The sequence below is a fragment of the Oratosquilla oratoria genome, chromosome 21 (assembly GCF_046742065.1).
Source record: "Oratosquilla oratoria isolate Oo_2021 chromosome 21, ASM4674206v1, whole genome shotgun sequence".
Classification (NCBI taxonomy): domain Eukaryota; kingdom Metazoa; phylum Arthropoda; class Malacostraca; order Stomatopoda; family Squillidae; genus Oratosquilla; species Oratosquilla oratoria.
The window spans coordinates 15758542-15830630 of record NC_134797.1 but is presented as its reverse complement, the minus strand read 5'-3'; the positions used below and the strand labels follow the sequence as shown (position 1 = coordinate 15830630).

Below are 72089 nucleotides of genomic sequence, written 5' to 3'. Positions count from 1 at the left end.
GGAGCAAGGTTCGTTGGATCCGGTTTCCTATTCTCTAATTTTCTAACATATCTAGACTCAAATTCATGTATGATTCCAACTTACTCTATAACTTTGATTTCCAATGACCATATTTAGATTTGAACTCGTGTATTGTTTGGGTTTGGGCTATATCACTTTCTAAGCTATTCCACATATTTGTACATCTATACTATGGAAAACTGTATTTCTCAACATCCTTTCGACATGCGGTCTTAATTATTTCCGTGGCCTCTTAAAGCCCTCACATATTCAATCAGATCTCTTCTATCAGTGCAATTTATCCTCTTTAATGACCTGTACACTGTAATCATGTCGCCTCTTTCTCTTCGATCTTTCAAAGTTGATAGACCCAGAACCTTTAGTCTCTCTTCATATGGTTTATCTGTCAGGCTGGAGACCAATTTGGTTGCTGACATTTGTATTCTCAATCTTGCTTATACCCTTCACACTGTGTGGGGACCAGACTACTGGTGCATATACCAGTCTTGGACGTATCAGGGTTTCAACGAGTTTCTTTTTTTTATCATCTCTTCTTCTATATAGTGGAACACCACTTTAATCTTCTGCATTAGTGCACATGTTTCTCCCACAATCCTGCTGATTATGTCTGTCAGGTGACAGGTTGTCTTTTATCAGGTTGTGTGTGCATATGTGTGTGTGTACATGCGTGTGTGTGTGTGTGTGTGTACATGCGTGTATGTGTGTACATGCGTGTGTGTGTGTGTATACATGCGTGTGTGTGTGTGTGTGTACATGCGTGTGTGTTTGTGCATGTGTGTGTGTGTGTGTGTGTGCGCATACGTGTGTGTGTGTGTGTGTATGCATGCGTGTGTGTGTACATGCGTGTGTGTGTGTGCATATGTGTGTGTGCATATGTGTGTGTGTGTGTATGTGTGTGTGTGTGCATATGAGTGTGTGTGTGTGTGCATATGTGTGTGTGTGTGTGTACATGCGTGTGTGTGTGTACATGCGTGTGTGTGTGTGTACATGCGTGGGTGTGTATATGCGTGTGTGTGTGTGTGTGTGTGTGTGTGTGTGTACATGCGTGTGTGTGTGTGTGTGTGTGTGTGTGTGTGTGTGTGTGTGTGTGTGTGTGTGTGTGTGTGTGTGTGTGTGTGTGTGTGTGTGTGTGTGTGTGTGCGTGCGTGTGTGTGTGTGTGTGCGCGCGCGCATGCGTGTGTGTGTATAAGATATGCAAAGATCGTCAAATATGGATTTTACAGAGATCGTGAATCATTCAACGTTATTTAGGATAAAATATATGAGAAAGTGGCATAGGCATTGGCTCTGCCAATGAGATTCCTCATTCTGGATAGAGGGTGGGGCTTGCTGTAGCTCTTTGGACGTGATTGGTGGGAATTTCTCTACACTGTAAGGCTGGACTTCTAGGATGAACGAATACAAAAATTGGACTGCAAGGTTTTCGTCGACTAGTGTAATCGTACCTTAAGATAAGAACATACGAATGGAAGAAATTGCAAGAAATCATTAAGCCAATACTAGGCCGTTCCATGTCCCCTACCACCTGCCATCCCTATCCATTAAGTTATCTAATCTTCTCCTTTACACCATCACCCTACTATATCCTTGATATAGAATATCTGTGTGGAGGTTGTAACCAATAGCGCATCAATTTTTTTTTTTTTGGGGGGGGAGGGGGGAGGGGGGGGGAAGCGAGCGATAGCGACCCAAATCAGCTGGGGGGGATTTGAAGTGTGAACAATTTTAGAAGCATTATGAAGCTATTTGCAAAGGTATATTGAGGAAATGGTCAATAAGATTGCAATGGTTAAAAACTTTATACACACGTACATACATGGCTCTTCCTGTTGCGCTCCAACGCCATCATGACATGACGCTGTCTTATGAATACTTACAGGTCCAGTTCGGCCTTCGGACAGTGTCAATTAAATCCGAAATACGTTAGATTTATATTACAAGGAGGATCGGTTAAAAAAAAAAACAGCAAATAGTTCTCTCACAATGGGATGTTAAAGGAAAAAAATTGGGGGGGGGGCGGCTTCAAACTCCCCCCCCCCCTGGATCCGCCAGTGGTTGTAACAGAAATTGTAGCAAGGGGACAAGCAAAGAATTGCGTTCACTTAACAATATGTTTAATTGATGAACATTCCTTCACTTAATACAACCGTTTCAGCGCTCACTATATTATTACTTTCCTCCATTCGTAAACCCCTCCTTGCCTATTTCCTTCTTAAACCTAAATTTGTCCAATTTAAATACTTTACCTTAGAGAGTCACCTTTGCCCGGTGTGCTGTGAGGCGAAGCAACGGTCGTTCGGAGCGGCTGGCTCTGTTCACGTTCGTGAGTCGTGTGAGGCAAAGCTGAAACTAACGCGGGACGACACTGCTCGTAATTGGATAAGATCAAAGGAGCTACATTCAGTAAGAGTTGCCCTGTTTGGAGGGATAGTATAACAACAGATAAGATCTTTCATGTAAATACGACATCAACTTAAATTTGGTTACGACGGAGACCCTAGATCACGTTATTTGTCCTTCAACTGAAATTGCTTAGTATTATAAAAGAAAATGCAACTACCCATTTATTCAAACCTTTCCCTGAGTCTTAAGCCTTATCACTGTGGTAAGGGGATTTCATTCATCCGAGGGAAGTATCAACCACAGGAAAGATGTCAATCTATTTGTTTTAGCTTTATGGGGAAATTAACTTTAAGCCCCCAATAAACATTCGAGTATCTTAAATGAGACGTTAAGTTGTTTACAATACGACAACTCACGTCACAGAAAGGTTGGCACGCCTGCGATATCTACAGTCATTATTGAAGTCTCCTTTCTTTTCCTTGATCGACAGTAATGTTGTTGTCTATGCTTATTTGAAAATATCTATCAACAATAATGATATTGCCAATGCTATATATTGTCAATATTGTCTATTGGCAACCATGGTATTCCGTGTTTTCAGTATCGACCAGTAATCTTGTTTCTAGAATATTTTGTACAAACCTAAGACAATATTAATAGAATTGATTTAGTGTTGTTGACAAAAAAAAGTGTGTATTTGTGGTTCCTTGGTATTATTAACAGATATGTATCAGTTACAAAACAAGACATGTAGGAAATCGGTCTCTATTTTTCAAATCCCTTCGTTGCTTGTGTCAATGTCTCGTCTACAAACTTGTCTGTTATACATGTACAGTGTTTCAAAATCAAAACGAGATTTGGTTCTTGCTGCCATAATAGAGAGAGAGAAGGTGGGGGGAGAGTAAAGATATTTCTCTGTACAGACGTAGAATCTCCAAGTCGTTGAATTCATCGGCAGTTGTGCAGAGAAAGTCGAATCGTGCATAAATCGAGAAAGTGACTTTGCTGTTTGGTCCCTCATCGCTGGTACCTGAACAACACTTGATTGCACACACAGTAATACATCTTTACAGTACACCATTGAGTCTTCTCTATCTTAGAGAAATCGCATCATTAGTATTATTATGCCTGTCTCCCTATAATTGTATTTGATATTTGGTATGCGTGTGATGGATCCCTATTAACAGCCTTTCATCGACTCCGTTAATTCGCGTCATTCATTCACTTGCCAGATATATTTTGTATAGTGGTATTTTGTACATAGTTTTGTTTCATATTTTGTGTATTAGTATTTATGCACTACTTGTACATGAAGTATTTGTGTTTTTGTGTAATACAGTGATTCATCTGTTTGTATGTTGTCCTTCGAACCCGATTCGAACCGCCACGTCATCATAGGTCACCATCTTAGAGTCTGACGATTTATTTTTCATTCTTATAGATATGTTTTGCTTAGTGTGAGTATCATTCAACGATGATCGTTCATGGCTCAACGATGATCGTCAAACAATTGTCTAAGAGCACTAATTCTTTGTTTTTGAATGATGGGGTTGTTTTGCTTCGCGCTACGAAGTATGAGGCTGTTCATTTTAACCGAACTCACCAACGCGTTTATCCAAATAAGATGCCAGTTAGTAGGATGCGCGTCATCAGCCACTGGCTTTGGTAGGCTAATAACACTGTACAACAAATTTCAGGATTAAGAAGAAAACATAGTTCTCATGTGCGTTTTATTATGAAGTTCAGTGTGCTGAATTCAAATTTGATAACAAATATTTCATGCCACGTCACAATTTTTTGTAAATCGCTGTTTTAATAATTATGCAATTAATAGAGATTTCCAAGGTTCCATAAATGTATTTTGCTCCCAAAGTCAGATTAAATGTCTTCATTGTATTTATTTAATTAATATATAATGAATCGGCATGTTTGTTAGCTTTATATGATGTATTAACCTACAATCTATTATTTACTTCTTCTTTTATAAGACGTCTCAGGCGTGTCACGCTTCAGGTTCCAACAGAAGTCAGCTAGCATAGCAGGGCTCCATTTTCCCTTGTACCTGTTTTCCATTGACGCTATATCTTGATGGAACCTCTCTCCATGTTCATCACTCACATCTGCTGCATTCTCTGGGAAGAAGGACAGATGAGAATGAAGAAAGTGTATCTTCAGTGACATATTGCATCCGAGATCTTGGTAGCATTTGATTAGCCTCTCCACTTTACGCTCTCGCTGGAACTCTTGGTGCTTTCCCAGAAGCCCTTTGCATACATCTTTGAATGCATGCCAGGCCGCTAGCTCAGGTTCATCCATTGTCGCCTCAAAGTCCTCATCATTTATAAGCTTGCGAATCTGAGGGCCTACAAATATACCCTCTTTAATCTTGGCATCACTAATTTTAGGGAAGATCCCTTTGAGATACTGGAAACATGGCTTGTTATGTTGCAGTGCTTTGGTAAATTGCTTCATTAGGCCTAGTTTTATATGCAGTGGTGGCAAAATGATTTTCTCCTTCTTAACTAGTGGCTCATGAATTACATTATGGCATCCAAGCGTCATAGATTCCCGAGATGGCCATTCTGAGCGTATATAATGTTCTGATCTGGCCCTACTGTCCCACTTGCAAAGAAAGCACATAAATTTGGTGTATCCAGTTTGTAGCCCATTAAGTATGGCTACTACTTTCAAGTCTGCACAAATTAACCACTCATGCTCTTTGTAACTTATGCGGTCTAGAATAAAAGCAAGGTTCTCATATGTCTCTCTTAAAATGACTGAGTAAGCAACTGGAACTGAAGGCATGGTGTTCCCAATGTGCAACAGAACTGCTTTTATGCTGTAAAGGGATCCATCTATGAATAGCCTCCACTCATTGGGTTCATAGGACAGCTCAAGGGCACTGAATAGGCCTCTGATATCATTACAATAAGTCAAGTTGTTTTCCAAAGTGAAGAAATCCTGTAGATTTGCAGAACACTTCCTAAATACTGTAATTCGAGCTTCTTCATCCAACAGGTGCCATTGTTGCAAACGTGAGGCCAGGAGTTCACTCTGTTGCTTAGTAAGTGTTAGATCACGAACTAGATCATGGGGTTCTGGTTGGGTGATGAGGTGTGGTTTCTTATCAGATTCAAGTTGTGTCGTATACGTTGCATCTTGAGATTCTGAATCGTCTGAGTTGCTCGTGTTATCGCTTGGTAGTTCAAAGGGCGGCTGTGGTACAGGAATATCACTTGAATGTAGAACTGGGCGAATAGCAGACTGAAGATCTGGATACACGATAGATTTCTTGCCTTTTCTGTTGCGACCTGCAGGAAAATAAAATAAAATCAGACTAAAAATGGATACTATTGGTTGTGATCACGTGCAAAAATAGTGGAAGTGCAACTTATTATGTATTTCGATCTTTTTTATTGATACATCTCTTGAAAATATATATAAAAACAGTAAAAAATAAACACTGAACACCTACCTTTAATATCCGTTAAGCAGAAGTAGCAATCTGTTGAGTGGTCCTTTGGCTCCCTCCAGACCATTGGTACGCCAAACATGAGGCCAGTCCCTTTGCCTTTCACCCAGGCAGAAAGGGAACTTGTACACCTGACACAACATATGTGAGGTGCCCAGCTTTTGTCCTGGTCACCCACTTTACATCCAAAGTACAGCTCATAAACTTTCTTTACACGTTGAGTCAACTGTCTCTTGTATTGCCTTAATGTAACTGATCCACATATATAACAAAACTTGTCTGGCGAATTCTTGCATTCTCTAGGCATCTTAACTCTGTATCCTGTTAAGAAAAAAAAACACATAGCTATGTGAAAAATTATATAAATGGTAAAAGCAACAAAAAATACCGTTCAGATAGACATTGCGGGCACTGCTATTTACGAAGAACTGGAGGGTCACAGAAAGAAACGGATGTTATATTCGTGATCTACGCAAACAATAACTCTAGAAAAGGATAGTCTCATTTCCGTTTTTTTTTTCATTGTTATACAGTGTTATTGTTGAAAAATGACACAATAACCAAATACATCTCTCCAAATTACGTTCAAGTATCCGAAGTGGTATCATATCAAACGCTTTCATCAAGTCACCTTAGTCAGTACATCTGTCCTTTGTCCACGCTTTGTCAATCGGGTCCATATGTGTATTAAACATAGACTGAATATCAATATCAATAAAGGTAATGATGGAGACAGATTTCCATAGAAATATATGATCACATAATTTCCAAAGTCCTTCCTTTAGTACATTTCTCGTTCACCATCTCAGTGAATACACCTTTTCGGTAAGATATCCCCCCCCCCTAGGATAGAATCGATGGTTACCCCTCTTCCTCTTCCTCCTTCCTCTTTCCCCTTTCTTTTCCCCTTCCCTCTCCTCCTCCCTCCCCCATCCCTCTTCCTCATCCCCTTCTTCTCCCCATTCTTCTCTCCTTCCCTCTCCACCTCTCTCTCTCCTCCATCTTCCCCTCCCCCTCCCTCTCCCTCTTCCCTTTCCCCTCCCCTTTCCCTCTCCCTCCCCTTCCCTACATCTCTCCCCCTCCCCCTCTCTCCCCCTCCTCTCCCTCTCCCCTCCTTCTCCCTCTCTCTCTCCATCTACTTTTCAACCTCCCCTTCGCCTTTCCTCTTCCCTCTTCCCCTTCCTCTCCCCCTCATCTTCCCTCTCTACTTTCCCTCCACCTCCTCCATCTCCCTCTTTTCCTTCCCTCTTCCACTCTCCTTTCTATTCCCCCTCCCCTCCCCCTCCTCCTGTCCTCCATCTTCGCCAGTCCACGTAACCCTCCTCCCTTTCCTTGGTCACGTCTACAAAAGCCACTGTGTCCGCCCACCCTCCCCCTCCCCTCCCCTTCCCCTCCTCCTCCCCTTCCCCTCCTCCCTCCCCTTCTCCTCTCCCTCTAATTTCTCCTCCGCAGCTTTATCGTTATCTCATCATCCGTGTCCCCTCTTATCCTCCTTGTTCTCCCCGTCCTCCTCATCTCCCCTCTTTCTCCCCTATTCTCTCGTCACCTCGTTCTCTAATCCTCTTCTTCTCCCTCTCCTTTATCCTATTTTTTCCTTCTCCTCTCTTCTCCTTCATCTCCGCTTTACGTCCTTAGGATCTCTTATCTTGTCACTTCTCCCTCGTAACACATTTTCCTTCATTTAATACATTGACGCCGTGATATCGCCCAAAGGAATAGGAATAGAAACGCCTCTGATGGTTATAACGTTAGTGATAACGATAACGGTAATCATAGTTAACAATTACAATGACAATGATCATAATAAAAGAAGTAATAAATAGGGAATGATTAAAAAAGTTGTTTAATTGAATCAGTGATTGCAAACGATTTTGAACATCATTAGTGAAGGCGACTTCCCCCTAAGTTCAAATGTTTTAGTGGTTGGCTGCTGAAATTATTGTCTTCATGTGTTCCCAGTGTGTCCCTCTTGTACGCAGAGATTCCACCGAGATGATTAAAATCAATTAACCAGGCGAAAGGAGTTAAATATATTAAATTTGATATATTGGGTACGAATAATTTATTGTCAACGGGTGACCTATTCCACTTGAATCCAAGGGTTCGTCTACACTGAATGAAATCGTCTGCCACTAACAAGAACAAAGTATCAGAATGAAGAGTTTTTATTATTATTATTATTATTATTATTTTTTTTTTTTTTTTTTTTTTTTTTTTTTCTTTACGGGGCTGGTACCCCCACTGACACCAACCTTGCAAATGGTTCGGAGCTCTGGGTCTCAAAGTACTGAATAACTTCAGAAGACACTATGAATGAATGATGTATATTACGGCCTCGTCCACCTACCTGTCAGGAAGGAGCTACAAGTATCCCTGTTTAGTGTACTGGATTCGAACATTCCTTTCATTTTCCTTGGAACTGCCTAGTGTAGGCCTTATGGTCTCGCAGTTTTCTTCATTCTTATGTTCTTATGTACATGAACGCATGAGACGATATGCCACCTCTGCGGTTGGTGGGGGCCAATACTCCGGAGGAACTCTTTCGATATTTCCCCGAAGACAGTTCGGAGTCTTCATTTTTCCACGACCTTTGGGGACATTGTGATCCACTTCGAGGTCCACTTTTCGTGGACTAACCACACTTTGCTCCACATTTTTCACGAGTCTCTACTCCTAGAACAATGGTTCTTAAAGTATTTTAGTCCCGATACCGCAGACTTCAACTCCAAGGCAACGTGATACCTGTACCCCGTCTCCAACCTTATTATCCGACTCCTCCCGATTTCTAACTTTTAATTTACCATAAAAAGAGATAAAACAGGACAGCTATGAAAAACCTGACATCTAGGACTCTTTCTATTTTTACTCTCAGTAAATAAATGAATAAAGTGTAATTCTTACACAAAATATTTTCTAGGATGCCTTTTCGTATACCCCTTGGGGGTATTGAGGCTCTACTTCAAAAACACTTGTTCTAGAATGTACAAAGTGAAGCTAAGAACTTGAAAAGTTTGTCTGTCTGTCTGTGTCCGCGTGTGGAAGAGAGCTCAGAGCTCGTATGACCGATCTATGGGTAATGCTGTGACCTTAAACGCACACACCCAACTCCCCGCCCACGACAGTTGGAGTAACGACTCGAAGCGCAGTAATACTGAAATTATTTCAGCCCTTGGCAGGATTCCAACTCGAACCGCAGTAGTGACTGATAAGGAAAGATATATCCAGTTGAAATGTAAGTACAAATGTATATAGGCTCAAAGAAAAAATAAATGAATAATTCACATTTTTTCATAGATAAATACTTGTACGCATACACACACACACACACACACGTACACACACGGTGTGAAATGTTTTGAAGGATTTTGTTTATCCTTTTCAAAATTCTATTTTTCAATGTACTGATGTATTCGAAATGTTCAATTACTTAGCCTCTCGTTTCGAATGCAGTTCATACAGGATTGATGCCATTTTCGGAATCTTTCGCCCATTTTTCAAAACCAGTTGTCGAAATCTTCTCGACTTGAGGGATGTTCGCGACAAGTTTACTAAAAGTTGCACTGTCGTAAATGGACTGCAGATGGTTCAGCATGAAAATCTCGCTGGCTGCAGCTTTGCTGAAGAATCGATTCAGAACCCATCGGGTCTGCGAAGAAGGACTTCTGACAAAGATCCTACGTGCGAAGGGCGCTGCCATGAGAAGAAGCCTGGCGATGGTCACGAGTCCAGCAACGATGAGGAAGATGTTCCAGAAGTAGAGGCTCGTAAAGAAGATGTCGTAGTACTGCATGGCGTCATCGGTGCACGAGAAGTGGACCTCGTTGTCTCCGATGATCCTCATTTCAGGCAAGATGGAGGCCCTGAACCACCGTGGGAAGAGATCGAAAGACCTTGTGTCGTTCTCGAAACCGGAGATGAACCTGACGCGGTCAAACTGGAAATAGCTCAAGCGGAACTGGAAAACGACTTCCAGAAAGAGAGCCGCGGAAGCAACGTGCAGGAGTCTGATGGCTTCCCTGACAACGTTGCTGACGTAAAAAGCAGTAAACTGATCAATGATTACTTTACTGATCAGGTCGCCTGTTTGCGCGAGGCTTCTAGGATCCTCGTAAGATGGAAGGAAACAGCTGTAGATTCTTGCTGTCGAAGAAGACTTGTAGAAGATCCTCAGAAAGAGGAGAATCTTATAAATATTACTATAGTGAACGAGAAAGAAATGTTCTCCGTCTTTCTCTGTGTATGGGAGCCATTTGACATACTTTTCATAGGTCCCAAAGTCCACTTTAGCATCACGATCGTCTAGGTACCTCCATCGTGGCTCCTGTGACGCTGAAACGAGGAATACGACGTAGAGAAGGATGATGAGGTTGGTGAGAACGCAGAGCTTGTTGAAGAGGCTTCCGTTCTTGAAACCTTTAAATTCGCTCACCAGAGCCTCCCAGCGCTCGACGACTGCTCTGCGGATTGTGGCTGAAGCCGCCTGTACGCTGAGGCAGCTGGTTGTGTTGACCATGGAGCAGAAAAGGAATCACCCAACCTCCCTAACGCCAGGGGGCCAAGGGGTCCACCGGTCTCTCGCAATTCCGTCTTCTCCGATGAGTTCGTGGGAAAATAGGAAAGGGGCTCTACCCAACACCACACAGGCAAAATCCTCCACTTCAATTTATGTACATATATCGTATTTCACATAACTATAGTATATGTAATTCATTATAATACATGTGATAAATGTTAAAACATATATGATACACAATGATGTTTACATGATATATTTCATTTACAATATACAGTGTATGATACATATTCAATATGTAATGTATACATCATGTAATGTACACATGCAGTGCATAATATATATGCATATATACTCGTATGTATGTATGTATGAATACATAAGTGTTATAGTATGTACATATTTATACACATAGGTGTATATGTATGTATTTAAGTGTATATATATATATATATATATATATATATATATACATATGTATATGTGTGTATGTGTGTATAATTAATTGCATCGGGTAAAACGTATCTTAATTAACTATCACTTCACACTGTCAACACCTTATCAAATGACTATAGTGTTTGGGTCTCTATTGAATACCACTACTACTTATAATATATCCTACCCACATAAACAATGCATTTTTCCCACAAAGGCACTTTGGTACTCCACAGCCTACTGTTCAATCATCGTTATAGTCTGTGCGCTATTTGGAATATATATATTATTTATGTTCTATGTATAATAAATGAAGCTGTATAATACAATAATTATTGTATTATACAGCTTCATTTATTATACATAGAACATAAATAAAAAGCGATAATTATAATTATCGCTTTTTAGGATTATAACCTCCTACCTTTCGCACCTGTTGCACCTCGGCGTGGCAACATAAGGAAAAAAACGCTGCCATTTGTCATATAAATTATTCAAATCGTTGTTATATTCAAACAGCACATAGATGGAAAATAGGAGAGAGGCATGTAATAAGGTTGATTTAGTGTAGCTCGCCACACCCCGAATAACTTCATTAAAAAAAAAAAAAAAAAAAATGCAGAAACAAGTTTCATTTAACCTCGTCTATACATAAATACATATATACATACATATATATATATATATATATATATATATATATATATATATATATATATATATATCTTTTCAACCACAATTCACTTTTAATTCCATGCCATCGCAGTCGAGACTAGCGAGGAGCTCGAAGGAGACATACAGTATATTGGAAATTGAAACGTGGTCGAGCCGAGGACTCGAACTCAGCTCGGACGTGACAAAGCGACAGTGACTTAGCCCATTGCGCTATAAATGATGGGCCTAGTGGGGTCAAATAAACTTTCTTCAGTTTTCTAGGTTTAGTATAAATTTGATCTGGGATTACAGTGCGGTGAGTCTGGTGAGTCTAGGGAGACTGTCTCCCCTAGCTCCTGTCTCTGATGAACACAGTTGCTCATTATATTGTGGAAAAGGGCTCGGGTAAGAAGGCTTGGTGTAGGGTGTCACATTGGAAATGTGTCTGTGATAATAATATGTATTACATGTGTGTATTATAGTAAGGGGTTTAGTAATATTATTTGTGATTGTGGTTATTATGTATTGGAGTTAAAATAATGTAGCTTGGTAGATACGAAGAAAGGTTAATGAGCTGTCTGGTGACATTAGGTACTTCCTTGCTGGGTGATGGCATGATGTAGTTTGTTATGATGTTTTGCATTATCTGAGTCAGGTGTTCTAATTAGGAAATGTGACATCATCAAGATTGCTAAAGGCTAGCATCTTCATATACATGAGGGAATATGTGTCTTGGCATGTGATTGCTTGTAATGGTAGGATACATGCATCCCTGACCTTTTGAGGTATGTCCTTGTACCTTGGGTTAAGGTTGAGACTGTGCATAAAAATTGCAAAAGAAAAGATATGATAATGTGTTATGTTGCTTGTGGAAGATATTGACTTATAAAAATCATTATTTGAATTAGCAAAAGGGAGGTGGTTTATGTATATCATATATCTTGAATCCATTCAGTAAGCTATGGTAAAATTGCACTAAGAAATTCTTTCATTTTGCACATAATGTATGGTAATATCTGTCACTGTAGTTCGGGGTCTCTTTTCATTGAGATATTCAGTTTCCGTTTTCATTAGTTTAACAAGAATTGGGTAGCACTTTCACTAGAGGTATAGCTTTAATGAATGCAAGACATTCTAAAATTTTAGTATTTGTTAGTATTTGGAATGTGATGCAGTCTGCAATACAGCTGATCATCTTGACTTGTTTGACAATCAAGTTACTGCCCTAGTTTCTGTCACCTTGAGAGCTGGTGGGGTTGATCTAGACAAGTTAATAATTTCCAGATCAACAACATGTCATAACAAAATGCTGTCCTGTTACAATATCAGCCAGAGCTACATGGCAGAGTTCAGTGAGGACCCTCCCCAGCTTGCTGCTGTACAGGGATGGGAAGATGCTCAGAGATGTCTTAGGTAGTGAACCTAGGACCATCTTAGAGACTTTAAGAACATAAGAATGAAGGAGACAGCAAGAGACCATAAGGCCTACACTAGGCAGCTCCATATCCATCACCACCTGTCATCCCCATCCATAAAGTTATCTAATTGTTTTTTAAAACAACTGATAGTTTCAAGAAACAATTAGACAACTTTATGGATGGGGATGACAGGTGGTGATGGATACGGAGCTGCCTAGTGTTCATGTCTGGACCACCTGCCTATCCTAAAGGCACAGCTCAAGCTGAGGCATCAATGGACTTGGAGACATGGGAACTTACGAGGTCACATCCAGGCTGGCCAGCTTTTTGTTGCGAACAGGAACGTCCTTAATTCTATTCAATAGGTCCCCTGAGTGTTTCAAATGAGCACCGCTGTTCGCAACAAAAAGCTGGCCAGCCTGGATGTGACCTCGTTATTCACACGTGTCCCGACCCTTAAAGCGATTGACCTCCTTAGGGCTAAAATCACTAGTTCCCACACTGACCTCCCTATTCCCCCCAATGACTTTGTGGATTTAGTACAGCTTTGTGTCCAATTTAATTATTTCAAATTCCAGGACCAGTACTTTCACCAAAGGTTTGGCATGGCCATGGGCTCTCCTTTGAGCGCTGTCCTTGCCAACCTGTTCATGGAATTTTTAGAAGCAGGGCCTTTCTCAGATATCGTTCCTGGCAACGTAGTATGGCCTCGCTATGTGGATGACATACTATTAATTTCCCCCAGACGGTTTGACATCCCCAAACTCCAAGCGGCTCTGAACGAGGTTGAGCCATCCATCCAGTTCACCTTGGAGGAAGAAATCAACGATTCCCTTCCATTTTTGGATACCCTTATTATCAAACATGATAATCTTTTAAAATTTACAGTCTACAGGAAACCAACCAATAAGGACGATCTGACTCACTTCCTATCCCACCATGACCTCAGTATTAAAAAAGGTGTAGTCATAGGTTTCTACCTCAGAGCTCTCAGAATATGTAGCCCTGAATTCTTAGAGGACGAGTTTAGGCACATAAAGGAGGTTTTTCATAAATTAAAATATCCTGAGTGCATCATCCACCAGTGTAAGAAAAAGGCACTCAAAATAATGGAAGGGCGGGAACCAACAAAAGATCCAGCTAGGAGGCTTATCCTTCCAGCCAGCAGCGTCACCGCCACCCTCACCCGGACACTTGGGCGTTGCAACATTCAGGTAGTGGGCCAGTCCAGCAGAACTATCAAAGAGCTCTCAAGAAGGAGTGACAGCCAGGACGAGATGTGGGGAAAAAACGCTGGTGTCTACCGCATACCCTGTGCTGGATGTGATAAAGTATACATCGGCGAGACCTCCCGTGACCTGAAGACCCGAATCCGGGAGCATCGCTACGATTCCCGGAACAACATCACCACCAACGCCTGTGTTATCCACCGGAACACCAACGACCACCTGATGGATTGGGATAACGCAGAACTTCTGTTTAGTGAACCAGACAGGATGAGGAGAAAATGCCTCGAAGCGGCCGCCATTCAAAGCTTCAAAACCATTGAGCAGAACAGAGGCATGTTTAACATCGCCCCTCCTATCATCCATCTGTTACCCGCATTAAATAAATGTATGAAATGTCCCCTTTAGTCCACTCCAACAAACTGTCCGAAATGTCCTCCTTTGTCTCCACCAAGTCCCACCCGTCCCCCTCCTCCCCCTCCACCTACCACCCACCCCTCCCTGATAACCTCTCCCAGTTCCTTCCCTGTTGGCTTATATGTGCTCAGAGTGTGTGTCATGTCTGTACTTGAAAAAGCTGTAACAAGCGAAACGTAGTACCAATAAAGGTTTCGATCTCACAAGGTGTTTATTCTCACAGTCTTGTCGGCTTTTGCCATTGTGATTCAAATATATCTCTCCAAATTACGTTCAAGTATCCGAAGTGGTATCATATCAAACGCTTTCATCAAGTCACCTTAGTCAGTACATCTGTCCTTTGTCCACGCTTTGTCAATCGGGTCCATATGTGTATTAAACATAGACTGAATATCAATATCAATAAAGGTAATGATGGAGACAGATTTCCATAGAAATATATGATCACATAATTTCCAAAGTCCTTCCTTTAGTACATTTCTCGTTCACCATCTCAGTGAATACACCTTTTCGGTAAGATATCCCCGCCCCTAGGATAGAATCGATGGTTACCCCTCTTCCTCTTCCTCCTTCCTCTTTCCCCTTTCTTTTCCCCTTCCCTCTCCTCCTCCCTCCCCCATCCCTCTTCCTCATCCCCTTCTTCTCCCCATTTTTCTCTCCTTCCCTCTCCACCTCTCTCTCTCCTCCATCTTCCCCTCCCTCTTTCCCTCCCTCTTCCCTTCCCCCTCCCCCTCCCTACATCTCTCCCCCTCCCCCTCTCTCCCCCTCCCTACATCTCTCCCCCTCCCCCTCTCTCCCCCTCCTCTCCCTCTCCCCTCCTTCTCCCTCTCTCTCTCCATCTACTTTTCAACCTCCCCTTCGCCTTTCCTCTTCCCTCTTCCCCTTCCTCTCCCCCTCATCTTCCCTCTCTACTTTCCCTCCACCTCCTCCTTTTCCTTCCCTCTTCCCTCTTCCACTCTCCTTTCTATTCCCCCTCCCCTCCCCCTCCCCCTCCCCCCTCCTCCTGTCCTCCATCTTCGCCAGTCCACGTGACCCTCCTCCCTTTCCTTGGTCACGTCTACAAAAGCCACTGTGTCCGCCCACCCTCCCCCTCCCTTCCCCCCCTCCCCTCCCCTTCCCCTCCTCCCTCCCCTTCTCCTCTCCCTCTAATTTCTCCTCCGCAGCTTTATCGTTATCTCATCATCCGTGTCCCCTCTTATCCTCCTTGTTCTCCCCGTCCTCCTCATCTCCCCTCTTTCTCCCCTATTCTCTCGTCACCTCGTTCTCTAATCCTCTTCTTCTCCCTCTCCTTTATCCTATTTTTTCCTTCTCCTCTCTTCTCCTTCATCTCCGCTTTACGTCCTTAGGATCTCTTATCTTGTCACTTCTCCCTCGTAACACATTTTCCTTCATTTAATACATTGACGCCGTGATATCGCCCAAAGGAATAGGAATAGAAACGCCTCTGATGGTTATAACGTTAGTGATAACGATAACGGTAATCATAGTTAACAATTACAATGACAATGATCATAATAAAAGAAGTAATAAATAGGGAATGATTAAAAAAGTTGTTTAATTGAATCAGTGATTGCAAACGATTTTGAACATCATTAGTGAAGGCGACTTCCCCCTAAGTTCAAATGTTTTAGTGGTTGGCTGCTGAAATTATTGTCTTCATGTGTTCCCAGTGTGTCCCTCTTGTACGCAGAGATTCCACCGAGATGATTAAAATCAATTAACCAGGCGAAAGGAGTTAAATATATTAAATTTGATATATTGGGTACGAATAATTTATTGTCAACGGGTGACCTATTCCACTTGAATCCAAGGGTTCGTCTACACTGAATGAAATCGTCTGCCACTAACAAGAACAAAGTATCAGAATGAAGAGTTTTTATTATTATTATTATTATTATTATTATTTTTTATTTTATTTTATTTTTTTTGTTACGGGGCTGGTACCCCCTCTGACACCAACCTTGCAAATGGTTCCGAACTCTGGGTCTCAAAGTACTGAATAACTTCAGAAGACACTATGAATGAATGATGTATATTACGGCCTCGTCCACCTACCTGTCAGGAAGGAGCTACAAGTATCCCTGTTTAGTGTACTGGATTCGAACATTCCTTTCATTTTCCTTGGAACTGCCTAGTGTAGGCCTTATGGTCTCGCAGTTTTCTTCATTCTTATGTTCTTATGTACATGAACGCATGAGACGATATGCCACCTCTGCGGTTGGTGGGGGCCAATACTCCGGAGGAACTCTTTCGATATTTCCCCGAAGACAGTTCGGAGTCTTCATTTTTCCACGACCTTTGGGGACATTGTGATCCACTTCGAGGTCCACTTTTCGTGGACTAACCACACTTTGCTCCACATTTTTCACGAGTCTCTACTCCTAGAACAATGGTTCTTAAAGTATTTTAGTCCCGATACCGCAGACTTCAACTCCAAGGCAACGTGATACCTGTACCCCGTCTCCAACCTTATTATCCGACTCCTCCCGATTTCTAACTTTTAATTTACCATAAAAAGAGATAAAACAGGACAGCTATGAAAAACCTGACATCTAGGACTCTTTCTATTTTTACTCTCAGTAAATAAATGAATAAAGTGTAATTCTTACACAAAATATTTTCTAGGATGCCTTTTCGTATACCCCTTGGGGGTATTGAGGCTCTACTTCAAAAACACTTGTTCTAGAATGTACAAAGTGAAGCTAAGAACTTGAAAAGTTTGTCTGTCTGTCTGTGTCCGCGTGTGGAAGAGAGCTCAGAGCTCGTATGACCGATCTATGGGTAATGCTGTGACCTTAAACGCACACACCCAACTCCCCGCCCACGACAGTTGGAGTAACGACTCGAAGCGCAGTAATACTGAAATTATTTCAGCCCTTGGCAGGATTCCAACTCGAACCGCAGTAGTGACTGATAAGGAAAGATATATCCAGTTGAAATGTAAGTACAAATGTATATAGGCTCAAAGAAAAAATAAATGAATAATTCACATTTTTTCATAGATAAATACTTGTACGCATACACACACACACACACACACGTACACACACGGTGTGAAATGTTTTGAAGGATTTTGTTTATCCTTTTCAAAATTCTATTTTTCAATGTACTGATGTATTCGAAATGTTCAATTACTTAGCCTCTCGTTTCGAATGCAGTTCATACAGGATTGATGCCATTTTCGGAGTCTTTCATCCAATTTTCAAAACCAGTTGTCGAAATCTTCTCGACTTGAGGGATGTTCGCGACAAGTTTACTAAAAGTTGCACTGTCGTAAATGGACTGCAGATGGTTCAGCATGAAAATCTCGCTGGCTGCAGCTTTGCTGAAGAATCGATTCAGAAGCCATCGGGTCTGCGAAGAAGGACTTCTGACAAAGATCCTACGTGCGAAGGGCGCCGCCATGAGAAGAAGCCTGGCGATGGTCACGAGTCCAACAACGATGAGGAACATGTTCCAGAAGTAGAGGCTCGTAAAGAAGATGTCGTAGTACTGCATGGCGTCATCGGTGCACGAGAAGTGGACCTCGTTGTCTCCGATGATCCTCATTTCAGGCAAGATGGAGGCCCTGAACCACCGTGGGAAGAGATCGAAAGACCTTGTGTCGTTCTCGAAACCGGAGATGAACCTGACGCGGTCAAACTGGAAATAGCTCAAGCGGAACTGGAAAACGACTTCCAGAAAGAGAGCCGCGGAAGCAACGTGCAGGAGTCTGATGGCTTCCCTGACAACGTTGCTGACGTAAAAAGCAGTAAACTGATCAATGATTACTTTACTGATCAGGTCGCCTGTTTGCGCGAGGCTTCTAGGATCCTCGTAAGATGGAAGGAAACAGCTGTAGATTCTTGCTGTCGAAGAAGACTTGTAGAAGATCCTCAGAAAGAGGAGAATCTTATAAATATTACTATAGTGAACGAGAAAGAAATGTTCTCCGTCTTTCTCTGTGTATGGGAGCCATTTGACATACTTTTCATAGGTCCCAAAGTCCACTTTAGCATCACGATCGTCTAGGTACCTCCATCGTGGCTCCTGTGACGCTGAAACGAGGAATACGACGTAGAGAAGGATGATGAGGTTGGTGAGAACGCAGAGCTTGTTGAAGAGGCTTCCGTTCTTGAAACCTTTAAATTCGCTCACCAGAGCCTCCCAGCGCTCGACGACTGCTCTGCGGATTGTGGCTGAAGCCGCCTGTACGCTGAGGCAGCTGGTTGTGTTGACCATGGAGCAGAAAAGGAATCACCCAACCTCCCTAACGCCAGGGGGCCAAGGGGTCCACCGGTCTCTCGCAATTCCGTCTTCTCCGATGAGTTCGTGGGAAAATAGGAAAGGGGCTCTACCCAACACCACACAGGCAAAATCCTCCACTTCAATTTATGTACATATATCGTATTTCACATAACTATAGTATATGTAATTCATTATAATACATGTGATAAATGTTAAAACACATATGATACACAATGATCTTTACATGATATATTTCATTTACAATATACAGTGTATGATACATATTCAATATATAATGTATACATCATGTAATGTACACATGCAGTGCATAATATATATGCATATATACTCGTATGTATGTATGTATGAATACATAAGTGTTATAGTATGTACATATTTATACATATAGGTGTATATGTATGTATTTAAGTGTATATATATATATATATATATATATATATATATATATATATATGTGTGTATGTGTGTATAATTAATTGCATCGGGTAAAACGTATCTTAATTAACTATCACTTCACACTGTCAACACCTTATCAAATGACTATAGTGTTTGGGTCTCTATTGAATACCACTACTACTTATAATATATCCTACCCACATAAACAATGCATTTTTCCCACAAAGGCACTTTGGTACTCCACAGCCTACTGTTCAATCATCGTTATAGTCTGTGCGCTATTTGGAATATATATATTATTTATGTTCTATGTATAATAAATGAAGCTGTATAATACAATAATTATTGTATTATACAGCTTCATTTATTATACATAGAACATAAATAAAAAGCGATAATTATAATTATCGCTTTTTAGGATTATAACCTCCTACCTTTCGCACCTGTTGCACCTCGGCGTGGCAACATAAGGAAAAAAACGCTGCCATTTGTCATATAAATTATTCAAATCGTTGTTATATTCAAACAGCACATAGATGGAAAATAGGAGAGAGGCATGTAATAAGGTTGATTTAGTGTAGCTCGCCACACCCCGAATAACTTCATTAAAAAAAAAAAAAAAAAATGCAGAAACAAGTTTCATTTAACCTCGTCTATATATATATATAATATATATAATATATATATATAATATATATATATTTATATATAATATCCTTTCAACCACAATTCACTTTTAATCCATGCCATCGCAGTCGAGACTAGCGAGGAGCTCGAAGGAGACATACAGTATATTGGAAATTGAAACGTGGTCGAGCCGAGGACTCGAACTCAGCTCGGACGTGACAAAGCGACAGTGACTTAGCCCATTGCGCTATAAATGATGGGCCTAGTGGGGTCAAATAAACTTTCTTCAGTTTTCTAGGTTTAGTATAAATTTGATCTGGGATTACAGTGCGGTGAGTCTGGTGAGTCTAGGGAGACTGTCTCCCCTAGCTCCTGTCTCTGATGAACACAGTTGCTCATTATATTGTGGAAAAGGGCTCGGGTAAGAAGGCTTGGTGTAGGGTGTCACATTGGAAATGTGTCTGTGATAATAATATGTATTACATGTGTGTATTATAGTAAGGGGTTTAGTAATATTATTTGTGATTGTGGTTATTATGTATTGGAGTTAAAATAATGTAGCTTGGTAGATACGAAGAAAGGTTAATGAGCTGTCTGGTGACATTAGGTACTTCCTTGCTGGGTGATGGCATGATGTAGTTTGTTATGATGTTTTGCATTATCTGAGTCAGGTGTTCTAATTAGGAAATGTGACATCATCAAGATTGCTAAAGGCTAGCATCTTCATATACATGAGGAAATATGTGTCTTGGCATGTGATTGCTTGTAATGGTAGGATACATGCTTCCCTGACCTTTTGAGGTATGTCCTTGTACCTTGGGTTAAGGTTGAGACTGTGCATAAAAATTGCAAAAGAAAAGATATGATAATGTGTTATGTTGCTTGTGGAAGATATTGACTTATAAAAATCATTATTTGAATTAGCAAAAGGGAGGTGGTTTATGTATATCATATATCTTGAATCCATTCAGTAAGCTATGGTAAAATTGCACTAAGAAATTCTTTCATTTTGCATATAATGTATGGTAATATCTGTCACTGTAGTTCGGGGTCTCTTTTCATTGAGATATTCAGTTTCCGTTTTCATTAGTTTAACAAGAATTGGGTAGCACTTTCACTAGAGGTATAGCTTTAATGAATGCAAGACATTCTAAAATTTTGGTATTTGTTAGTATTTGGAATGTGATGCAGTCTGCAATACAGCTGATCATCTTGACTTGTTTGACAATCAAGTTACTGCCCTAGTTTCTGTCACCTTGAGAGCTGGTGGGGTTGATCTAGACAAGTTAATAATTTCCAGATCAACAACATGTCATAACAAAATGCTGTCCTGTTACAACATCAGCCAGAGCTACATGGCAGAGTTCAGTGAGGACCCTCCCCAGCTTGCTGCTGTACAGGGATGGGAAGATGCTCAGAGATGTCTTGGGTAGTGAACCTAGGACCATCTTAGAGACTTTAAGAACATAAGAATGAAGGAGACTGCAAGAGACCATAAGGCCTACACTAGGCAGCTCCATATCCATCACCACCTGTCATCCCCATCCATAAAGTTATCTAATCGTTTCTTAAAACAACTGATAGTTTCAAGAAACAATTAGACAACTTTATGGATGGGGATGACAGGTGGTGATGGATACGGAGCTGCCTAGTGTTCATGTCTGGACCACCTGCCTATTTTGAAGGGAATACTGGGAGTACCTTTTATTGACAGCTCAAGCTGAGGCATCAATGAACTTAGAGACATGGGGACTTACAAGTGTCCTAACTACCCTTGTTTTTGACACTACATCCAGTAACAGTGGAGTACACATGGGAGCTGCCAAACTGCTTGAGGAAAAGCTGAGCACTTAGGTGTTTCACCTGGCGTGCAGACACCACATACTGGAAGTGCTAGTTAGAGCAGTCTGGGAAAAGCTGTTTGTCAAGGTGAAGTCTAGAGAATCCCTGCTTCAGACACTCCAAGGATGTGTGGGAGAAACTAACTGACACCCCTAAAACCCTGATGTGATTTTTGGCTTTTTCAGAGCCAACTGGCTCAGGGAAAAGAAGAGGAATTGTGAGGAAATACTTCATGACATCCTCACATCTGAGAACCCACCAAGAGCTGACTACAAGGAAATAGCTGAGCTCACAGTGATTGTTCTTGGAGCCAACCCCCCCCCCCCCCACGCCACCATGGGATTCACTGGAGTTGACCAGGGGCCATTCACCAGGCCAGATGGATGGCCAGGAACTTGTATTCAATGAAAATGCTGATGTTTTGTGACCAGCTTGAGTATGATGAGACTTGCAAACCTGGAATGACTTAACATCTTCCTGGCGCTGTTCTGCAGATACTCCTGTGAATGATCTTCAGCTCATCCAGGACATGTTGAGGTACAAGAGATCAGACCCAAAGGTTGCTGAAGCAGTTCTTCAGAAGATGGAAAATCACAAGTGGTTTTGACACAGATGGCCATGGCATTCACGCTCTTCAGCAGCAGGCTGAGTGACAAGCAGAAACAGGACATTGATGCTCAGCTGCATGCCACTCAAAAGCCAGACAGCTTCAGAAAGGGAAAACCTGTGTTTCAGAAGGCGACAGTCAAAACCACATTAGTAGATCTCATTGGTCCGGAATCCCATCTTCTGTTAGAAATCCTCAGCATTGGACCCGACTGGCTCCTGGATCAGGCTGAATCATGGCCAGAGAAGGAGGATTACAAGAAAGCCGTGGAATATGTGAGAAACCTCAGAGTAGTGAATGACATCGCTGAGCGTGGAGTCAAGATGAGTGATTTTGCAAATGTCATCACCACAGATCCCAGTCAGGTAATATCTCCTCCATGCTGCAGAATACAACAGAAAAGCACTTTAGATTTAAGAAGGAAATAGGCAAGAATTGGTTTACTAATAGGGTGGTCGATGAATGGAATAAACTTAGTAACCATGTAGTAAGTGCTGAAACTATGAGTTGTTTTAAAAAACGATTAGACAACTTTATGGATGGGGATGACAGGTGGTGATGGATATGGAGCTGCCTAGTGTAGGCCTTATGGTCTTTTGCAGTCTCCTTTCTTTCTTATGTTCTTATGTTCTTAAAAGCTTCAAGAAGCAAACACCTAACAAATGACTGTGTAACATCATTTTGATACATATAATCATGATTATTTTGGTAGTTTCAGTTGATGGTTTGACTTTTGCAAAATTGCACTTTCCACTTTGTATATGTCAAATGTATGGATTTTGTTATTTTTCTGTAAATATTATAAATAACATGCTATATTTTTGTACAATGTTAATCAGATTGTACATGTTCAAAAGAACATTAAAAATGCTTTAATTTTATAATTATTTTGTTGCTCTATCTTGATCCATGCAAAAACCATGTCTCCAGGTTAGTAAAAAATTTCATATCTATTAAAAGTCATAGAAAAAGTAATCAATTCTAATGGTTGATATATGTTGAGTAGATCCTGCTCATTCATTTGGTACCTAAGTTGTTGCTCTATCTTGGATAAATAAAAATTAGTACCACAAAATGTGCTTAGAAACGCCTCAAAATTGGCCCTTTTGGTAAGATAGCAAAAAAATTCAGCCTCCATGTAGCAATGCTTCCATACATCCTAGATAAAAAGTGATGTGATTTTTGGCTTTTTCAGGTCAAAAAGCATGGAAAAAAATACAGTGGCATATGAAAATATTGTTTTTTGAACAGGTCTACTCTCCCATGCTCTTATTCTCTCAAACCAAAACACATATCACCTAAAACGGCACCCATGAGACCACTTAAACTGAACAAAAGAATTATGTGGATACACATACATTTATAATACTATTCTGAATAAAATAATTAAAAACAATTATGTAAAAACTAATTTTAAATTTACCTGATGTATGATGCTGCTACTTGCTGGGGCTGGTGTAGGAGGATATTACACCATAGAAGTTGATGGCTGAGGATTGTCAGCAGACAAATTATGTTGTAGAGACTTGCTTCAGGAACTTATCACGAGTGCCTTGAATTTCTTTGCTCATCCTCTCTTCAAGGATAAGGTTATAAGGAGCTAAAACTTCATGACAAGCCCCAATAACCTTTGAAAACTGTTGAGCATTTAGATCCATCTCTTCAAATAAAGTGAGACACTTATCATGTGCAAACCCCTCTTGCATTTTCTTGATGGTAAAGTAATGAGGCTCAGGGTCTGGTTCTTGTTCTTTATTTTGTTGCCAATAAAGTTCCATCTACTCATTGTTTGTCAGGGACTCGTCTTTCTCAAATACATCCATACATACATATACCTAAGGCCTTTTTCCCCTTACAAGGGAGGTAGCCAAAAAACAAAGGCATAAAAACTGCTCCCACCCATTCCATCCCCACATATTCCACTCCCCTCCACCCCCTTCCCTCCCTCTTATCTTGGGTCCTCTTGACTGACGGGTCATCCCTGCATCTTGCCCACTGCCCTGGGTCAGAAGCAGTGTCGCAAGACAGCACATCCACAGCAAGGCTGCTTCATTAAGTTGGCGACCCCCCTCTCTGTCCTTTCATGCAGAAATGGATAAGACAGGGAGAAATTCCTTCAGGCTGCGTCAATTTATTTTTCACCTCAAATAATTCTACAAAATCTTTCTTGTTTTGTTTAAGTCCATCAGCAGCTCACTGCTCAACGTCAACAAGGATTTATTATTGGCAGCCTCATCAAAGCCCTTGAAGTCCTACACAAATTGTGGGCATAGCTGTTTCCATATCCCATTCATAGCCATGCTCTGAATCTCATTCCATGCAACTGATATGTTCATTACTGCTTTGTAGATGTCATATCCTTTCCAGAATTCACTGACTGTGATAGATTCATTCAGGTCAGTTGCTGCAATAGCTTGACATAGTGTATACTTCCTATAGTGGTGCTTAAAGATTACAATTATCCCTTGGTCCATCAGTTGCAAAAGAGATGTAGTGTTAGGGGGGAGGAATATGACGGTAATGTCGGGGTGAAGATCTCTGATGTTTTGTGTGTGGCCTGGAACATTATCTAAGAGAAGCAGAATCTTAAAAGGGATCTTTTTCTCCTCAACACTTTTCTGCTTCAGGTAAAAATTATGTAAAAACAAATCTTCAAAAATAACTACTGTCACCCACACCTTTGAATTAGCAGCCCAAATAACTGGGAGAGATGCCATGACTATGCTCTTTAATGCACGAGGTTTCTGTGCATGATGAACAAGCAGTGGTTTTAGCTTATAGTCACCTGCACAATTATCGCCCAACAATAAGGTCAAACATTCTTTGGATACCTTGTAGCCTAGGATAGTTTTCTTCTTGGAAATGAATGAATGATCTGGCAATTTTTTCCAATACAATCCTGTCCCATCCACATTTAATATCTGTTTAGGTAGAAACCCATTTTCTTCAATGATCTTCACTAAAGTACTAGGAAATTCTGCTGCAGCAACTTCATCAGCTGATGCACTTTCACCTAGTTTTTTTCGAAGTGATAATTATGGCACTATTTAAGTCTCATAAACCAACTTTGACTTGCTTTGAACTCTACATCTTTCTCATTTACATTTTTATTTTATCTATTTTTTTTTTTTTTTTTTTTTTTTAGATCTACAAAGCCATTGCTCTCTCCTGAACCAGTTCCTGACTTACCAAAGCAAGCTGCTGATTCTGCTTGTCAATCCAAAGAGACAGAAGCTTTTCCATTTCTTCATAAATCTTACCTCTTTCTTGTTGATGATGGTGTTCCTCATCCCTGTAGCATGTTCTTTAACATGTGATAAAATCCTTTCCTTAACATGCACAACTGTTGATACAGTTGGTGGCCCTTTCACATTTCTCATGTAATTTTACAATATCCATCTTATCTTTCACCAATACAGTGAGACCTCTCATCAACAGACATTAATTAGCTGTGTTTGAGGTGTTTTCACTGTGTTTTCGGTGTTTTTGGTGCTGTTGTTTAGTGCATACAATCACTATGCCACCCAAAAACCACTCCAAAACAACGAAAACACAGCAAAAACACCGCAAACGCAGCTAATTAACGTCCGTTAATGAGAGGTCTCACTGTACATTTACCACTGGCACCTGCACTGGTACTTTCCCTCAGAGCAACGAGCAAAGATGTAATCTAAATCACAGTTGAAATGCAACTGAAGGAATAAATCTTAAATAATATATCAGTTTCATGACAAAATATTACCTCTAGACATTTCAAAAGTTTGTTAAATTAATATAAACAAATTCAATATAAATCAGCTGAAAAGCCGTCAAATCCCACACATTCCTGGTACTCTGTCACACAAGACCACAATTTACTCCAACCACACCACTCCCCTATGCAGATTACTCCATCTGCCAAAGAGCCTATCAACAGTTAAATATAAATAGCAAGGGTCAACGCTGAGGATATTTCCGACCTGAATTAAATGTTAAGGTCTGTATAATGTTCAAACAGATCAACACATAAATCCTACCCTAATGTAACATAAACACCTCCCTTACAACAACCAGCCACTGTATGAAACAAAACTGTAGTTACATGCATGCCACTGCTGTTTGTTCAGTACTTCACAAATCACGTTCTAACGTGCTCAGGGCACTCATTCAGCAAGTCCACAAGCAAGAAATCACACCATCACTACTTCACATAATTATCTCGAATTTCTTCTTGGCTTCAGAATGATTAGTCTGCTTTTCACTCACTTTGTCTTTTTGTGTGAATCATTCTTTGTTATAACATATGAAAATGATATTAATAATGTGCAATTCTCTCAGATGGAGTATAGTTCGATGCTCGGGAAGAAAACTGAGCAAAGAAAAAATTTTGTTTGCCTTGAATTCTCAGAAATTTAGTGACGAGTAGGCATTCTTCTCCCATAATCTTTATGATGGTCATGTGAATACAGTACACTGTGAATTTATTCAGCTATTTAACAGTGTATAATATGAATTGCTCAAAATGGTCATTGTGGTGCAAAATTATATTAAATAAGACTTCAAAGTTACCGCATGCAGCCAAGCACCCAGGATACAAGTCGTGCACGATGTTTGAAAATCCAGAGCAAAGGGGTTTAAGGAAAACTGACATACCTTCGAAAATGACTTAACTTGAAACAACTTCAGATGAGGTATACCTGATATACATAAATACATACAGGGAGCCTTGAAGTCAATGGAGTTCCATTCCTACACAATGTCATAAACCAATTTTTTACATCACTTGGAACCAGCCTAAATGAGTACCTTCCATGGTGATTGTTTTCCATTTTCTTCAATGCACTACCATCAGATAACATCAGAAGCAACTCAATGATAAGTAGTAACCTTAAACAACACACAACCAAGACTGACCAACACTTCCTTCCCTGATGCATCAGGAAAAAGTCCTTATGAATGTTGCTTTTCTCCTATATATAACAATTAGGTCATACTTTGGATGGAAGAATAAATGTTGGCAAAATCCATTACAGTTCAGCACTGTATCCAGAGATGATGAGTTCAGGAATTTCAATCTGTATTAAGATACTGCAGTTATGTTGTACAAAGTGCACATTATGTGTGTTCTAATACTCACTTTGCTTTGAGTGCAAAACTAAAATCCTCAATGGATGATACTCATTAGCTCTGTAAATGAAATTCTTCCAGGTGTATGAAAACAAATATCTTTATTTAAAAAAAATCAACAATTAAACTTTGCAGGTTGCAGTGAAGATCTATAGGCCCAGCCGAGGTGTATTCAACAGAGTATTTCAAAATGACTGAAAACATTTGGAAAATTACAATAACAATAGCATGAAATAAAGGAGCACCTCTTATTCATCCCTCAAATAAATATAACAAATTCTACCAAAAAGATACAGAATCCTAAACCCTAACAATATTTCTTGAGTACAAGACTACAAAGCCATCTGTGAGGGGCACCATCCTAGCCTTCCAGTAGGGGAGAGTTTGTGACGTTAAACCATATCATCATCATCACATCACAAGTCCCTTGCAGTGCTAATAAGTACTTAAGTACTAAAATAATACTTGAATAAATATGCGAGATACAAAGGCAGGACACCACGAGCATAGCTCCCCTTCCCGCAAAATACAACTAGGTAAATACACAAAACTGTTTAGGGGTACAGCAGTTCTGAAATGTTACCAGGGTCTTGACTTCATAGTAACATGTAGTCAATACTTTTAGGGCTGTTTTTGAGGGGCCCCTACAGACCATAGCACACATCATTCATTTATTTTAGATTAAAATTTCTCCTCATGAAGGATCGAGATGATTTTGGACTACTGCTGTCCCTCTTTGAACTACTCTTTACCACTTCTATGACCCTATATCTTTGTTCTCTGATCCAGCTCATAATAGGATGAGGAGAGAGATGCCACTGCTGTGTTCCCTTGCATGTTGTAGGAGAAAACCAAGTAGGATGGTGTGAGGGGGCACAGTTTGGGAGGGTATGAGAGAAGAGAAAGCCAAAAGTAAATGTGGGCTAAAGTAAGATTATGTACAACAGGTGAGGATGGCTGAGAGTTGGAGGAGAATCTAAAGAGAGAGAAGCTATAGGAAATGAACTTTTAAGTTTTTGGGGTCACTAGCAGGGAACAGAGGAGTACAGGGTTGGAATGGTCACTAGCAGGGAATGGAGGAATACAGGGTCGGAATAAGGGCTAGCATTCAGGGTTGATCAAATAATACTAGGATGGTTTGGGCATATGGAAAGAATGTGTCAAGAATGAATAGCAAAAAGAATGTGAAAGGTGGTGGTGGATGGAACAAACTTATAAAGTAGATTGAGAATGAGGTGGATGGATGGGATGGAAGGGACACTGGATGTATGAAGAATATTTGTCAACCAGGGAAAGGAGAAGACAAGAGAAAGGTTGTGAATGAGCGAGGAAGCAATGCAACCTCAGGGATTTCTTTTTGTCTGTTCTGTATTCTCTCATGTGGATGAGGGGGGATGGGAGGGCTGCCAACATGTAATGAAGCAGAAGAGACACCACCAGCTTTGGTTGTCGGACCCTGCTGTGGAGGTGTTGTGTCTTGCTGCATTACCTCTGACCCAAGAAGTGGGCAGAGTACAAGGATGACCTTTCATGTTGAAACACAATGGCAAAAGCCAACAAGACTGTGAGAATCAACACCGTGTGAGATTGAAACCTTTATTGGTACGATGTTTCGCTTGTTACAGCTTTTTCAAGTACTTGAAAAAGTTGTAACAAGCAAAACGTCATACCAATAAAGGTTTTGATCTCACACGGTGTTGATTCTCACATGACCTTTCATTCATAAAGAGTCAAGATAGGAGCGACAACAAATAGATTTTTGGATGGGTGAAGGGTGGGTGTAAGCTTTGACTCAGCCATCTTCCTTATATAATGGGTAGAACAGAATGCTGAGGTGCTATGGACATGTAGAAAGAACAAAGAATATGGAAAGCATTGGTGGAGGGATGTCTCCTTTTGCTGGACCACCCCCATTATATGGGGGAAAAGGCCTTTTTTGGTACATATGTGTATGTATAAGTGGATGGAGTTAGCTTGCTGTTGACAAGGGAAGAGAGTGCAAAAGAAGTGAATGGAAGAAGATTGTGAATGGATGAAGGGATGACACAGCTTGAAGGAATGTTCTTCTCATCTTCATAATTCACTATGAGTGGATGAAGAGGGGGAAGGATTGCCATGCAGTGAACCAGTGGGGGTAAACCGGCTCTGGCTGTTGGGCCCATCTGTGGGAGAGTTGTGCCTCACTGCATTGCTTTTGACCTAGGCAGTGTGGTTGGTGGAAAAATGGTCAACCCTTCATCCAAAAGATACCAAGATTAGAGAGGTGGTTGAATAGGTTTCACATATAATGCAGGTGTGTGTGCTTTGTCTTGGCAAACCCTCTTACAAAGAGGAAAGACCCTTTGAGTGAGTGAGTGAGTGATTGTGTGCATCTATGAATGTGTGTGTAACATGTGTCTCAGAAGGGTTGGTACTTGAGATGTGAGAGATGCATCTGTTCTTAATTAGGGTAGTTCTCCTCTACTCCATTAGAGATTATCCTCAGTAATGTATTAATTGCTGTACATATACAAAAATAACTTTTTCAAACTCCATCATCACTCCCGCCAAACTGTCTCAAATAACCCCTAAACACAATTTTCAATGGAAGGACACATATTTACATGGATTTGTCAACATGTGATCTTCTTTAATTGGGATTTTGCTGGCCTTCACATTCTACTCATACTACTTCTCAAAACTCTTTTCATCCTTGATATAACTGTCAAAACTGTGGTACAATTTTTGGGCATGATGTGATTTATAAACGCTAGTCTTTGGATTATGGAAGTGATGGAATAATATAGTACAAATTCTTGTCCCTTTTTGTGTAAATGCACTACTTACAGATGAGGTTTGTCCATGCATTAATCAAACTTCCTGGTCACATATCTAAACCACTTCTTTGAAGCATAACAAGAAGGATTAATGCAGAGAGGGCAATTAATGAGGAACTGTTCATTACACCGATGCCCACTTCTTATGTGCTGACTTACTTCGTCCACTAATGCATCAATAAAGAGAGGATGAGCATTAGGTGCCGCACAGCGACGAATATTTTCAACACCAACCTGGAAATAGATGAACAAAGGATATGCACCAAAGATGATGATGATTAAAAAGAAAAAAAAAAAAAAAAATTACATCAACACAGGAGAGAGAAATATATCCATTTAGTGAAAATAATTTGATCTCCATTGTTATAGTTTTTAAAGACTATTATGATATAAATACAACACACCCTTACCTCTGCACCCAACTCCTCAGAATATTCAATATCAAGTTCATGAAGTGTTTCAATGTGGTCACTTGTAAACGCAATGGGCACAAGGAGTATATTTTTTCGGCCACGTTTTACCAATCCTGAAACATTTAGAAAGATGAATTGATTTCTTGTCCCAGAAGCCTTGTAAAGTAAACGCAACCATAAAGTTCTTAAGTACGTATCTTTGGCAGTCACACAAACCCTCTAAAACTATTCCACATTGACTTTTCAGTCACTTCAGTTTTATTCATAAGGTTTCTCCACAATCCTGAAAAAATTACATTCTTCTAACCCCTTCCACAGTGGATGACCCTATTTCTTTTAATCTGGCTACCTCTAGGAACTGCTAAATGACTACAGGGATACTGAAATATCAGTGTAGAAGGGATGTGGTAAAGAAGTGAGAAGCAAGAGAGTAGAGAGGGCATAAATGGAGGATGCAGTGGCATTGCTGGTATGTATGTATGTATATATATGTATATATATATATATATATATATATATATATATATATATATACAGGTAAACGTCGACTTACGATGGCATTAGGTTTCGATAGAGCCATCGTAAGACGATCTCATCGTAAGTCGACCCCCCCTCTGTTCCGTGGTCACTGTACCTAGCCTACCTGTATATTAACCACCAGAGATACTGAATATAGCCTATTAAACATGTACAGTAGTTTATTTAATTATTTTTATCCTTTTTACCATATTCAAACACTATAATATGTATTTTCAGTACGGAACTTAAATCTCGCGGGCAGCAGCCAATGCCAGCCGTACGACGTGACGTAATAATACTCGCATCATAAAATATAGTCACCGCTTTTATCGATCGTTCTCTCTCTCACCCGCGAATTTTTAAAACCACAGAGAATGGGATTTAGGGCACATTTGAGAGAATGTAAAAACACAGGGGCGACTACAATAAATATAATCAAGACGCCGATATGGCAGCGTCGCGAATCCACTTGCTCATGACGCCTACGTGTGCGGCACCGTATGGAAGGGGTTAAATTATCATATCGTCGTCGTCGTCGTCGTCATCGTAAAGTCGAACAATCGTAAGTCGCGGCCATCGTAAGTCGACGTTTACCTGTATATATATATACATATATATATATATACATATATATATATATATATATACATATATATATATTATATATAAAATGAGTGGTTTGTATATGTATGTACTCACTGTTATGATAGGGGAAATACCCAAAAACTGAAAGAAAAGCTGCAAAGCTGCCACCCCTTATGCGTCTCATCATCTTACTTTAGCTCACATTTATTTTCAGCTTTCTCCTCTCACTCGCCCTTCCACAATCTGCCATCAACTGCCTTAGTCCCTCCTCTGAACTCCGCTACAAGTGCAATGTCAACTACAAACAACGGCTTACCTCCCATTTTCATCAGCCTCAAACCCCTGCCCAGCACCCTCATGTTCACTTTCCACACAACCCCATCCTTAGACATGAACAACCATGGTGATGCACAAAGCTGATGCACACCCACCTACAACCTCACACCACTCACTTTTTTCATTCTCTGCCCCCACACAAGTATTACTACTCATGAAACTTTTAACCACCCTCAACAGACTTCCCCCTATCCCATTCATTCTCAACAATCATCTGGTATCTCTATCAACCCTGCCATATGCCTTCTCCAAATCCATAAATCCCAAAAGACATCCCTGCCCTCTGTCACAACTTCTTGCATATCTACTTATCTTCAAAAATTCCATCTACACACACTTCATAAACCCACATTCTTCTGCTCTTCCCCAATTACTACCTGTTCCCTTCCTATTCCTCTGAATTAACATCCTCCCATGTATTACCAATTACACTCAACAGAAAGACCCTTCAAAGTTACCACATTCATAATTGTCCCCTTTGCCTTTGTATAATGTAATTATAAATGTACTCCTCCAATCCAATTGCACACTTCCCTTCTTAAAGGCTCATAATCAACAATCCCACTAGCCTATCTATCTACACACCAAGGGCTTTTCCCCCCTTATAGGAAGGTAGCCAAGTCAAAGGCATGTACCTACTCCCACCATTCCCCTTCACCACCCTTTCCTCCTTCTCCTCTTCGCTCCTCATGGATGACGGGTCATCCCTGTATCCCATCCACTGCCCTGGGTCAGGACCAGTGTCGCAAGACCCAGCACATCCACAGCAAGGCTGCTTCATTAAATCGGCAACCCCCCTTCCTCTCCATCCCCTCATGCAGAAATGGAGAAGACTGGGAGAAATCCCTTCGGGCTGCATCAATTTATCTTTCACATATACTCCCTCAACCCTCATCCCCCCACCCACTCCCCCTTATGCATCACAGTATCATCCATACACAACCATTCTCCATTCACCCTTATCTTCTGTCCTCTCTTGTCCTTCCTCAACAAACATTCCCCTTTCCCAATGCCCTGTTTACCCCATCCATCCATTAACTTACACAGCCCAAAGGGATTTCTCCCAGTTTCTCCATTTCTGCATGAGGGGACGGAGAGGGAGAGGGGTTGCCAATTTAATGAAGCAGCCTTGCTGTGGATGTGCTGTGTCTTGTGACACAGCTTCTGATCCTGAGCAAGGGGCAAAACTGAGGGAGGAGCCAAGATAAGAGGGAGGGAGGGGGGTGGATGGAAGTGGAGTAAGTGGGGTTGAAATGGGTAGGAGTGGATTTTATGCCTTTGTTTTTTGGCTACCTCCCTTGTAAGGGGGGAAAAGCCTTTGGTATATGTATGTACTTTGATAAATATTAATAAATTGCTTCACCTCATGATGAACTTATGAGTTACTATTCTATCCAATGCCATAACTTGTTACAACAGTGACAACCTTACATACTGAAGAGGCATCACCTTGATTCATCCCTTTGACTTTATGTACTTTCCAGATTTTGTTCTAAACTAATTTTTATCTATTTCTTTAGCTGAGAGTTGGTCTAATAACCCAAGCTGACATCAACTTGATTCATCCCTTTGATTTGATGTACTTTGTAGATTTTGTTCTAAACTAATTTTATCTATTTCTTTTGTTGAGAGTTGGTCTAAAAACCCGAGTTGACTACAGTACTACCTCTCATTAACGGACTTTAATTAGCTGTGTTTGTGGTGTTTTCGCTGTTTTTTTGGTGCTATTGTTTAGTGCGTGCAATCACTATGCCACCCAAAAACCACTCCAAATCAACGGATTATTCACATCAACGGACACCCTTTTAGTCCATTAATAAAAGGTAGTACTGTATTTCCATTCTGCTAAAGGTCTTTGTTACGACCCCATGCATGTGCTACTTACCTTTTATTGCATCATCAGTTGCCGGTGAGAGCCACGGTAAAGGCCCAACCTTGCTCTGCCACACTAGTCGGTATGGATGAGTGAAGCCAAGTTCTTTCATGACCAGCTGAACTGTAGCTCCAACCTCTGCACTGTATGGGTCCCCTTTGTTTACTTGCTGCAATCAAACAGGGTCATACTCAAGATGGAAGCATGTCTGTTACTTTACAATCTATCTATATACCATATACAGATACCCATCATTGGTCCTCTGCCTATTTTCAAAATGTGTCAATCTCTTCACCTCCATCAAGAGGAGCTAACACGCACTTTTTGGACTGAGCCTAAGATCTCTATCAACTTCAATAGTATTTATTACATTTCTTCACAGATGGGGAGCTGACAACTGGTGACTGTTCTCCTCTTCCTAGCCATTTTCAGCCAGTGAGATAGAAACAGTCCCCTGCTGATACTACACTGACAATAATCCAAAGTTTCTTCCCAGAGAGATCTGTGAGAGGTTCTAAGGACCATTGCCAGCCCCTGTGCACGTGCAGACTTTCCACTTGGTGAAACTCGAGGTGATGCCAAGATAAGAGGGAGGGAGGAGGGTGGAGGGGAGTGGAATATATAGGAAATGGAACGGGTGGGGGTGGTTTCTATGCCTTTTTCTTTATTACCCCCCACGTAGGGGGAAAGAGCCTTTGGTATATGTATGTATGTATGAAACTTGAGGCAACGATTATATGAACTATATGAAAAGTAGAATATTTGGAAGTGAGTATTAAAGGAGAGGCTGGTGGAGGTGAATAGCTTTAGATACTTGGGGGTGCAAGTGGCAAGAAAGGAAGGTGTGGAAGTAGAGGTATATTGTAGATTGAAAGAAACAAATAAATGCCTTAGGGGATTAAAAAGTGTAATGAGAAACAGACATTTGGGAATGGATGCTATTAGGAGGTTGTATGAAGGGGTAATTGTGTCGACAGCACGGTATGGGCCCGAAACAGGAAACATAAGGGAGGAAGAGTTTAAATGCGTTTCTTTTTGGCTACCTCCCTTGTAAGGGGGAAAAAGCCTTGGTATATGTATATACATATGTATGAGATGAAATGCCTGAAAAATATTGTAGGGATTACTAGGCTGGGCAGAGCGAGAAACAAGGAGGTAAGGAGGAGGAGGGCGGGATTGGAAAAGGAGTTAGGATATATGGTTGATGAAAGAGTATTGGAATAGTTTGGACACATGGAAAGAATGAAGGAAGAAAGATTAGTAAAAGAAGTGTGGAAGGCAGAGGTGGATGGAGTGCAAAGGTTGGAGCAACTGAGGATAAGGTGGATAGATGGGGTAAAAGGGGCATTGGGAAAGAGGGGGATGTCTGTTGAGCAAGGAAGAGAGAAGACAGAAGATAGGGGTGAGTGGAGAATGGTTGTGTATGGATGATGGTGTGATGCATGGACGGAGTGGGGGAGTTAGGGTGTGGTTATGGGCAAGTGATGTTTTGATGCAACCCAAAGGGATTTCTCCCCTTCATCTCTTTTTTCTGTATGAGGAGACAGAGATGGGAGGTCACTAATTAAATGAAGCTGTCTTGTTGTGGATGTGCTGCATTTTGCTGCACTGCTTCTGAACCATGGCAATGGGCAAGATGCTGGGATGACCCATCATCCAGGAGGAGCCAAGAAAAGAGTGAAGGAGGGAGGGGTGGTGAATGGGAGTGGAGTATGTGGGGATGAGATGGATAGGAGTGGAATTATCCCTTTTGACTTTGGCTACCTCCCTTGTAAAAGAGAAAAAGTCCTTTGTACTGTATGTATATGAAAAGTTTGTTACAAACATTGTACGTATATTCTATATAACTTTTTTCTACAGAACTCCCTACCACTCTAAGGTTTATAATGACTATTTTAAAATATTAATAACTGCTCTCTCAAGTTTCACAAGTGGAGAATTCACAGCCACACAGCAGTTGGCAATGGTCCTTGGGCCCTACCACAGATCTCTCTGAGAAGAAATGTTGGATTTTTGCCTGTGCTGTACTAGTGTGGGACTGTTTCTATGTCACTGGTTGAAAGTAGTAGGCATGGAGCAGTTACCAGTTGTCAGCTCTCCATATGTGAAAATTGTAAGAAGTTCGACTAGAGTTGATAATGAGATCTTGGGCCTTGTCTAGAGACCCAGGTGTCTGGCCCTCAAGGCCGCACCTTCTGATAGAGTTGAAGGGGTAGACAGGTTTTGACAACAGCCAGTTGTGCTGTCTATCTTGCAGGAACCTGTCTTTGGTCCCTTATGTTTTCATTTAAATTATATAACCTTTTGGTCTTTTGTGTTTCATACAAACTTTATAACAAGAGGGGAATGTCTGTTGAGGAAGGACGGGAGAGGACAGAAGACAGGGGTGAATGGAGAATGGTTGTATATGGATGATATTGTGATGCATGAGGTGGAATGGGCGGGGGGATGGAGGGTGGGGTAGTATGTGTGAGCAATTTTTGACGCAGCCCAAAGGGATTTCTCCCCGTCTTCTCCTTTATGCATGGGGGACAGAGAGGGGGGGGGGGGGTCGCCGATTTAATGAAGCGGCCTTGCTGTGGATGTGCTGTGTCTTGCGACACTGCTTCTGACCCAGGGCAGTGGACAAGGTGCAGGGATGACCCGTCGTCCAGGAGGTCCTAAGATAAGAGGGAGGATGGAGGGGGTGTGGAGTGTATTTAGGGATGGAATGGGTGGGAATGATTTTATGGCTTTTCCTTTTTGGCTACCTCCCTTGTAAGGGCGAAAAAGCCTTGGTATATGTATGTATGTAATTGACACTGAATTACTGCTTCTTGACTGCAGGTTCTCAGTATCAGCTGAAGAAGATACCTTTATTTTTTGGTATTTAAAGCACACCAGATATATGCAAGTACCTACCCGAAGTGGCAAGGAATGTGCTGAGAAGAGAATGAACACTTCCTTCTGCTTCTCTACGGGAAACTTTTCCAATTCAGCTTTAATATTTTCAGCAAAACACTTGGCTAAAAATTGGTTGGTGCACCATCTATCAATAACACTCCAAGTCATATTTGTCTCCTCACCCCTGCATAAATGGAAGAGAAAAGAAAATTCTAAATAAGGAATAGATTCACATGTAACATGAAGATAATCAACCCAATACAATTTTGGAAAGCATGTATTTCTTTACTTATCATGATGATATCTTAAATATTCACCTTGAGGCACAGAATTTCAGTATAGAATTCACGATGTGTTTACCTTGAGGCATAGAACTTCTGTATAGCAATTCTAATTATGTATAGCAATTCTGTATAGCAATTCTAAAATACAATTCTAAACAAGGAATAGATTCACATGTAACATGAAGATAATCGACCCAATGCAATTTTGGAAAGCATGTATTATTTTTTTTACTAATCATGATGATATCTTAAATATTCACATTGAGGCACAGAATTTCAGTACAGAATTCACGATGTGTTTACCTTGAGGTATAGAACTTCTATATAGCAATTCTAAAATACAATTCTAAACAAGGAATAGATTCACATGTAACATGAAGATAATCGACCCAATACAATTTTGGAAAGCATGCATTATTTTTCTTTACTAATCATGATGATATCTTTAATATTCACCTTGAGGCACAGAATTTCAGTATAGAATTCACAATGTGTTTACCTTGAGGCATAGAACTTCTATATAGCAATTCTAATTCTGTATAGCAATTCTAAAATACAATTCTAAACAAGGAATAGATTCACATGTAACATGAAGATAATCGACCCAATACAATTTTGGAAAGCATGCATTATTTTTCTTTACTAATAATGATGATATCTTTAATATTCACCTTGAGGCACAGAATTTCAGTATAGAATTCACGATGTGTTTACCTTGAGGCATAGAACTTCTGTATAGCAATTCTAATTATGTATAGCAATTCTAAAATAAATTCTAAACGAGGAATAGGTTCACATGTAACATGAAAATAATCAATCCAATACAATTTTGGAAAGCATGCATTATTTTTTTTTTACTAATCATGATATCTTTAATATTCACCTTGAGGTACAGAATTTCAGTATAGAATTCATGATGTGTTTACCTTGAGGCATAGAACTTATGTATAGCATTCATACTGGAACCTGTAGTGCTACAGCTGTACTGTGGATACTGTGAAAAGGCAATGCAGTGCTCCACTCCATCACTGTAAACATAAACGTATTCAGCATTAAGGATTACTCTTCTAAATGTTTCAATCCCTTCCACTCCAGGTGGCAATTTCCCTTTTATTCTAGCTGTCACTACACTATTTTCTTAATTTCTGAGGCACCACTTAGCATACATACATATACCAAAGGCTTTTTCCCCCTTACAAGGGAGGTAGCCAAAAAGAAAAAGGCATAGAAACCACTCCCACCCATTCCATTCCCTACATATTCCACTTCCCTCCACCCTCCTCCCTCCCTCTTATCTTGGCACCTCCTGGATGACGGGTCATCCCTGCATCTTGTCCACTGCCCTGGGTCAGAGGCAGTGACGCAAGACACATAAAATATATTCAACATTAAGGATTATTTTTCTAAATGTCTCAATCCCTTCCACTCCAGGTGGCAAATTCCCATTTATTCTAGTTGCCACCACACTATTTTCTTAATTTCTGAGGCACCACTTAGCAAAGGGGTTAAATAATTTCTTCCACTGCATTAACCATACCTGTAAATATTCTTATAATAGAATATTCACAGATATTTTTAATGCAGTGGAGGAAATTATTTAACTACTACCTACTACCTCCCTTGCAAGGGGGAAAAAGCCTTGGTATATGTATGTAAATATTCTAAAATGTTACTGTACTGTACTGGTTCCAATCAGACCACATTTACTCTTTCATATGGTTGTTATCTATATACATACATACATACATATACCAAGGCTTTTTCCCCCTTACAAGAGAGGTAGCCAAAAAGGGAAAGGCATAAAATAATTCCCACCCATTCCATCCCTGAATACACTCCACACCCCTCCACCCTCCCTCTCATCTGAGCACCTCCTGGATGAGGTATACCATGAGCTTTTTCCCCCTTATGAGGGAGGTAGCCTAGGGCATGTACATACTGTTATGACAAGATGGAAATACCTAAATACTGAAAGAAAAGCTGACACCCCTTGAACATCTCATCATCTTACTTAGCTCATATTTATTTTCAGCTTTCTCCATTTATATGCCCTCAACTGCTTCAGTCTCTCCTTTGGACTCAGCTACAAGTCCAATGTCATCTACAAACAATTGACTTATCTCCCGCTTCCTCCCACTTTCAACCGCCCCCAAACCCCTGCCCAGCACCCTCATGTCCACCTCCCACACAAACTTGGAAAGGAGTGAAAAAAAGATTATTAAAAAGAAGTGTGGAAAGCAGGGGTGGATGGAGTGAACATGAGGGGATGACCAAGGATGAGATGGATGGATGGGGTGAAAGGGGTGTTGAGCTAGTGGGGAATATCTGTTGAGCAAGGAAGAGAGAGGGGAGGAGATAGGGGTGAGTGGAGAATGACTGTGTATAGATGATACTGTGATACAAGGAGGGAGAGGGTGGGGGAAGGGGGGGGTTAGGAAGTGGTTATTTGTGAATGATTGATTTTTTGACACAGCCCAAAGGGATATGGTTGCTACCAAATCAATCAATAAAATGTTGCCTTAAACTCCGAGACCCTCTTATGTCTTTACTTTTTTTTAGGAATGTCCCCTTTGAGGGTACAGATAGTAGGATGCCTAGTCCTATCCCCATCCCATTTTAGTCGCCTTATACAACTCAAGTGGAAAGACTTGGTGGCAGTGTTGTTTCAAAATGAGTATTCAAAGAAATGGTACAGGACAGTAACAGGAGTGGGGAGACAGCATAACGGAGTGACAGCCACAATATAATAAAGTATCAACATTTCTCTATGAATAGAGATTTCCTCTACCACAGACAAAATTATGTGTGCCTCTGGTCCGTGGGGGAATCCCATATAGATCCTAAGGTATCAGCTGTATGCTACTTAGCAGCTTTTAACCCTACAATAACATGCAGCCAATATAATATGGGAGATACTGCAGTTATATGGGATACGAGGAAAGCTGTTAAGAGCAGTCAAGTCTTTTTATGAGAGTAATAAACTCTCTTTCTTGAAAGGGTTTATTACCCTCATAAAAAGACTTGATTTCTCTTAACAGCTTTCCTTGTATCCCCTTTATCTGCAGTACCTCTGCATGTATGCCAAGATGGGAGGGAGGGAGGAGGGTGGAGGGGAGTGGTATATATGGGAAATGAAATGGGTGGGAGTGATTTCTATGCCTTTTTCTTTTTGGCTACCCCCCATGTAATGGGGAAAAAGCCTTTGGTATATGTATGTGAAAAAGGATTTGGGAGATAGGGTTGATGAAAGAATATTAGGATGGTTTGGACACATGGAAAGAATGAGTGAAGAAAGACTAGTAAAAGAGGTATGGAAGGCAGATGTGGAGGGAGTGAACATGAGGGGATGTCCTAGGATGAGGTGGATGGATGGGGTGAAGGGGGCTTTGGGGAAGAGGGGAATGTCTGTTGAGGAAGGAAGGGAGAGGACGGAAGACAGAGGTGAGTGGAGAATGGTTGTATATGGATGATGTTGTGATTGCATGAGGAGGAATGGGCAGGGAGGTGGGGGGTGGGGTAGTATGTGTGAGTAAATTTTGACGCAGCCCGAAGGGATTTTCTCCCCGTCCTCTCCTTATATGCAAGAGGGGACGGAGAGGGGGGGTCGCCGATTAAATGAAGCGGCCTTGCTGTGGATGTGCTGTGTCTTGCGACACTGCTTCTGACCCAGGGCGGTGGGCAGGGTGCAGGGATGACCCGTCATCCAGGAGGTGCTCAGATGAGAGGGAGGGTGGGAGGTGTGTGGAGTGTATGTAGGGATGAAATGGGTGGGAGTGTTTTTATGCCTTTTTCTTTTTGGCTACCCCCCATGTAATGGGGAAAAAGCCTTTGGTATATGTATGTGAGTAATAAACCCTGTGTTAGAATTAGAAATGGAGTGTGTGAGTGGTTTGAGATGTGTCATGTCACCTTGGCTGTTCAATTTATACATGGATGGGGTGGTGCAAGAGGTAAATGCAAGGGTAATAGGTCAAGGATTGGAGATGGTTAAAGAAAATTGAGAAAAATAGGAGATAAGCCAATTGTTGTTTACTGATGACACTGCGCTTGTAGCAGGATCAGAGAAGGGATTAGGGATGTTAGTGGCAGAGTTTGAGAAGATGTGTGAAAGAAGGAAGTTGAAGATAAATGTGGGTAAAAGTAAGGTGATGAGATGTACAAAAGGAGTGGATAGTAACAAATTGGAAGTAAGTATTAAGGGAGAGAGACTGTGGGAAGTAGACAGCTTTAGATATTTGGGGGTAAATGTGGCAGGAGAGGGAGGACTGGAGGTGAAATGTAGGTTTAGAGAAACCAGTACATGCCTTGGGGGATTAAAAAGTGTAGTGAGAAATAGATATTTGGGAATGGATGCTAAGAGGAGATTGTTGTTGTTCCCTAGACTGTCTGTCCGAGCAGTCCCATCTCCCCAAGGAATGCCACAGCTGAAACAGGGTTTTTCCACAAATCCTTTATGGAGTGTATGTTGTGTTGTTTGCATGCGTGTTTGTGTATAATGCAGCCTTCCATGACGTTTTGAATAGTACAGGGTGAAGTGTTACATCCTGGGCATTTGTCCACAATGTGGTCATCCAGTCTCTTCTGGTAGCTTAGAAGGGTTGGGTGGTGGCTGCATCACAGTCTGGCCAGGTGGACTCTGTCCTTTTGTGGGAGAGAGGATTCAGAGGGATGGATATCAGGGGGCCTGGCATGCAGCAATGTGTTGTCTTTTAGTGTGTTAATGGAGCAGTGAGTGATGAGTTTATGAATATGCTTCCAGAGGCTGGTACTTGGTGTTTTAGAGGGAGAGAAGAAATTATTTGTGTGTGATATAGATATTTGGGCGTTTTTTTTTATATTTCTTGGTGTGTGTGTGTTCTGCTATGTAGTGTAGTGGGTGTGCTGTGTTTGTGGAGGCTGCAGAAAGTGTTTGTGTGCCTCTCATGTCAAGGTGATCTTTGACTTTGAGGACTTTTGTTTCATAGTGTAGGTGGTCTGTAGGTGTTGTATATGTGCCCCTAAGAGTTGGGGGCCAAACAGCGGCAAACATCCCTGGCCACCATCACTACACAGGTGGCACTTATCCCCAGGAGGGGCTTCAGTCGCCTGAGCGAGTGCCACATTCCTTTCATAACATGCACTGTTACAGAGGAGATTGTATGCAGGGGTGATTGTGCTGACAGCACTGCATGGGGCAGAAACATGGAACATAAGAGAGGTAGAGAGGAAGAGTTTGAATATATTTGAGATGAAATACCTGAGAAGTATGATGGGGGTTACTAGGCTGGATAGAGTGAGAAATGAGGAGGAGAACGGGGGTGAAAAGGGAGTTGGGACATAGGGTCGATGAAAGAGTATTGGGTTGGTTTGGACACATGGAAAGAATGAGTGAAGAAAGATTAGTAAAAGAGGTGTGGAAGGCAGAGGTGGAGGGAGTGAACATGAGAGGGTGACCAAGGATGAGATGGATGGATGGAGTAAAAGGGGCATTGGGAAAGAGAGGAATGTCTGTTGAGGAAGGGAAAAGACAGAAGATAGGAGTGGAGAATGGTTGTGTGTGGATGATGCTGTGATACATGGAAAGGGGCTGAAGGGGTATGTGTGAATGATATTTTGATGCAGCCCCAAGGGATTTCTCCCTATCTTCTCTTTTTTTATGCAAGGGGACGGAGGGGGGGTGTCGGCGATTAAATGAACTGGCCTTGCTATGGATGTGCTGTGCCTTGCTGCATTGCTTCTGACCCATCATCCAGGAGGAGCCAAGAAAAGAGGGAGGGAAGGGGGGTGAATAGGAATGGAGTGTGAGGGGATGAAATAGGTGGGAATGGATTTATGCATTTGATTTTTGCTACCTCCATTACAAGGGTTAAAAAGCCCTTAGCATATGTATGTATGCATGTATATGTATGCATGTATATGTATGTATATATATACATACATATACCAAAGGCTATTTTCCCCCTTACAAGGGAGGTAGCCAAAAAACAAAGGCTTAGAAACCACTCCCACCCATTCCATCCCCTACATACACCACTCCCCTCTAGCCTCTTCTCTCCCTCTTATCTTGGCACTTCCTGGATGACGGGTCATCCCTGCATCTTGTCCACTGCCCTGGGTCAGAAGCAGTGTTGCAAGACACAGCACATCCATAGCAAGGCCGCATATATGTATATGTATATAGATATATATATATATAAAACAGAAGCAATTCTTCAATGATATATATATATATATATGTTGAGAGATAAAAAATAAACATCATTAATATTACTCACTCTTCCATCTGCTGCAGTGTGTTTTCAGTGAGAGGGTGAGCATAGCGGAAACCTACGTACTGCTTATGAGGGGCCGATTCAGGGCAGATATCATCTAGACGTTCACAAAGCAGTTTACCCTTTTGCATGAAACGAGACTTAGTAACACATTCCAATACAAGATCTATTCAAATTGTAGGATATGCATATTCATTAGAAAAAATGTGATTCATTGGTAATTATCAACAGAAACTATGTCAGAACCAAACCTGCAAATCTGTCCACTTGAAGATTGGGGAACCACCACCTATCTCATTATACTTCTCCTGAATATTTGGGGTTCGTCTTTTAGCAATCCATGGACCCATGTACCTTCACAAAATATATATATATTCATAAAGATAGGCAAAACCAACAAAACATTTATTAAATATTTTACACATGGATACATACGTTACCTACTTCAAAAAGAAACTGCATAAAAGAAAAAAATAATTTTGCGATTTACAATTAAAAAAATATGGTGAGGGTTACAATATTGGATAGCAAAAAATGTGGAGGTGAGGAGGAGAGTGGGGGGAAAGGGAACTGGTAGACAGGACTGATGAAAGATGATAGGGGTGGTTTGGGAACATGGAAAGAATGAGTGAAGAAAGATTAACAGTGTAGAAGCAAAGGTGGACGGATTAACTTGAGAAGAAGACCGAAAGTGAGATGGATGGATGGATGGGGTGAAAGGGGCTTTAAGCAAAATAGGAAAGTCTGTCAGTCAGTTCATTGTTCCCAGTCTCTCACACAGAGGACCAGCATCTTTAAGGTTTGGAGAATTTTAAGCACCTATAGGTGATGTGCTGGGTTATTATTGTTAGGTCATCTGCTTTGTATCTGGTGTGGGGGAGATCACCTGTGAAGATGCTGAATAATGCAGGTGAGAGTATAGTTCCTTAGGGGATTCCACTGAACAATTGTTTAGTCTTAAAATTTTTGTTGCTTTGGGTTACTCTTCAATAAAGTTGTTGTTGTAGATGCTTGTCTCTATGATCCTTTTTTTTTTTTTTGAGAACATGTTTCTAAAAACTATCAGCTGCCTTGTCTATGACTACTGTCCCATAATGCTTTTTTTTTCACTTGTTGTGTGATGTTTGTGAAAAGTGTGCTAGTGGAATGGACTTCTTTTAATCCATACATACATACATCAAAGGTCCTTCCCCTTTACAAGAGTGCTGGCCAACTCAAAGCACACTAACATCATACATGATCAATACCAATTCTACTAACCCCCCCACATGAATATATTATAGTCCCTGTAGCATCTAAATATCAATATCTTCTGAACAATATATCTACCAGTGTCACCCCTATTTATTCCAACAACAATTTGTCTTACTTTTGTGCAGGTAGTTGAATGATATCTCGATCAGAAAAGAGACGCAGCAAGAAGTCATGAACTTCACCGCTGTTCTGTGGGCCTCCCATGTTCAACATCAGGATTCCTGTCTTAGGGTTTTCCTATAGGGTAACATATATAAAGGTTGTTAATTTTACACAGCAGTTTACAATAATAATAATTACTGCTACTTTGAGATTCAATGACTGGAAACCATACAGTGGCCAGCACTGGTTCTTGAGCCCTCCCATAGATCTCTCTGGGAAGAAACACTGGATTTGTGTTGTATCAGCATGGGACAGTTTTTATGTCACTGGTTTGCAGCGAGAAGGGAACTGTCACTAGTAACCAGCATTTCTTCTGTGAACAGGTGGATAAAATACAGTTTGTAAAGCTGACAGAGAAATCTGTGGCTTAATCTAAATGAGTTGTCAGCCTCTCTAGCCTTCATGTTCAAATGAAGGAGAGAAGTAACTGAGTTTTCCAAATGGGCATCAAGGGCTGTTGTCAGCTACTAAGGAACTGCAGGCTTTCAGTCAGCGAAACTCAAGACAACAAGCATTATTTATCCAGGTATGACAGTCAATCCATTAGGAACAAACCTATGCAAAATCCAAATTATATTAACAAGGTAGAAACAATCTTACTAATGAGATGAGAATATGCAGTGTGTAAAATTAATACACACCTTGGTCTTTTCCTGTATTTGTGCAGCTGTTGCTCCTGAATCTCCACTTGTAGTTGATACACATCGCCAACCTTGGGACACGGGCCTCGCTAAGGAAATACAGACATTTACTGATACATCCACAAAAGTAGCTCAGTTAGTCTCTTATCATCAATCAATCAATAAATCAAATGCGGTCTCAAATTCTTCTTAGGTGTCACTGTACTGAAGAGCAGAACTGTGTTAAGCAATTGAAGAAAAATGTATGAAATGCACAAACAAGAACTATGCACATATCAAACACACAGTTTGTAGCAAGCATCCTGTATATCAAAAAGAAATTACAAAAATCCAGAACAGAATGGACCATGATTTCTAGAAAGTTATATTAAATCAATGTTCAGCTTGTTGGAAATAAAATGCTCTAGAATTATAATTAATTCGAGAAGTCTTAAAAACATTTCTACTGAAGAAATACTCTTGTACATGAACCTGAAATTCTAAATAAAATAAAAACTGAAATTAAAGAGTAAAAGGGAAAAAATACAAGGCCCTCAAGAGAAGGTGTTAGGAAGCTTGTCCTCACTCCTCCTCCCTCACTTCTTCCACTGTCCAGTCCCACAACCTTCCCAACTTCCAAGGTCCCATGAGACATGCTTGCACCACCCAGCTGCACTGGATCGACCAAAACTTCCTTGAGGCCCACAGGTGGGACTAAGCCTACTTGAGGAACTCATGTGTAGTACCAGCATCAGTCCCAGCGATGACTCAACCCGACACAAAGCTTCTTTGAGGAACACATGTGGTACCAGCTCCCCATACTCTCTGTCTTCATGAGCCACCAGCATGAGAATGCTTTGCGTCTGACTTCCCAAGCATCAACTTTGGCCTCATGCCAATAAGGACCATGGGTCATGACCCAACCCATGTATATAAAGACCAGACAGAACATAAAATATTCAGATCGCCTCGGTTCATCCCACTGTGAACCTGACTCATGGCCTCCATTGTTTTCTCATCTCCTCACCGTTCGTCCACCTTTTTCTTGCACTTAGAGCAAGCTATCATTATTGGTGCCCAACATTCATTTCTAAAACAAATTCTCTTCATCAGAGTTTGCCTTCAAACCAGCTGCCACACGTATGACAGATCAACTGATGCCACTTGTCTGCTGACTGCCATTTTGACTGCCTACATTCTCACCTACCACAGGTATATTTGTGGCCTGCCACTGCCACTAGATCATTTAGCAAACTAAAGCCATGAGAATCCCCACCTTGACCCACCCACACACTCAACAGAGATCACAAGATCCCACACCTCAACTCCAGTACAGCTAATGACTACCAACCTCGACTGTCAAGTCCACTATGCCCTGGCAGGCCTAACACCCCACCTGCTAATCACAACCATTCTCAAATGTCTATCTTTTCAGAGAGATGTTGCAACTACACTCAATGACAATTTACGACATGATCCCAGGACATATTCCAGGTTTGGGTTCCCCCGAGCAGACTCCTAAGATGCACCAACCTCCTCAACATAATCCAAGATGTACACAGCAACTCTGGTCCCATGGAAATAGCTGAGGGCCCAGAGGATTGTTACCATGCAGCAAATGGACCACCGCCTGCTGCTACCCCTGCGTTGTGAGGACAACTACCTTGATAATTTCTTGCCGAGGCTCCACACAACTTCACTTCCAGCCCCGACTTCCATAGGAGTGTATCAGGAAGATTGTCCTCAGTCCTCCTCCCTCACCTCTTCCATTGGCCAGTCCCATGACCTTGCTGATCTGCAAGGAGGTCCCATGGGATACACCCAGCTGCATCAGATCAACCAAAGCTTCCTTGAGGTCCACAGATAGGACAAAGACTCCTTGAGGAACTATTGTGTAGTACCAGCATCAGTCCCAGTGATGACTCAATTACAGCCTTGCCTGACCTCGTGAGACACAAAGCTTCTTTGAGGAACACACGTGCAGAACCAGTCCCCCATATTCTCCGTCTTTGTGGGTCACCAGCATGAGAATGTTTTGCATCCAACTTCCCATGCATCAATCTGGACCTTGTGCCAACTTGGACAACACAGGTCATGACCCGACCTATGTATATATAGACCAGATGGAACACTGAAGATTCAGATCACCTTGAAGCATCACACTGTGACCCTGGCTCTTGGCCTCTGTTGCTTTCTCATCTCCTCCACCCTACCCCACAAACAGGCAAAGTTGGGACATGACTTGAAATGCATAGTTATCACCTTTCTTGCCATCTATTTCCCTTTTTCTCACACTTTGAGTGAGCTATCATTATTGGCACCTAACATTCCTTTCTACATACATATACCAGATTTTTTTCCCCTTACAAGGGAGGTAGCCAAAAAGAAAAAGGCATAAAAACCATTCCCACCCACTCCATCCCTAATACACTCCACTCCCCTCCACCCTCCCTCTTATCTTAACATTCCTTTCTAAATAAACAAATTCTCTCCATCAGAGTTTGCCTTCAAACAAGCCTAACAATTGGCACCCAATGTGGGGCAAGACTACTTGCCTAACACAAGGATATCTAGGTTTTGTGGAGGGGCAAAAAATAAACATAACGTGAAAACATGAATCTGTGTGGCAACTGATGGCAATATAATATTGTTGTGACCAGGACTTGTAACAGCACTGGATTTAAAACACTCACCACTCATGAATGCTACTCGCACAACCAAAAGGGACAGAACTAAAAATGTTGAAGAATAAATAGAAGATGCATTTTTACATTACGGATCTTGGTATTGTAAACTAAAACACATACATATACCAAGGACTTTTCCCCCCTTACAAGGGAGGTAGCCAAAGTCAAAAGGAATAATTCCCCTCTTATCTTGGCTCCTCCTAGATGACGGGTCATCCCTGCATCTCACTCACTACCCCAGGTCAGAAGCAATACAACAAGACACAGCACATCCTTAGCAAGGCCACTTCATTTAATCAGAGACCCCCCCCCCCATGCAGAAACATTGAAGATGGGAGGAAATCTCATTAGGGTGCGTCAATATATTATTCACACACAACCACTCCCTAACGCCTAGGTCGAAGAAATGAAAGGATGATAAATACGTCTACTCTAACCTAACCTACATAACCTAACCTATATTTAGTAATTCAGTTCCTCAAATTCTAAAGATCATCTGGGTCATCGTCATCATCACGGATGCTGACAGCCTGATTATTATTGTACCTCGGGCAATTAACAGACGAAGGTAGAATCCTATGTTCTCTCATAAAGTCCAAGGAAGCCCTATTGTCTTTGTAACAGTGCTTATTAATGTCACCTGGAGTTGGAGAACACCCGGTCCACAACGTGAAAGCCATCATCTGACTGAGTAACTGGATTGGACAGAAAAAAATGGGATCTGGACTGTATTCTAGCAGCTTTGTTCTTTAATAGATTTACCTGGGTAAAATTTTAGTTGTGTACACCTATGCAATATAGCAATAGAAAATTAATTAATAATTTTGTAAATTATAACAGATCAATGTAATATGCAATTTTCTTGGGGGAAATAAATAACAAAAAAGTTGCTAAAATGTTTTTTCTAACAAATAATGCCACAGTGGTTAAATGATACACCATGTTTGTTTTGATAGGTGCTGAGGTCGAAGAAATGAAAGGATGATAAATTAGTCTATTCTAACCTAACCTACCCTAACTAACCTATGTAAACTAACCAATGTTTAGTAATTCGGTACCTCAAATTCTAAAGATCATCTGGGTCGTTGTCATGGATGCTGATGGCCTGATTATAATTGTACCTCAGGTAATTAACAGACAACGGCAGAACCCCATGTTCTCTCATAAAGTTCCAAGGAATCTCTATTGTCTTTGTAACAGTGCTTATTAACGTCACCTGGAGTTGGAGAACACCTGGTCCACAACGTGAAAGCCATTGTCTGATAGTGACTGAATTGGCATGGCGTCTGTTACCGTATCCTAGCGGCTTCATTCATTAGTAAATTTCCTCGTAGCAAAGTTTTTTCAAAGTTTTTGTTTTTTATTTCTACCAAGAAAATCACACATTATGTTCATGTATTATAATTTACAAAATTAATATTTAATTTTCTAATGCTATATCGTGTAGGTGTGCACAACTAAAATAATACCTTTACTTATAGCAAGGTTTTTTGTTATCAATTTCTGCCAAGGAAATCGCATATTACATTCATGTATTATAATTTACAAAATGAATATTTAATTTTCTAATGCTATATCATGTAGGTGTGCACAACTAAAATAATACCATTTAATTTTCAATTATTATATCACATTGTCATTGATGTGCACTTCTAAATATTTACTGCAATATCTGTTAACCAGCGAGACCAATTATGATAGTTTGGCAACCTAAAGGTAAAGACTAAAAATAATAGTAGAATAAACAAGGTAAGGTTGCCAACGAAAATATACAACTAGGTACCAGATGGAAGAAGACCAAAAGAAACTAGAAAGGTCAAGGACAAGGATGGGATGGAAAAAAGAAACGATAAAGTACTACAGCAAAGAGGAATTGGGTTGGAATAAGTACACGAAAATTATACATATCTTGACAGGCCAGTCATGATTATTATAACAATAATGATATCTCGTACATCGCTACTGACAAGTCAAAGATCTACCAGGAGAGAACAAAAGACAATCCGTGCAGAATTGATCAGGTTAACAGGCCTCACACCTCCTCGTCATAATTCTATTCCTCTGTATATCAGGATCAGAATAACATTACTTCACCCATTTAACAAAGTTTGAGAAATTGCGTAAAGGGACTAACTATAGCCGGTGTACGAAAGGTCATGAAAGTTTATTCACTCTATGTGTATTTATGGAAGGCAGTCATTTCTAAAAAAAAATATAACTAATTTTGAACAATTATATGCTTATAATCTAACTTACAAATATTTCTGAAGAGTGATCGTAGAGCCATTTTCGTTGAACTTCTCAACACACCTTGAGCAACTGAATTACTTCACAATGTTTACAAAACCGTATTGCGTAAACTTTAACTTTTAACGATCAGCAGAAAATGCGCTATTTATGTAGAAGAAAAGCGCTGTATTATGCCATTGCTAGATCTTACGAATAGGATGTTGTTGACTTGACTGATGTGCATCACATTTGAAATTTTGCAGTCACTTCAATATAAGGGATTGGATAGTTTCTTGTGCTGCTCAAATTTCGTACTGGTGTTGTTCATAGCATAGCAATTTTGCACTAAAGGGTTTAATGATAGTCAAGCGGGAACTTTAAATATTTGCTTACGGATTGAAATATAAGATGATCCATTATAGTTTAAACATGTTAATTGATGCAAAAAATTCTACGTAGGTTTGCTTGAGCGATGTCAAAAATGTATGAAAAGTGTAAAAGTTTCAAAAATAACCGGAACACTGATACAAATACTCTTCTATCTCTACGTAAAAATTATTAAAAAAAATTGTGTGCCTGATATATCCTTCAGAGCTGGGCGCGTTCTTCGGTGCGTCATTAGGTGCGTTCCTGGGTGAGTTCCGTTTTAGTTTGGGCGTGATTAGCGCTCCTAAACTATTAAAGTAATACAGGTGCCGGTATAGTATGTGGCCTACCTTTTGGATGTGCCTTACTATTTTTTTCTTTGGGTATAGTATGTGGCCTACCGGACTTTTATTTTGGTATGAACCTGTCTCTTAAGCTTTAATAGTTTGGGAGCGCTAACCGCGGTGTAAACCAACCCAGAACGCACCTAGCAACGCGCCCAGCTCTGGTATCCTTATACTCTACTGACAACCCTATGAGCCAGTCACACATAGTTTTTATTCTGAACTTGAGGAAATGAGTTGCGGGCAGAGATGTTTCACTTAATTTTACAGCAATCCAGCTGTGAGGAGAGGAGAGAAATTAAGGGGGAGGGGAGAGAGAGAGGGAAGAAGAGGTCATCACAGAACTATGGAAAAATACCAGAAGTCAAGATGTAATTTCTTTTCTTCTTTCTTCCTACCCTCTCCCTTAATTGTCCTTTATTCTCCTCCTTTCAAAACTACGGCCATCGGTTCATATTGTCCAACAATACGAATAATTAATCAGACTAATCTTTTATATTTTCATTGCCTTATCACCAAGTGTTTTATTCAGGTGTTTTTATACATCGAAAAAGGCTAAATATCAAATGCGCCTTGTTCATTACTTCCATTGCCTCATTAAAAGATATATAAATAAATAAATAAATTAGAATAATGAAAAATGAAAATAAAATATTTATGACTTTATTCTAGATTTATTATGATACACACTAATGAGTGTTTCTTCGAGTTTCACCGAATGGAAAACCCCGCAGCCTCACAGTGGCTGGCAACGGTTCTCAGGATCTCGCATAGATCTCTCAGGGAAGAAACTTTATACTGTTGTCTGTGTTATGTGAGTAAGAGCTTACCTTTCTTTACCTCGAGTGAGTAAGGGCTTACCTTTACCTCACCGGGTGAAAGTAGGAAAATGAGGGGAAGTGACCAGTAGTCACGCGTGAACAATGTACAAGAAATACAACTGAAGCTTATAGAAAAAGATCTTGAGCCCAGCCCGTAGACCGAGTGTCAGCCCCTCCGGACTGCACTTTCCGATGGAAGCGAAGAGGTAGACGGGCTTTGAAAATGGACAGCTCTGATGGCCATCTTGTAGGACCATCACAAGCTGGTACCTGTCATTGGTCCCTTCTGGACCAACTGAACATTCATAATTATTCTATGGAAGACATCAGACTATATATTTCTAATTCTATTAATTATTATCTTCTAGATGCAATTGACTCTTCTTCCTCTTCTTCTTCTTCTTCTTCTTCTTCCTCTTCTTCTTCTTCTTCTTCTTCTTCTTCTTCTTCTTCTTCTTCTTCTTCTTCTTCTTCTTCTTCTTCTTCTTCTTCTTCTTCTTCTTCTTCTTCTTCTTCTTCTTCTTCTTCTTCTTCTTCTTCTTCTTCTTCTTCTTCTCAGTGTTTATGTTTGAAATCGATGTCAACGCCATCCAGGCCAGTCTCCATCCAGGATTTTATTTTATTTTCTTGTTCTGGAGTCAGTTTGCCCTTCCAGTCTCCTGCAGTACCTGGAAATGAAAGAACCGGTTTCTGTTCAGGCGTGAACGAAGTGTGAAATGTTGCAAAGTAATCTTAAGGTCATTTAGGGGAATGGACAGGTCTGGAGTTCTAGATTCTAAGACTTGTTTAGAGCACTCCTGACGAAGAGGATCTCAGAGTGTGCCCATGAGAAAGGTATAAGTGATGACGGATTTTGTACATACATACACACACATACATACATACATACACACACATACATACATACATACACACATACATACATATATACATACATACATACATACATACATACATACATACATACATACATACATACATACATACATACATACATACATACATACATACATACATACATACATACATACATACATACATACATATACTAAGGTTCCCCCCCCCCTTACAAAGGAAGTACCCAAAGTCAAAGGCAATCCAATCCTCCCAGTTTCATCCCCACATACTCCATTCCCATTGACAACCCCTCCCTCCCTCTTTTCTTGGATCTTGGATGACGGGCAATAAATAGATAAATGTGGATAAAACTAAGCTTATGAGATGCACAAGGGGAGAGGATGGCAGCAAATTGGAAGTGAATATTAAGGGAGAGATATTGGAGGAAATAGATAGCTTTAGACGCCTGGGGGCGAATATGGCAGGAAAGGGAGGAGTGGAGGTGGAGGTAGAATGTAGATTTAGAGAAGCGAGTAAATGCCTTGGGGGATTAAAAAGTGTAATAGGAGATAGACATTTGGGAATGGATGCTATGAGGAGATTGTATGAAGAGGTGATTGTGCCGACAGTACTGTATGGGACAGAAATATGGATCCTAAGAGAGGAAGAGTTTAAATGTGTTTGAGATGAAATCCATGATAAGTAGTGGTAGGAGTTACTTCGATGGATAGAGTGGGAAATGAGGAGGTGAGGAGGAGAACGGGGGTGGAAAAGGAGCTGGAAGATAGGGTTGATGAAAGTGTATTGAATTGGTTTTGACACATGGAAGGAATGAGTGAAGAAAGATTAGTAAAAGAGATGTGGTGGGCAGAGATGGAAGCAGTGAACATGAGGGGACGACCAAGGATGAGATGGATGGATGGGGTAAACGGGGCATTGGGAAAGAGGGAAATGTCTGTTGAGGAAGGAAGGGAGAAGACAGAAGATAGGGGTTAGTGGAGAATGGTTGTGTATGGATGATGCTGTGATGCATGGAAGGGAGTGGGTGGGGGATGGGAGATGAGGGAGTGTGTGTGAATATTTTGACGCAACCTGAAGGAATTTCTCCCTGTCCTCTCTTTTTCTGCATGAGGGAACTGAGAGGGGGATCGCCGATTAAATGAAGTAGTTTTGCTGTGGATGTGCTGTGTCTTGCTACATTGCTTCTGACCCAGGGCAGAGGGTGAGATGCAGGGATGACCCGTCATCCAGGAGGAGCCAAGAAACTGATTTCGTACCAGTGAAAATGAAGAGTCAGTTCTCAAGGTACATTTTGTTCGGTGCTATTATCATTCAATAATAATCGTTCATGGCTCATTTCGAAAACGTACAGCAACTGATAGTACCTTTTCTGAAGAAACCACCGCCTTTCTTGATGACTTCTGGGTTCATCCACGGCGAATGTCCCAATTTATCTTCTCTTTCCTTCATGACTGGGAAGGATGTGTAGTCAGCGATCTGAAAGCAGCAGGAAATATTTTCAAATATTTTCACGTATTTTCGTAATTACGTAAAGAAAAGGTAGGCAATAAAAGAGAAATGTTATTGTGGGTCTTCAAAACGTGATGATGTAGTACAGCCTTTACAATCGGGGACCGCCGTAGCTCGGTTGGTAAACCGCGCGTCTGGTAACCCCGCTGTGAATTCTGCGTCTGTTCGAACCCTCGCCGCGGCTCAGACGTTAGGAAAGGCATCCACTTTGAGTGATGGCCACTGTTCGCTGCTCACCTCGGTATTGAGGGGACTTGGAGATCACCGTGTGATATCTCAGTTTCCTTCAGGTATCGTGACTGAGGTGGCACACCGTGGACTCCGTCTCCTGTGTCCATGTATGAGCATTTCCGGACCATCGACAATGTTGAGGTCCCAGTGGTACCAACTGCGCTAAGCGCGAAAAAAAAAGCCTTTGCAATCGATTTAATTTGTCATGTTTCAGAAGGAAGTTACAAAGGGATAAAAAATATTAAGTAAACGAAAACATATGTACAGTCACGAACAAAAGTTCTGACCCACGCTAGTTATCACAACGTCAATATTTTTTTTAGTACATGATATGTTTTCGTATGCAGTATTTAGCTTACACGTAGGTAATTATCTTGAATAGACAAAAAAAAATGCAAAATAATTTTAATTTTGTATCATGAAAAACTCTGGGTGATTCAAAAATTTCGTTTATAATTATACTTAACAGGAGTTTCTTACACCCAACATACAACAAAATTAAAAGATTGTAGTTCGAAGTAAAAAATAATAGAAAACAATATTGGTGTTTTTAGTCTGCAATACAAACGTTCCTTCCGACAATTAAAGTGGCCTAACACTGGATTATTTGTCAGGTGTTGTGGTTTTAGATGATAAGATACAATATTCTACAATTCTCTGATAATATCTTAGCAGTTAACATTTTACATTTTCAAATTTCTCGAAATACAACGAAAATTTACTTCGTAGGGTAAATTCTATAAGGAAAATAGATGTAATTAAAATAGCTTCATATAGTCAAGAGAATCCTCAGCATTTAAGAAAAAATAATGTGACACTGTCGTTATAAGTGACATTGACGCTGGTCAGACATTTAAAGAACATTAATCAAGTTGACTCACTTTACGAATGGTTTCGTCAGAGAGTCCGGTCTCCAAGAATGCATCTAGCCTCTTCAGTTCTCCACAGGGATCCTCCTTCATGTCCTCGTAGAACATAATGTGGAGGTTCTTGTGTCCCTTCTTCTCCCAGGCCTCCTTCAGGTGGAGTAGGTAGGGGCCGTACATGACTGTAAGAAGTCTTACATTAGAGAGGTTCAAGTCTGCATATGCGCATTGAGAATGGCGTATGTAAGAAGCCTTACATGAGTAGGGTGTGCGTATATGCACGTTGGAAATGGCATGCTAAGTGCAAATTGACAGCAAGAAACTATAATCCACTTTGTCGAAGGAAAGGCCTTGATTTCCTGCACATACCCTTTGACTACTGTATTGTAACCACCACATCGATCCCATCACCTATTCAAGAACATCCCTTCTACCCCTCAGCGATCTCAACTTACCGTCACCCTTGATGAAGAAATCTACGAACTGATCAAAGGATCCTATATAATCGTGGATAAGGAGAAGACGGTGGTGGTGGTAGTACGACATACAGACATCGAGTGGATTCCGAGCTACGTAGACCACCTGGTAAGGAAATAAAAGGTCGGTAACAAGGTCAGAGGCGAAGTTGGTTTAACCCCTTACTACTTTTGTGACAAAAAACAAACGTTGTTATTTAGTTGAAAGGTTGGAAGGCCTGAATGTGACCCACAAATAAATGTAAGGGCTGATCAAAACAGAATTAATGTACAAATTAACAAGCCTTCAGATGGACTTCGGGCTTTCAAGGACTGGGTCACGAAAACGATACCACAGAAGGAAATAAAAAGGCATAATGTTTTGCACAGTCCGTGTGTATATTTTGTCTAAGCACACTTGAAATGACAACTCACTGTAAAGTCTCTGTAAGAAAACCACAAACGTCTGGAACTTTTACCTTGCACGTGTCCAGAAGATCCTCTGAGAAGAGAGAAAACGGGAGGTGTGTTTTTATGACTCTTGGTCCAGGTGAAGAGTCTGTCAAGTGAATGAAGATTCCATCCTTGGGGTCTTTGCCCGGGTGTTTCTGCCGGAAGGCTTGTATGACCGGACTGGTGTCTTCAATCGTGGGAAGGTTTTTGCTTCCCATCATCATGTCTAGTCTGTGGGAGATTAACCACTGTGAGTTCTAGAATCTTATGTCAAGAATGAGTGTAGGAGATACGTAATTATTCTAAATGTATACATGGAAGTGAATACTAACTCAAGAAACGGACTCCTGATGTGGATCTTTGTGTGAGCCATGGGGTGGTCGAAGTTGGAGTTGTTCTTCATGGTCCAGACGATCTCCTGAACCCACGTTGTCCCGCACTTGGGGTACGTCATCAACATCACGTCGTCCGGCCTGAGCTGTACCACAATATACATGTAGTGTGCTAATAAGAAAGTGATATGGCGAATCATGAGAATGTATGGTGTGGGGAGAGGAAGAGCTTTAGAAGCAGCGAAGAGCTTTTATGATGGGTATGAAGCTTGTGCGAGAATGTCAAACAAGATGTCTGAAGTACTTGTTAGTTTGAGGCAGTGGTGTGTAATGTCACTTTGGTTCTTCAATCTATGTATGTATGGAATAACTGGAGGGATAAACGTAGGGGAGTGAGGCTGGAGAAAAATGGGCATGAATAGATGACACTATTCTATCATGAGAGACAGTGGAGGACTTCAGGAGTTTGATGAGTGAATTTGGTCGGGTTTACTGGAGGAGGCTCCTGAAAGTTAGTGTATCAAAGAGTAAAGTTATGATGGTATCCAAGAGTTGAGGATACAACGCTGATATACAGTTGTAAGGAGATGCAATTGAATGGGTAGGAATATATAAGTATAAAGTCATTCATAAACATAAAAGTGAAAGAGTATAGGAAGAGGTAGACTATGGAGTGAGGGAGGGAGAGAAGGTAGGAGGTACCCCGAAAACAGTATGGAGAAACAAAAGGATGCCAATGGAAGTGATGAAGAAATTTTATGAAGCAATAGCTGTACCGTGTGGAGACGGTGAAATGATATCCTCGAGGGCCATTCACAGTTTTATGATAAATGACAAAAAAAAAGAAAGAAAAAAAAAGGGATTTATAAAGGGACAAGGATAAAGACGGACTGAAAGATATAGAACAGGTGGTATGATCATATTATGAGTATGGATGAAAGTAGATGTCCTCAGGAGATACACAAATCAGTGGTGTTTGGAGTGAAAGCAAGGGACAGAGCAAGAAAAAGGTAAATGATTGAAGTTAACGAAGCTACAAGAATTGGTCAGGATGTCGAATAAGGGAAGATGTGCGTGGGTGACAGAGAAAATTGGAGAGGAATGTATAGACAAAAGTGACAACCTGTTCCGTGAGGGGGGTGCACTGGCAGTACTACTAAGGTGGTGGTGGTGGTGATGATGATGATGATGATGATGATGATGATGATGATGATGATGATGATGATGATGATGATGATGATGATGATGATGATGATGATGATGATGGTAATGATGACGATGATGATGATGATGGTGATGGTGATGATGATGAAGATGATGATGATGATGATGATGATGATGATGATGATGATGATGATGATGATGATGATGATGATGATGATGATGATGATGATGATGATGATGATGATGATGATGATGATGATGATGATGATAATGATGATGATGACAAAATGATGATGATGATGATGATGATGATGATGATGATGATGATGATGATGATGATGATGATGATGATGATGATGATGATCACCATCATCATCATCATCATCATCATCATCATCATCAACATCATTATTACCATCATCATTATTATTGTTATTATCATTATCATCATTATAATTTTTTAGCCATTGTTTTTCTTTATATCTGACACCTGACACTTGCCGACTTACTTTGAAATCGTAGATCTGGTCGGCAAACTTGACGAAGGTCGTCGGATAGAACCATCCCCCCGGCTGCAGGCGTACCATGCCCTCCGTGTACCCAAGACAAAGGGTCTTCTGTTCCTCCTGTTCCTCTTCCTCCAAGGGCACTACTTCGTGGCCGCTCTTCAGCATCGTTGTCGTGGTTACGGAAGTCTTCGCCTCTGAGGAGAGAACGAAGATGACAATAATCCCGTGAAGGTATTTCATATCATGTCTCAACCTATTTCGATTAGTGTATTTAGTGTATTCACTGTATTTAGTGTATTCACTGTATTTAGTGTATTGGTATATTTATTGTAAGGCTTTTTCTTGAGAAGGAAAATATACCGGTTGCTCAAGATTAAATGTTTGAATCGCGAAAAAACTATTAAAAAAAATTCGCTGTGAAAATATGAACATTCCATGGGGATTATTCTATTTTTAACGTAAATCTTTACAGTATAAAACTGATTTTGAACTTGGGGTAGCACCCTATATGGCGTGGACTGGGTGGGGGTGGGGTGGAGGTGGTGGGGGGCTGGGTTTTCGCTAGGTTGGGGGTTGTAAGTCTAGAGATAAAAGTAAAAATTCATTTAAATAAAATAGAAAATGAACAGAAACATATTCAGCTTTTGTATATCATAAGTGATCGATTAATCTAATTCTTACTCATAGTGGAAGGGGTGGTTGGGAGTAAGGGGGAGGGCTGGCGACAGAGAGGGATTAAGTGATATTAAAGTAGAGGCTAATTAGTACTAAAGTGGACATGGAACTACGGCCGAAGCCGTCACCTTTGCCCTATGCGCTTGGACTGATAGGGCAGGTAACTGTCACTGCTGGGAATCGGAGAGGAGTGCGGGATTCGAACACACAACTAAGCGAATACGAGACCAGCACGCTTCCGTTTACACTACCAACGCACACCACGTGCGTGTAGGTAAAAAATCATATTAATGTGATATTTCCTTATACCAAGAAAACAAAAAATGTTATATATCTTGACCCCAAATAGATAAAAATGGGTTTACATACCAAGTCGTCGGATATTTCTGGACTCCAGATCAAAATAAATAATTACAATAGTAACTATAATAAATAAATAAATAAACAATAAATAAAACACACACGTGTTTACTTACCAAACCGTTGGATATCTGGGGAGGCGTTCCGTGTCCTGTGACCGCCTGAGAGGAACTAAATCTCAACGTTCTTGTGCGTCGTTTCGCTGTCGACTGATGCCTCTTAATGCACAGACACTCGTCCGCATGCCGCTGACCTTGGAGTCACGATGACGCATGCAACTTGTTTTCCCCCCTTGCTTTCTCGGAAGGCACCAAGGGTTTCCCCAACAAGAGGGCCCTGGCAACTGTTTTTCAGAGAAAGGAAAGCCCCGTGGTTTACATAAGACCCCTTCCGTATCGTGTGACCCCTTTCCTCATACTCTGGCTGCCGCCAGGGTATTTCATTCATCGCTGGGACACTTGGCAGCTAAAGGGTTGTAGACAACTCCTTCCATGCCATGTGACACTTTTTCTTTATATTACGGCCACCGTTGATTTATTCTGTTCAACTTTGATGACGGTGGGACGAAACAGTCTCAATCAAAATTCCTTCAGGTCATGATCATTTCTCTGTTAGTGTTAGCTAGGATGAAACATATAAATAGGGCGTTTCTGAGACGTCACTGGACCTAGGGGTGGAGGGCAGGTCCCCACTGCCACACATACTTTCAACGCCCTCTGTAAGAGGGGAATACCCACTCGCTTCTACTCGTTGGGAGGAAAAATCTTGCTCTTGTGTCACTACGGAGACGTCGCCTACAGATTTTAATATGGCTGACTTCAAGTGATTTTATTCAATGAAACGACCATTTATTGAGAGGATTAAGATATTTTCCATGAGCCCTTTCGCTATTCTAACACCCTTCATAGGGAACGGCACCGTATTGGTATGGTATATATGAGCTCTGAAGATACCTCGACTTTGGTGGCGTTCCCTTCAGGTTTTATTCAGGCTGAAGTCTGAAGCCGTTTAGAAACGATGTTACAGCATTGAAGAAATGTCGGATATTTTCATGTTAACGGTGGTGGATGGGAGTGGGTGCGTGCCATTGACTCGACTACCTTATTAGGATGGGAGATAGACCACGAAGTTCGTTTACCCCATGGCTTCCACACTAAGATAATTTTCATTCTTCTTTGAGGTATTTTCCTGACGTGAACAAGTCGTGGTGGTGTGTTGAAAGAAGATATATAACACGTCACAGGACGTCACAGCTACACGTCACAGGACACCACAACTACACGTCACAGGACGTCACACTACGAGAAGATTGATATCAAGCCATATGACGTCTCAGCAGCAGCACCAAACGGCTGTTGAGCGTCAGGTCTAACCAGAACCCGACCGGAGTCGCACTTAAAAATGGAATTAGGCCGACCTGACCTTGACCTCTTAGGACACCTGGTCCACACAACGATACGACCGTTGAGAAGCGTGTGTCCACAAAAGGAATTATCCTTATATTCTATTTTTCACCATATGTTATTAAAATATGCCATGTTCTACATATCATAATTGTATATATATTGCAGTAATTCACAAGGCACACGTGAAAATAATATGCAGAAAAAAACACTGGGAAATAAGAAGCTTAGTCCGAACGTTTTCGTCTATTTAAGACATTATCAAGGAATACACAGATACAGAGACATAGGTGGATATATACATAAAGTAGAAGACAAGCTAGGAACATGGGAAGGACACACAAGATACTTCATAATCAGGTAGGACGTTTGGTCACACGACGTTGCGTCACATGACGTTACGTCACCCCGGCCTAGTAACACTTGGAGATTTTTTTTTTTTTACAATTTTATCAATAATAAAATCATCAAGTTTAAATAATCCTAAACTTAAATTAATATTATGGTCAAAGGTTTGCTTAATGTGACTGGATTCGATAATGTTTCTTTCTAATAAAGATCTACAAGAAATTATTACATTAGAATTATCCCAGTCAATAGGATGGTTGTGGTCTCTTACATGGATAAAAAGGCCACTGGAACTTTGCCCACTCCTTACACTATATTTGTGCTGATTTATCCTAGTTTTTAAGTCTTTACCAGTTTGGCCGATATAAAAAATTTTACATTTAAGGCATGGAATAGAGTAAACACAACATTTCATTTGCTTCAGGTGATTTTTTAATGAGCTTACTTTTTATAGTATTGTTATTTTTGAAAACCAAGTTGATGTTGAATTGTTTGAGAATATTAGGCAGACCAACTAATTTCTCACTGTAAGGAAGAACCAAAAGGTTCTTTTTGTCAAATACTTTTCTTTCGTGTGAGGTGTTATGGAAAGTTTTGTAAGCCATTTTATGAGAAGTGTCTACTAAGTGTTTTGGATATTTTAATTCAGAAGCTATGCTATGTATCTTCCTCAGCTCATCATCCAAAAATTCCGGGCTGCATATCCTGTAAGCTCTAAGAAACATAGAACTAAAGACAGAAAGTTTTGTCTTCTGATGATGAGCCGAGTAAAAGTGGACATATGATGCGACATTAGTTGGTTTCCTATAAACGTCATATTCAAATTGTCTACCATTTCGATGAATTAAGATATCCAAAAATGGTAATTTATTCTCTATTTCTATTTCAATTAAATTCACTTTTGAAATAGAAATAGAGAATAAATTACCATTTTTGGATATTTTAATGTGTATTCCTTGATAATGTCTTAAATAGACGAAAACATTCGGACTAAGCTTCTTCTTTCCCAGTGTTTTTTTTTTTCTGCATTGTGTTTAATTTGGGAATTAAGCTCCCACGGGCTTTGGTTTTGAGCCCGTTTATGCCTTTTTCTGCATTGTGTGTATATATATATATATATATATATATATATATATATATATATATATATACACATATATATATATATATATATATATTATATTGAGTATATCATTCAACCATGTAAATGCCTACTTCTGTCACGTTGTAAATACATAATATACGACAAAAAATGATGTAGTGGCAACCGTCACAGCCTTCGTGGCCAGTGGCCTTGCTTCCTAGCCTCCTACCATTTTCTAAGCTTTCGTTGGTGATCCTAATCCTAACCCCGGCGTCAGCGCTGCCCTCCAAGCTCCCGGTCCATTTCTTCCGAGCCACGACCACCAATAAACCCCTAATCGCTCGCAATTCGCCCGGTGGCAATAGCCCTCTTTTATACGCTACTATCTTTTCATTTTCTTACAGACATTCTTACCCTCCCACAAAAACCGATCCCACGCAAGCGAGGTGGTTTTTCCTAGAGATTCAGAATTCAGATCACGACTGGCTCTGCACAAGACAACTGGCTGCGACTTATTGGACTAAATCCGTAGAACCAAACAGCCTTTACTTGCTTCGCTACTCGCATCGGCTCCAAAGTGGTGGTGGTGGTGGTGGTGGCGGTGGTGGCGATGGCAGTGGTGGTGGCGATGATGATGATGATGATGATGATGATGATGATGATGATGATGATGATGATGATGATGATGATGATGATGATGATGATGATGATCATGATGATCATGATGATGATGATGATGATCATGATGATCATGATGATCATGATCATGACGACGATGACGATGACGATGACGATGACGATGACGACGATGATATTAGAAAATTTAATAAAAATTCTTCTGCTTGTTCATAGGCCTATGGCATAAATGCCACAGGTCTAACCATCCTAACCTCCTTGCATGGACAGATGAACTATCCATGCACAGTGGGCGTGGTCATCTTGGTGGTCGTGTGGATGTTGCGCGCGCACACACACACACACACACACACACACACACACACACACACACACACACACACACACACACACACACACACACACACACACACACACACACACACACACATACACATATAAAATGGCCACAGACGACCTCCCGAAAGGAACCAGCCTCGGGGTGGTTGCGAAGAACCGGGACTAGAAGACTTCTCTCGAACTGCGCCGTGGAATAACTTCGAGGTCTTTCTACTTCGAGGGGCCGGAAGCTGAGAGGACAGGGTCCAAGAAAATGAGGATGTTTTTCCAGCAACATAAAATCAAAACCAACCCTGCTTAGCATGCTGGGGCCTGGTAGTAGGGCCAGACCCATCAACGGCTGCTAAGTATTAGGCCTACCATTTCATGCCTTCAAACCTTCATCCGCACGTCTGACGGCAAACCAATGAAATCATGAGTATGGTCTGGTATGGTTGGTGGTGTGCATGCAGTAGTGCATTCCGACGAACTCACAAGCGCTTATTTCCTGCTTGTTCTGGGCGTTGCTCCTCTGAAGATTCCTCACTCTCGACATGTTCTTCGTCAATTGAGTCTTGTTTGGATATTCGATTTGGTTCGTACACGTATCCTTGTACCGTACCCCCACTGGAACACGAAAGGGCATCCAAATCCGACAAATCTTCTTCACTCGATGTGAAATCCCCATCGTGTTGCTCGCTGTGTGCTGGCAATACTGACGTCATCAGTTCCCCTAGCGGTGGAAAATGTAACTACGACATTGAAAAGTTCGTCTGCTACCAGGAACTTTTAAGATCATGCTATTTGGATAAAATCAAGACTATAAAATGCTAGAAACGTGCATTTTCGTCTTCTGATTTCTTTTAAGTTACATTTTCATGCATGAAATAACAACAAATTAAGAAATCTAAAGCCTTCTCAGTTGACCTTTAAGCAAAATATTAATGGATATGTAAACTTTAGTTACCCCTAAAAGAATATTTTCTTTGACAAATAAAAAATATTTTTGTAATTGTATTTACACTAACGCAGTTGTGATAGTTTGACCATTTTTCACCATTGTCTCCTTTACAACCATGTTTTTCATATCTATATTTTCCACACCTCCTCATATTGATTTTGTTTTCTTCACGTCATCTATTTTGCTATTGTATGTTATGTATTTGTCTTCTAATTCTTATTCTTTTCTTTTCTGCTTTGTTTCTTCTTAATTGTCCCCTACTTTCTTTTTATCCGCGACATTGCTTCCTCTCATCATTATTTACACACACACACACACACACACACACACACACACACACACACACACACACACACACACACACACACACACAAACACACACATATATATATATATAAATATATATATATGTATATATACATATATATATATATATATGTGTGTGTGTGTGTGTGTGTGTGTGTGTGTGTGTGTGTGTGTGTGTGTGTGTGTGTGTGTGTGTGTGTGTGTGTGTGTGTGTGTGTGTGTGTGTGTGTGTGTGTGTGTGTGTGTGTGTGTGTGTGTGTGTGTGTGTGTGGTATGAATGTGGTGAATGTGATGTGAGTATGGGTGTGCAGTTGGCACCCCCGGCACGGGGTCAAAGGTCACCGTGTAGAAGGGGGCGAACGGGTGTTGGCTGATGCGTATGGGCAGTGTGTATGTGGAGCGAACGAGGGGAAGAGCGAGTGAGAAAAGTGCAGTGGAAGAAAAATATAGAGAATAATTAGCTAAGGTAGGATTGATAGGCGATACGAGTGAAAGAGAAACTAGCTAGAAGAGTCTTCGTCATCGAAGAAGCAGGAAATAACGTGGATAAGGTAAGTGATACGTCGCCCCGCGTGTATATCTATATATATATATGTGTATATATATAGATATATATGTGTATATATATATATATATATATGTATATATACTGTGTGTATATATATATATACTGTATATATATAGATAGATAGATAGATAGATAGATAGATAGATAGATAAATAGATAGATAAAGATATAGATATATACATACATACATATACCAAAGGCTTTTTCCCCCTACATGGGGGGTAGCCAAAAAGAGAAAAGCATAGAAACCACTCACACCCATTCCATTTCCTATATATTCCACTCCCCTCCACCCTCCTCCCTCCCTCTTATCTTGGCACCTCCTGGATGACGGGTCATCCCTGCATCCTGTCCACTGCCCTAGGTCAGAAGCAGTGTCGCAAGACACAGCACATCCACAGCAAGGCCGCTTCATAAATTCGGCGACACCCCCCTCTCCGTCCCCCCATGCAGAAAAGGAGAAGACGGGGAGAAATCCCTTCGGGCTGCGTCAAAATTTTTCTCATACATATTTCCTCACCCCCCATCCCCCACCCACTCCCCCTCATGCATCACAGCATCATCTATACACAACCCCTTTCCATTCACCCCTATCTTCTGTCCTCTCCCGTCCTTCCTCCACAGACATTCCTCTCTTTTGTAATGCCCCTTTCACCCCATCCATCCATCTCATCCTAGGACGCCCCCTCATATTCACTCCTTCCACCTCTGCTTTCCACATTTCTTTTACTAATCTTTCTTCACTCATTCTTTCCATGTGTCCAAACCATCCTAATACTCTTTCATCAACCCTATCTCCCAGTTCCCTTTCCACCCCTGTTCTCCTCCTCACCCCCTCATTTCTCACTCTATCTAGCCTAGTAACCTCTATCATACTTCTCAGACATTTCATCTCAAACACATTCAAACTCCTTCTCTCTTCCTCTCTCATGTTCCATGTTTCTGCCCCGTACAATGCTGTTGGCATAATCACTCCTTCATATAACCTCCTCTTAGCATCCATTCCTAGATGTCTATTTCTCATTACATTCTTTAATCCACCAAGGCATTTACTCGCTTCTCTCAATCTACATTCTACCTCTACCCCACTCCTCCCTTTCCTGTCACATTCGCACCCAAGTATCTAAAACTATCCACTTCTTCCAGTCTTTCACCCTTAATGCTCACTTCCAGCCTGCTGTCACTCTCTCCCCTTGTACATCTCATCACCTTACTTTTGCCCACATTTATCTTCAGCTTCCTTCTTTCACACACCTTCTCAAACTCTGTCACTAGCTTCCTCAATCCCTCTGATCCTGCTACAAGCGCAGTGTCGTCAGCAAACAACAACAGGCTCACCTCCCACTTTTCTCCATTTTCTTTAATCATCTCCAACCCCTGACCCACTACCCTTGCATTCACCTCTCGCACCACCCCATCCATGTAAAGATTGAACAGCCTGGGCGACATAACACATCCCTGACGAAGTCCCCCCTTTACCTCAAACCATTCACTTTCTCCATTTCTAATTCTAACACAGGCTCTACTACTCTCGTAAAAAAAATCTTGACTGCTCTTAACAGCTTTCCTCCTATCCCATATATCTGCAATACCTCCCACAGTGCCTTTCTGTCTACCCTGTCATAAGCCTTTTCCAAATCCATAAAAACGCAAACCACATCCTTACCTTTTCCTATAGCTTTCTCACATATCTGTCTTACCACAAAAATCTGATCTACACAACCTCTACCTGTCCTAAATCCACACTGTTCCTCACCAATTACTTCCTTGTTCTTCTTCTAATCCTCTCAATCAAGACCCTCCCATAAGCCTTCCCAACTACACTCAACAAGCTGATCCCTCTGAAACTACCACACTTACACTTGTCCCCCTTTCCCTTGTAAAGCGGAACTATACAGGCACTCCTCCAGTCCTCCAGCACTCTACCCTCTCTTAAACAAACATTAAGTAACCTCAACAGCCAGTCCACCATAACTGTACCTCCTTTTTTCAGATATTCTGCATGGCATCCATCCAACCCAGGCGCCTTACCTGCTCTCATCATCTTAACAGCTGCTTTCACTTCATCTTTCCCTATTTCTCCTTCATTTTCTTCATTCACCACTCTCATTTTCTTTGCGCTTCCCACTGCAACTACCTCTCTCTCCCTATCCTCCTTCACATCTAGCAACTCCCTAAAATACTCTGCCCACCTTCCTCTCACTGCCTTCTCTTCCATTATCATCTCTCCATCTGCACCTTTTACCTTTTCTTCTCTACTTGATTCGCCTCCACTTTCTCTTTTAATTTCCTTCCAAAACATCTTTTTATTACTTTCAAAAATTTCTGTCATACTCTTACCCCATTTCACATCTGCTATCCTCTTTGCTTTCTTTATCTTATGCTTGACTTCTCTTCTCTTTTCTTTGTACCTCTCATACGATTCCCTTGTCCTAATTTGCAGCCAATCTATGAATACCTGGTTCTTCTCTTCTACACCTTTCTTTGCTTCCTCATCCTACCACTCACTACCCTTCCTTCTATTTCCTCCCACCCTCCTTGTTCCACACACCATCTTTGCACACCTTATGACTCCCTCCTTGAACCATCCCCATTCCTCCTCCACTCCTAGTTCTACTCTATCCTTTACTCCCTCCCATTCCTCTTTCAGCTTCTTATACTCATTCTCCTTTTTTTCTCATTTAAGCAGTTCACTCTAAGTACCTCCCTACCTTCTGCCCTTTTCCTCTTTCTCCACCTATTCTCCACTCTCAATATACTTTCCACCAGGAAATGATCTGATATTCCCCCACTCTCACCCCTTAGAACATGTACATCCTTAACTCTTCCTACCATACCCCTGGTCACCACTATATAGTCCATTAACGCTCTATCCTCCACCGTTCCATCCGTTCCATCCACCACCCTCTCCCATGTGTACTTATCAGTTGGTCGAGCGGTCTAAGGTGGTAGTCATGGCGGGCCTCTTGTCGTCATGTACAGCGCAGGTTCGAATCCTTGCGCGATGGTCATAAACATTATCTGATATATATACTGTATATATACAGTATATTCCTTTTTCTCCTTATTTTTTCTGTATTTTCTTCTGTTCTATTTTACCTCCTTCACCCACCTATTTTTTATGTTTAATGTTTCTTTACAATTTGTCATTATTTATCTTACATTTGCTTTTTCTTTCCTCTTTTACTCTTTGTTTTCCTTTTTCCATTTTGTTTTCCCTTTTATTTCTTTGTATTCCTCTTCTTCTTCTTTCTTCCTTTACTCCTCTTTCTTATTTTTATCTCCGCATATAATTCACATTAGATTCACTGAAACGTGCGTGCGCATTCACGCACACACACACATACGTAGACAGATATACACAAACACGCAGATGTACCCCCAACACATACATGCGTGCCCACACACATATATACACACGTACACATACACACACACGCACCTTCAAACACACACACACGCACCTTCAAACAAACACACACACAGCTTGAAACACAAACATGCACACACGCAGGTACACTCACCTACACACACGCGCGCGCGCGCGCGCACACACACACACACACATGCACACACACACACACACACTCACACACATGGACATACAAACACACACAGACACGCATGCATGAAAGCACTCACCAATATACACACACACATGAATGCACGCACCCACACTAATACACATATATACACAAGCTCCTACACACATACATACACAAACACAGGCGCGTGTATGCATGCTTGCACACACGCCCCCACACATATATACACACGTACACTCACCTAAACTCACACACAAATACACGTATGCACCCACACCTATACACAAAAAACACACACACACACACCTACACAGACACACCTACGCACATACACACGTAGATACGCCCATATACACACATTCATACACACGCACTTACACACACACGCACCTGCATACACACGCACTTACATATAAACACACCTATTTACATACACGCACCCAAACATACGCACGCACCTAAATACACACGCACCTGCACACACCCACACCTACATACACACGCACTTACATGTAAACACACCTATATACACACACGCACACAAACATATGGTCTACAGTCCATTCGCCCCAGAAGTTGGGGCGGATCTACTTTATCGGTAGCCCATGCGCCCCAACTGCTCAATATTGAGTTGTTGCGTTCCAACTGCTCAATATTGAGTTGTTGCGTTCCAACTGCTCAATATTGAGTTGTAGCGCCCCAACTGCTCAATATTGAGTTGTTGCGCCCCAACTGCTCAATATTGAGTTGTTGCGTCCCAACTGCTCAATATTGAGTTGTTGCGACCCAACTGCTCAATATTGAGTTGTTGCGCCCCAACTGCTCAATATTGAGTTGTTGCGTTCCAACTGCTCAATATTGAGTTGTTGCGTTCCAACTGCTCAATATTGAGTTGTAGCGCCCCAACCCCTTTTTTCAAAGTTTGAAAGAACTCGCAATAAGAATAATTTTCATATATGAATAATTCTTTATTGCATTTTGTGAATTGACTTGGGGAGCATCGTCACTGGGACGGATGGACCTGCTACCAAACACATACACATCAATACGTACACTCAAATACAAAAAAGCGCGCACACACACACACACACGGCCCGGTGGCGGATTGGTAAGGCACTGGCCTCACAAGCCGTAGAACCTGGGTTCGATTCCCCGGCCGGGCGGAGACAAGTTGGGTGTGTCTCCTTTCACGTGTAGCCCCTGTTCACCTAGCAGCGAGTAGGTACGGGACGTTAGTCAAGGAGTTGTGATCTTGCATTCCCGGTGTGTGGAGTGTGAGTGGTCTCAGACCTACCCAGAGATCTGCTAATAATGAGCTCTGAGCTCACTGCCGTGGGGTGGTGTCTGGCTGTCTCGAAAAGAGGCTGCAGCAGATCCGAGGTGAATACACACACACTTGAGCTTATGTTCATTAACACCTTTGTGCACATGATAGTGAGACTTCGTTCATCCCAGAAGAATCCAAGGCCTTATCTGACCAACCACATCCTGCCAGGTGCCTTCCTAGACAGACGTTTGTCAAAGGTGATCTGGCACTGTCCAAATGTGAATCTTTGCTGGTCAAAAACAAAAAAAATGCGGTGGTAGAGAGGAGCGTTAGGGGTACCATAACCTCGACTTGAAGTAATCACCTTTGCCCTGCGTGTTTGGATAGCCTGGCAAAGGGATACAGGCACATGTTCTCGATGGGACCCGGGCGCTGATGTAGGATTCTTGATAGAGTTTGGGATAAGACAAATATACGAAATATTTATTTACATGAATATGTGACAATGATAATATACAATTTGGAATAATGATGAAGTCTAAAACGTACTGTGTATACAAGTCAACTTCATGTAAGTGTGTTACACAATACATATGATTATAATGGAAATGTACACGACTTTCCGATATCTTTCTAAATAAGATTTAGACTTTCTAAATAAATAATACTTTCTAACTAAAACTGACAGTAAGTAATTATAGAAAATCGACGAGGGATTAAATGCGATATACCACTAAATCATAGCGTTGTAGACTTGTTTGTCTTTTGTGTTTTCAGAAGACACCATTCTATAAATACTTCTTTAAAAGTACAAAATAAACAAACCTACTCTTTGGCACAGTGGCATGACTACTGATGTCTTTCAGGCTAACGACAACCCTCAGTCTTCAGGCGAGGTGGAAGACATCTTTCTTAAAGAGAGAGGCCAAACGCAGTATGGGACCCGATATATCTAACGTTTCGCCCAGCAGGGCTTCTTCAGCTGAGCGAAACGTTAAATACATTGGATCCCATACTCTGCGTTTACCCTCTCTCCTACAGTGCTGTTGCAGTCATTGCTGTTTTTACACATCCTTCTTTAGCTACATTCATCCTCGAAGTCCCTCGAAGTCCACCAGAAGTCCACCAGAAGTCCACCAGAAGTCCCTCAAAGTCCCTCGAAGTCCACTAGAAGTCCACCAGAAGTCCACCAGAAGTCCCTCGAAGTCCACCAGAAGTCCACCAGAAGTCCACCAGAAGTCCACCAGAAGTCCCTCGAAGCCCACTAGAAATCTTCTTTAAGCCGGAGGACCTTCAGGGACTACACCCTGAAGCCCAGACTGCTGAGAGCCTTGTCCAGAGTGCTGAAGAGATTTATGCATGACCTCTACGCCGAGACTCGACACGAAGATGTTAATGATCAGAATCAGGAAGACGAAGCAGATCGTTATGTTGTTGAGCAGTTCGGCCTGGCTTTTGTGTTCGAACACGGAAATGTCGAAACGTTCTTTCAGGATCAGGATCACGCCTGTGGCCAGCTGCAAGCAAAGATAAACCGCGTAATCAAGATGTACGTACATACATATATACATACATACATACATACACACACACACATGTATATATACATATATATATATATATAAATATATATATATATATATATATATATATATATATATATATATATATATATGCTGGTACATTGTGACAAGTTGATGAAGGTGGAAAAAGAAGAGTTCCGAGTTCCTGAGTTTATTCCTGACCGGTTTCCTCTGAAGAAGCATAGAGCGAAACCGGTCAGGAATAAACTCAGGAACTCAGAACTAGACCCGTGACTTCTTTTCCACCTTCATCATATATATATATATATATATATATATATATATATACATACATACATATATATACATACATACATATATATACATACACATAAATAAATACATACTACAAACATACACAGATACATACACGGAGAAGAATTGAATTGAGAAGTTAATATTAGCTGCTATTGAGTGAATCGAAAACTTGGTTAGGTAAGGTTAGATTAGACCACTGTTAAGCAATACCATTTTATACAGACAGGTATTACCCAAATAAGTATTGAGCCCTTGAATTGGCAAGTGCTCCACTCACAATTCCTCTTGTAAACGTTATGGTTTAGGAGACTTGAAGTGTTTCCCCAGTGGTCAAGTTTCGCAGATGACCATTTTAAGGTTATCGGCGTCGCTGCACCGGATATGATAAGGCCTCGTTCATAGTTTAACAAGAAGACTCCGAACTTTATGCGGTGCCCGAGAAAACACTCGAACCCGCCACTATGAAATACCAAGTTATTTGCTTTGGGTCGTCGGTTGGCGATTTTATTCGTCTGAATTGTTACTCTACTTCCTTCAAAACATTGGAATGATAAGTTACGATATATATTCAGGTTCTGCTGGTCTGACAAAAAATAAATTAAAATAATCTGTATGGCAACAGTCGCAACCAA

At 41.0% G+C, this 72089-nt stretch overlaps 3 protein-coding genes and 1 long non-coding RNA gene across 5 annotated transcripts in view; all 4 read right to left on the bottom strand.

The window, feature by feature from the left end:
• The window catches only part of LOC143036715 (uncharacterized), a 13594-nt gene extending 10603 nt beyond the window's left edge, over nucleotides 1-2991 (bottom strand). Inside the window, exon 1 of the long non-coding RNA XR_012967395.1 lies at nucleotides 2268-2991. This is a non-coding gene — a long non-coding RNA (uncharacterized LOC143036715). The remainder of the gene's footprint in view (nucleotides 1-2267) is intronic.
• Nucleotides 2992-27407: 24416 nt separating this feature from the next.
• FeCH (ferrochelatase, mitochondrial) lies at nucleotides 27408-51460 on the bottom strand. 2 transcript variants are annotated; one of them, XM_076204348.1, is made up of 11 exons: nucleotides 50265-51460; nucleotides 45343-45431; nucleotides 44655-44776; nucleotides 43537-43639; nucleotides 43289-43407; nucleotides 37961-38062; nucleotides 36769-36934; nucleotides 33880-34036; nucleotides 30552-30667; nucleotides 30152-30375; nucleotides 27408-27519 (listed from the first exon to the last, which is right to left on the bottom strand). In XM_076204348.1, the coding sequence occupies exons 1-10, from the start codon at nucleotides 50293-50295 to the stop codon at nucleotides 30172-30174; spliced, it is 1209 nt and encodes a 402-aa protein (XP_076060463.1). In that variant the 5' UTR covers nucleotides 50296-51460; the 3' UTR covers nucleotides 27408-27519; nucleotides 30152-30171. The 2 variants fall into 2 exon arrangements, with proteins under 2 accessions (XP_076060463.1, XP_076060462.1); XM_076204347.1 differs by having other exon boundaries at nucleotides 27408-30375.
• Nucleotides 51461-51609: 149 nt separating this feature from the next.
• LOC143036713 (sulfotransferase 1 family member D1-like) lies at nucleotides 51610-59451 on the bottom strand. Its single transcript, XM_076204349.1, has 8 exons — nucleotides 59297-59451; nucleotides 58146-58339; nucleotides 56473-56618; nucleotides 56167-56371; nucleotides 55688-55814; nucleotides 55248-55414; nucleotides 53991-54102; nucleotides 51610-52436 (listed from the first exon to the last, which is right to left on the bottom strand). The coding sequence occupies exons 2-8, from the start codon at nucleotides 58308-58310 to the stop codon at nucleotides 52324-52326; spliced, it is 1035 nt and encodes a 344-aa protein (XP_076060464.1). The 5' UTR covers nucleotides 58311-58339; nucleotides 59297-59451; the 3' UTR covers nucleotides 51610-52323.
• A 10626-nt stretch (nucleotides 59452-70077) lies between these two features.
• Nucleotides 70078-72089, bottom strand: part of LOC143036711 (ninjurin-1-like) — a 5346-nt gene continuing 3334 nt past the window's right edge. Inside the window, exon 3 of the mRNA XM_076204346.1 lies at nucleotides 70078-71133. Within this exon, the coding sequence (XP_076060461.1) occupies nucleotides 70894-71133 (240 nt within the window). The 3' untranslated portion in view covers nucleotides 70078-70893. The remainder of the gene's footprint in view (nucleotides 71134-72089) is intronic.

Bases quoted from the DNA above. Each gene is read 5' to 3' on its own strand.
- FeCH (XM_076204347.1), bottom strand. From the start codon at position 50,295: ATGGCTCTACGATCACTCTTCAGAAATATTT. The intron at 43,408-43,536 runs GTTTGGTTCTGA...TTCATGCAAAAG, and splicing joins TCAAGTGGACAGATTTGCAG to GGTAAACTGCTTTGTGAACG. The intron at 30,668-33,879 runs GTAAGTAGCACA...TAAATGTTTCAG, and splicing joins AACTGATGATGCAATAAAAG to GATTGGTAAAACGTGGCCGA.
- LOC143036713 (XM_076204349.1), bottom strand. From the start codon at position 58,310: ATGCTGAAGAGCGGCCACGAAGTAGTGCCCTTGGAGGAAGAGGAACAG. The intron at 56,372-56,472 runs GTTAGTATTCAC...AATCTCCCACAG, and splicing joins ATCAGGAGTCCGTTTCTTGA to ACTAGACATGATGATGGGAA. The intron at 52,437-53,990 runs GTACTATCAGTT...TTTCATTTCCAG, and splicing joins CGGTGGTTTCTTCAGAAAAG to GTACTGCAGGAGACTGGAAG.